At 37.7% G+C, this 72089-nt stretch overlaps 1 pseudogene across 1 annotated transcript; it reads left to right on the top strand.

The window, feature by feature from the left end:
- Nucleotides 1-40227: 40227 nt before the first annotated feature.
- LOC308527737 (large ribosomal subunit protein uL6-like) lies at nt 40228-40775 on the top strand (annotated as a pseudogene). Its single transcript has one exon. The product of its transcript is annotated as a large ribosomal subunit protein uL6-like (transcript).
- Nucleotides 40776-72089: the final 31314 nt, after the last annotated feature.

Genomic DNA, 72089 nt, shown 5'->3' with positions numbered 1-72089 from the left:
CTGCATATAGAATCATGACTTCGTTCTCTAGCAGAGTATCAGCCTACTTTTGAAGATATTGTTGAGTGATTTAGAGTCTGCTGAAATTTAAAGCTTGGCAGAATTTTCTCAATCTAATCCTTGAGAGATAGTTATCTAAATAAGTACATTGAATCATCTAATTTAAAAATATGCAAATTACCTTTCAATTTTAAAGATGTGTTTCTATAACTAAGTCTCAAAAGATCATTTAATGAACAGCCTTCCTCAAACAATTCACTCATATTCTACAACCCTATTACAATTAAAACTGTGTATCTTAAAAAGGTGTGAATTATTTTATGCAAATACTACTTTTATGTAATGTACTGTGTTCCACAGAAGATTTAATTAAAGGAAATCTTACAGAAGTATAAATTAATAGTAAATTGAAGCACAGAAAAATCCAGATTTGCTAATAAATTTAAGAACAATTTTATGTTTCATTTTATCTGCTAAGATTGAGTAACAGTCTTTCGCTTTCAAACTTATTTGAACATATGCTAAAAACTTAATTTAATAGCTCCAAGGATCTATTTCAGATGCTACTTTTTAAATGCTATAAAATATGGGAAGCAAGCATTTGATGTTAAGACTTCTTTTTTTTAAAAAATATATTTTATTGATTTTTTACAGAGAGGAAGGGAGAGAGATAGAGAGTTAGAAACATCGATGGGAGAGAAACATCGATCAGCCGCCTCCTGCACATCTCCCACTGGGGATGTGCCCGCAACCCAGGTACATGCCCTTGACCAGAATTGAACCTGGGACCCCTCAGTCCGCAGGCCGACGCTCCATCCACTGAGCCAAACCGGCTTCGGCAGATGTTAAGACTTCTTAAGTAAATGCTGAGATTGGTGAGAAACTGGGCTTTCATTAACCATGATTTTCCTTTTACCCTACCACTCTGAAATAGTTTCTGCTTTCAAGCCTACCCTTCACTTCTTAAGTTTTCAATTCTCTTTCTGATCTTGTTTGTTTGATTGATTTAGAATTTATCCTTTCCAGATAACTTTATCTTATTCCATTTTTTTTGTACTATTAACTTTCTTTTGAACTACAAACATGCCCAGGTGTACATTATACAAAAATCTCTATCAAATTTCTTATTCTCTCTCCCACATCTCCAATTAAACAGCTTGAAAGTATAGTTTATATGAGGAGTCGTTAATATTTCTATCTCCAATTTAGTAATTAATTTCATTGCCTCAACTATCACAATTTTTAAAAAATCCAACTTCGTATGTAATCATCTAATTGAAAAATCCAAAGACTTCTTCATTTTATATTATATCTAATCATTTCTAAGTCATCTAAAGTCTTTAATAATACCTTCTTGAAAACATACACTTTTGGCTTCAACTTCCCCAGTCTATTTTCTTTTCTAAAATATTTTCTACTTCATTGGTTCTTCTTCATTTTTCATCCTAAAACTGGAGATAATAAAAGAAGGGTCATCAGCCCTATTGTTTCTCTATCCATTTTTGCATTCTATGGGTCTTCTGTTGCATTGCTGTGACCTAAACACATTCTTCATAGAATTGATGTAAACAAACTAGATGATAATATAGTGATATTAGATGATATTAAATAATATACGTATATATAATTGATATGTCTATATCTATGTCTATATCTATATCTATGTCTATATCTATATCTATATCTATATCTATATCTATCTATATCTATACACATACATTTGTGTATAACCTACTAGAGAGAATGACATAGTATATTTATCATACTTATAAGTATGTATCCTTAATTATATATATACTGCCAGTACACAGCTCCTTTCTGATGGTCAGACCTGTATTTCAAACTGCCTATTTGATATGTTCCATGTGTCTGCCCCTTAAACATAATTTTAAGTCCAAAATTTATCTATTTATTACAAGCCCTCCCCATTTGCATCATCCAACTGTTACCCTTTTGATATCTGCTAATTATACTAATGGAGTCATTGGCCAAGTTAAGACATTTTGTGTAGAGGTCAGAAACCTGAAAGTCAATATAGGGCTTCCTTACCCCAGCCCCACAGTCAGTGAATCATCAAATAATGTGAAACAAATTTTTGAAAAACTCAAATCTATTCTCCTTGCTCTCTATTTCTGCTCTGTTCTTGCATTTCAGTCATGTAATCCCTCCTATGGGCTTTTCTAAATATCTATCCTTTGGCTCCCTGCCTTCAGCTCTTTCAACTCATTCATCCTCTGCCACCACATGCACACAAAGCCTATGACCACTTGCTGAAATTCTGTAGTAGCTCCGCATGGTGTTCCATGTCAGAAAGGCTTTTAGTGATTTGGCTCCAAATGACTTTTCATGTCTCTCACCTGCCATTCCTACACTGATGCCCCTTATGCTCTAGTCATAACATATTCTTATTGACACAACCTCAGAGATTTATTTTGTGATTTACATATTGCTATACTGTAACTCATTTGCTAAGAATGCTTTTCCCCTAAAGTTTCTTTATTCTTTCTGAAGTTTTCCTTGCCCAAATCACTGCCTAAGAATCTTCAGTGTGAGATAAGCAATGTGGAAGCACAAACACACATGTACACACACATGTTGATAGTCTATACTATCAATGTTATTTATATTTCTTATTGGGTAGATATAATTTTTAAATTAAATATGATTTATCATTTTGTTTCATTATAGCTTTTTCTTTTTCTTATTCAAGAAAGGCTTCCTAATCCCAGTTATCAACATACCTACATATAATTTTTACTAATAATTTTATAGACTAAAAAGAGGCCTTAAATCTACATATTTTTCTTTTAATGGTGTTAATAGATGGATTAATTAGGTCCCTCCAATAATAACAACAAAAGTTGCCCTATCCCAATTTATTAAATAACTCTAGTAATTTGATTTGAAATACAATATTGTATCACATGTAAATCAGTATTTTCCTAGATATTTAATTCTGGTGCATTGATTTTACTCTTTATACCAACACCATATTTACTTAAATATTATAGTTTTATATAGTTATATTCTAAAGAAATTTTATCATTTCCATGCTGCTGTATTTTCTTGAGTATCATTATATATTTTAATTTCATAAAGATCTTTAGAATTAGCTGAACAACTTCCAAAGAATCAATGTGCATATTTTTCTTTGGAATATAATAAATTTATAGATCAATTTAATCATTTTATACACATACATAGACTTGAATACTCATGCGCACATACATATATACATTTACATGTTTGGCTTTGCATTTTTAATATAGTCAACATTTAATTAATAATAAACTTTAAAAATTGTTATGTGGATGTCTGCTGTTAATTAATATGAACCTACCTTTGTATATAATCTACTAGAGATGACATAGTATATTTAACATACTTATAATTACATATACAATCTGATTTTTTCAAGTATTAAAAGCTGCTTTATAACATTAAGTTGAATTCATAAAATATATAGCATTTCTGAATTTATTGTTTAAATATTCAAAATACTGAATATTAAAATAAATAATATATAATTCTATCAACTATACTATATTCCAAAATTATACTTTATTTTATTTTGTCTTTACTATGACTTTTCAAACATTATACAATTTGTAATTATAATTCAAATTGCAAACCTTTATCCAATTATATACATTATGACTCTCTATATTGCAAGTAACAGAATATGTAGCCCTATCATAAACAATACAGGAAATTTAATGAGTCGTGTTACTTCTGGATCTACAATTATGCTTGATTTTATATAAAACCAGATCCAGTGTTCAATAAAGATACTATGGGTCAGATTTCATCCCTCCCTCCATTATGTTGCTCCTTCTTCTCTTCCCTTCTTTCTTCTTTCCTGTTCTATTTTTTTACTCACTTTTTAATTGATATTTAAGTTATTTGTGGTGAAGTACACAAATCATAAGTACATAATGACTAATTTTTACATCTGTGTGCAGCATATAACAATCTAAATCAAGATACGGAACATTTCCAGCATCCTCAGATGTTTTCCTTACATTAACTCCCAGTTAGCATTTCCCTCAAGAATAACACTGTAATCATTACCATAATAAATTGGTTTTCCATATCCTTGAACTTCACATAAATGAAATCATATAGTATGCATTCTTTGGTATCAGGTTTTGTTGATTTACTGCCTTCTAGGAAGTCACCTTCAAAATGATCTCTTAATTTTACAAATAAATGACATAATTCTAATCCTCATTTTCTTGGATCTTTATAAAATGCGTTATTATTAATCATACTTCCTTCATTTCCTCATGCCATCAACCTTATGCTCTTTCTACCAGTATAGTACACTGTTTCTTCTCTCTCAGTTGCCTTGCTCTCCTTCTATCCTAGAATAAAAATACTTTGAAAGCATAATCTCACCCCATTCTATCTAAGATTAAATCTAATTTATCTCAAAATCTTCAAATGTAGATCTTTCCAAGGAGTTCTATTCTCCTCCTGCATTCCAGGTGACACTCACAATAGCATCACTAAATCAATAAAAATCAACCTAAATCTTCTATATGTCTAGATTTGATTCCTCACTCATGGCTGCAAATCCAATTTCCTAAGTGCCTGCTGTGCATTATCACTATTATATCCTGATCATTTCTCAAAAGATAAACATTAAAATATTACCTTCTCTTTCAAATCATCAAACCACCCTATATTGCCTTCCTTTTGCATTTGCAGATAATGACATGAGCCTTTTCCATTATATAAGGATTAGATCCTCAAAACTTTACCCTGTTTCCTACACTCACATATTTAAACAGTTGCTAAAACCTGATTCTTCATTTTATTTTTTATTTTATTTATTTATTTTTTAAATATATTTTATTGATTTTTTACAGAGAGGAAGGGAGAGAGAGAGAGAGAGTTAGAAACATCGATGGGAGAGAAACATCGATCAGCCTCCTCCTGCACATCTCCTACTGGGGATGTGCCCGCAACCGAGGTACATGCCCTTGACCGGAACCAAACCTGGGACCTTTCAGTCCGCAGGCCGACGCTCTATCCACTGAGCCAAACCGGTTTCGGCTGATTCTTCATTTTAATGTATTTTATACATTTTCTCTCTTTTTATTCCTAAGCTGTCACCCTAATATGTACTCCGTTGTGACATTATACTTGAACTACTTACAATAGCCTTCTGATTTCATTTGTTAATTTAATTCTAATGCATCACATACAGCACATACTGTTATATGTCAGAGTACCTCTTCTATCACTCACAAGTTCTCAAGTATTAAATAAAAAGCAATTAAGATAAAACCTAATTTGCATTCAAGATTCCTTATTACTGAGTTCATCTATAGACACTGCAACCCTACTTTGTATCACTCATTCAGTTACTTGTTTTTTTATAGTTCTATTAGAAGCCCGGTGCATGAAATTCATGCACAGAGGGGAGGATCCCCTCTGCCCAGCCTGCACCCTTTCCAACTGGGGACCCCTTGGGGGATGTCCGACTGCCGGTTTTGGCCTGATCCCTGTAAACTGGCAGTCGGACATTCCTCTCGCAATCTGGGACCGCTGGCTCCTAACTGCTCACCTGCCTGCCTTCCTGATCGCCCCTAACTGCCTCTGCCTGCCAGCCTGATAACCCCTAACTGCCCTCCCCTGCCAGCCTGGTTGCCCCCAACTGCACTTCCCTGCTGGCCTGGTTGCCCCCAACTGTCCACCCCTGCTGGCCTGATCTCTCCCACAACTGCCCTCCCCTCCCGGCCTGGTTGTCCCCAACTGCTCTCCCCTGCTGGCCTGATCTCGCCCCCAGCTACCCTCCCCTGCAGGCCTGAACTTGCCCCCAATTGCCCTCCTCTGCTCGCCAATTTGGTTCTAATTGGTCGGTTTCTATGCCAGTCAGCGTCAAAAGCTCCACCTCCTAGGCAGCCATTGATTCCCCACAGCACCTACATTTGATTCTGATTGGTCAGTGTCTATGCAAGTCAGCGTCAGAAACTCTGCCTCCTAGGCAGCCATTGGTTCTTCATCGCACCCACATTTGGTTCTGAGTGGTCGGTTCCTATGCCAGTCAGCGTCTCTGAGCCTATCAACAGGGGCCTGATCAGAAAGCCAGGGCTGATCAGCAGCCCTGGTGGAGGCCTGGAGAGAAATGGAGGTGCGGCTGCTGGCCAGACTGGCAGAGAAAGAAAGAGGCCAGTGCTGACCAAAAGCTGCCACAGAGGCAATGGATTTGTCCCTGCTTCTCTCTTCAGGCCTCTCTCTGGCTCTGATTCACAGCCCCCTCAGCAGTTAGTGCTCGGGCACCATGTCTGCAGTGGTAGCAGTAAGCCCTAACCCAGTGCTGACTGCCGGACTGCCTTCCGGTTGGTGGAGCCTCTGTCCTTACTGGTCATTACAACCCAAAGTCTTTATATATTAGGATTCCCTGAACAGACCGTCCAACCTCAGAGAGAAGGCAGATGTGTGTGTGTGTGTGTGTGTGGGATTATAGAGATCAACCAAAGGACTGTATGCATTCATATTAGCATAACCAATGGACACAGACACTGGGGTGGTGGGGGCTTGCCCTCAGGGGTGGGAGTGGCTGGGGGGAGTCAATCAGGGAAAAAGAAAACATGTATAATACTTTAACAATAAAAAAATGAAGTTAACACCAGGGGTGAGATTTCTATTTTATTTTTAGAGTTCTTAGTCTCTAAAAGAGTGTTTAACACATGGTGAATATTTATTTAAAACCAATGAAAGAATGAGAGGCTTCTTCTGTAGTCAAATTGGACTACTTATATCCCCAAACATAATGAACGCTTTTCATTTTCATACTAGAGGCCCGGTGCACGAATTTGTGCATGAGTGGAATCCCTCAGCCTGGCCTGTGGGATCAGGCCGAAACCGGCTCTCCAATATGCCCTGAGGGCTCCCGAATTGTGAGAGGGTGCAGGCTAGGCTGAGGGACCCCACCAGTGCACTATTGAGGCCGGGGAGGGACATGGAAGGTTGGCCAACCAGGGAGGGACCATGGGAGGGCTCCAGGGTGTGTCTGGCCTATCTCACTTAGTCCTGATCTGCCCAGACCCCAGCAGCAAGCTAATCTACCAGTGGTCAGTGCACATCATAGTGAGCAGTTGATCGGCCTTAGCATATCATTAGCATATTATGCTTTGATTGGTTGAACAGCTGCCTGGACAACTAGACACTTAACATATTAGGCTTTTATTATATAGGATCCTTACTTAAGCTATGTACCTTTAGTGTAATGACCTTTCTTTCTATCTTCACATCATAAATGCACATAATTAAAGATAGATTTCAACTGTAGTAATTCTTTAAGGCTCTTCTTAATCTCCCTAATTCAATGTTAGTTCTTTCTCCTTTAAATTCTCGTAACACATTACATCATGTTTATAGGACCTATAATACTAGGCCCTTAAGATTCACTTAAAAAATTACTTGTCTTATTCTCCCTAAAAGACCCTATATTCTTTGAGGCCAGAAATTGTGTTTTAGATATCTTTGGAACTTTCATATTTATTAGAATAACATGTTAAAGACAAATATTCAATGAATATTTATTGACTGGTATTTATTGGACTGGGTATTGTTTTCTGTTCAACATAAATTTGGCAGAATAAACCAGTATTTATCAGGCATGAAAATGTCAAAGGATATTGTGCTTATTTTTCTTCCAACAGATTAATTTGCTTGTGTCTGCCAATAAACAATTTAGTTACTATCCCTGGGAACTAAGGACATTCTAAATTTATTAACAGCTACCAGTGTAAACAACCTCTGTGACTTCATGTTTTACATTGTAGTCATTATTTTTAGATAGAACTCATTAAGGAAGGATTGTCCTATTTCAGGGGAAAAAAATGTAATTCATGCTCTGGAAATATAAATGAAGTAGGGTTCAGACTGCTAGCTAGTCTGAATTTCAGTTTGGATACTTAGCATGTTAATTTATACAAATGTATTCCAAATTAATGTGTCACAGATCCAGCAGGTTTTAAGAATGTTATGAGAATGTGTTATTTGCAAGATTAATAGGGTGAATATATAAATGCACAAGTATACAACCACAGAGAAAAAGATAAGTTGTGGCATGATGAGACCCTCATAAAATGGGGCCAGCACTCGTTGGTTCTGGAAAACTACTGAAAACCTACAATCTCTCCAGGGTACATGCAGATTAGACAAATGTTAAATGTGCAGAAACTACTATGCAGGTCAGTATGAGAAGTAAAGGCTTTGGATTAATATAGAATTGCATTCATATCCATGACCTGTGGATAAATAGTGCCTCCCTCCCAGGATGATTCAAGAGTTTAGCAGTAAAGTGGTGACTAAAATTAAGCACATAATTAACGTTAATGTCTTATGTTTGAAGTACAAACAGGGCTCCTTTGAGGAATAAATGAGATAATGCTTTTCAACATTTTAAAGTATAGGGGTTTCATACCAAAAGCAGTAGTGGATCTGCAATCCTTATATTACCATTTTTGTATTTGATTTAAAAAGTTAAAAAAATTAATAAAAAGGTATTATGGTTTTTAAAAACTCTTAAAAAGAATGTTCTTTTATTTAATCATTACAGCACTTACATGACTTTGAAAAAGCAATAATACACATGTATTTCTAATGAGGTGTTATGTTTCCTGCCAGTGGGTTTTCCCCTAATACTAGAATCATCCTAACATAAAAAGCAATTCAATAATGCTAAAATGTTACTTGAGAAGAAGCTACAACATTAATTAAGGTTGTTTCAAGGAGCCCTACTCATAGGTTATAACCTTCTCTTTTCAGAGAGATTGAGTAGCCGATAACAAGTGAATGAACATTGCTGTTGTTGGCAATGTTGGTAATGGGAATGCCTTCAGTGAACCCTCCCAAAATTTACTTCACATACACACAATTAAAACAACAATGTGATTTCTCATTAAACAGAAACATTTACATTTTACAAGCAATGGGCTTCCAGAGTGGCATCCCTAAATGCCACTGACAATTTAGGGGTTTGGTTTTTAATTTCCACATGTAGTTTTTTAAGCCAGCTGCAGAAGAATTTGGCTGGGTGCCCATAAAGTGAGAGGGGGGAAAAAAGAAAATCACAGTTTAAAATATTTCCTTTATAATGACATTTTGTCAGCTGATTAATCGTTTCTGTTACACAGCTAAATAACACCATATGTTAGCTGTGAGTTTATTGCTATGAGATACAAGAGAGATCTACCTCATGATAAATGATTTGGATATTTTCTAGCTAAAAGTAAAAGAGGGGGAAAATGCTGTCTGAATATTTTTTCAAAATCATTTAGGTAGTTTGATTATTTCACATATATCATAGAAATGAGTGTGTCTTCAGATATCAGAGCAACACTTTATAAGTTAGCTCTTTGAGGTAAGCCCAAATGGGAAAACACAACTTTCCTTTAAATCTATGTGGATTATATTTTGGCAGAATTAGACATTCTTTCCAACACTAGTGACTTGAAATTTAATTAAATGCTTATGATGTTTAAACAACAAAATAATTAAGGATACATTTTTGTTTGCACATGAAAATCAAATGAAGCTTGATAATTAATTCTCCTATTTTATTATCCAGTTATGTTGTATTTAATATACAAACAAAATTTAAGAACAATGAAAATGATAGTAGATTGGAAATTATTTTCTTCGTATATTATTTATTTGATTCAGTAAAGTAATTCAAAGTTATTCAAAGTGCTTACTGTATCACCTATGACTTATATGCTTTCAGGATATGACAGGGATTAAAACACATAAGACCCTGTTCTCAGAGAAGTTATATTCTTGTTAGGGAAGACATACTATGAATGAGTGAATGAACAAACCATTCTATCTACCTAATATAACATGATGCAATATTACCCAACAATTGCTAATGACTTCACAATAGATTAGTACCATAAGGAATTTTAAATAATGGAATTTATATAACATCTACAACAATTCAAAATTAAGAGGGGAAAAATGAAATAAAAGTTAAATAGCCCAGGAAATTCCTTCTTCCATTCCACCAAATAGATAAATGAGACATAAGAACTTATCTTTTCTCAGATTCTACTTTAAGTAACATGCTATGGTGAATGTATTTCTATTATGCACATAGATACATTTCATATCATCTGTAAAGGGGAAAGCTATATCAACATTAATTTATTCATTTGTTCATTCACTAGTTCATTTTTAAATTCATTGGACATGTGTTTAGCAGGGCCAATATAATGCAACATAAAAAGTTAGGACTCTTCAGTAGCACTGTCTGGCTGGAAACTTGGCTTGATATTTTATTAGCTGGCACCCGTGGCTTTTAAACTTCAGAATAATAGCACATACCTTAGAGAATTGTGAGGATTAAATGAGACAATACATGGTATTATAAAGCATCCCCCAGTGAATCAAGCCTTTATGAAATTGTGAGGATGGGTGGAATCCTAAAAGGCTTCTAAGCAGGAGATTATGGCAAAGATGATGGAATATCACTCCCTTGATTACAGTTCCTTAATAAAGACTGTCCTGTTAGACTGTAGTGTCACTTGGTGGCCTTCAAGGAGCAAACTGCAATATTGTGAACTGTATATGGAATCATATGGCAGGGACCTGTGGACACCCTCTAGGAAATGAGAGCAGCTCCCAGCCAACAGCCATTAAGAGGCACGGTCCAGAGTCACACAGCTACAGAAAATACTGCCAACAAAGTAAGTGAGCTCAGAAGCAAGTTCTTCCCCAGTCAAGTCTCCAGATAAAAATACAACCTCGTTAACAGCTTCATACCAGCCTTTTGAGATCTTCAACAGAGGCTCCCAGTTAAGCTGTACCCTGACCTCTGATATACAGAAACTGAAATAATAAATGTATGCATATAAGCTGTTAAGTTTATGGTAATTTGTTACAGAACAAAAGAAAATGAATTTTATATGGAAGGTCTTAAAATAATATTCCAAATGAATAAAGGACTCAATAAATTAAAGCTGTTTGTATCATATATACCAGGACACTAGTCACTTAAAAAGAAAAGACGGACAAAGTATGGTACTTACCTTCTTGGAGTCTACTGTCAGAAACCAGCTTAAAGAGATGATAATAATATGGAGCTGCTGTTTTAATGGAAGGAATCATGGGATCCTCTGGGAGTATCTAGAAATGAAAGAGACACAGGCTGGGGTGATCAAGGAAGGTTTGCTAGAGAAGTTGATGCTTGAACTAAATCTTACATGATGATCCTCTCTCTTTCTATCACACAATTAATAATTTTTTTTAAATCCTCACCTGAGGATATTTTCCCATTGATCTTATAGAGAGAGTGGAAGAGAAAGGGAAAGACAGAGAGAAACATTGGTGTGAGAGAAACACATTGATTGGTTGCCTCCTACAGGCACCCTGACCAGGGTCTGGGCCAGGGAAGAGCCTGGAACCAAGGTATGTGCCCTTGACTGGAATCGAACCTGGGACCCTTTCATCTGCAGGCTGACACTCTATCCACTGAGCAAACTGGCTAGGGCAGTGGTCAGCAAACTGTGGCTCGCAAGCCACATGCTGCTCTTTGGCCCCTTGCGTGTGGCTCTTCCACAAAATACCACGTGCAGGTGCGCATGTACAGTGCGATTGAAACTTCGTGGCCCATGCGCAGAAGTCGGTATTTTGTGGAAGAGCCACACTCAAGGGGCCAAAGAGCTACATGTGGCTCGCGAACTGCAGTTTGCCGACCATTGGCTAGGGCCTTAATTACTTTTAATGTATTTCCTCCACTAGAATGTAAGCTCCTTGAAGGCAGGACTTTTTATCTGAATTCCTAGTGCTAGGTGAATGCTTAGTACATAGTAAGTGCTTAATACATATTTGGTGAATGAATGTATTCCAAGTCAATCAAATGGGTAAATTTGGGGAAGGTCACAAGAATGTTGGGCAAGCAGATATATTAGGAAAAGGTAGTGCATCTGCAAAGGCTTGGTAGTCAAAGAGCCACTGTGTCATGATAGCCAGTAAGTCCTTTTTTCTCAAAAAGTTTCCCTGGCAGGACAATGTACTACACTGTAGTTTACACTTGGGTGTCCAATCACATCTGCAGAAAAATATACCGCAAAATTTCTATGTATTTCTACCCTCACTCATGACATGTTAGACATTGCCAAATGATAGGAATTGCCAGAGATGCTATAATCTTTGAGAGAGCAATAGAAACTGTATTTATATTCTCTGGAAAGATTAAAAATCCCTGCAATGTGAAGGTCCTCATGGACTTTAGGGCAGTTATAGAACTTCTCAAGGATAAGTTCTTGACATTTTATGATCTTCAGCACAGAAAAAAAAAATTGAACAATCTGGATATATTTTTCTTAGTTATCTCTTCCTTTCTCCCTTCTATCTATCATGCATTATTAAGTTAATGGGGCAATACAAGTATTGCATATAACCTATATTGTCAATAGGGGCAAAAGTTAAAAGCTCAGATGCAATTTCCTGGATCTTTTTACCAGATAAAGAAATAATTAGGTATAATATTACTGCATTAAATATAGCACGAGGTTAAAGCATGCAGCATTTTAGCCCGGAGCATTCTCCAAATCAATTAAGCAATCAATATGTGTTACTTTAAATTTTATCTGGCTCTGACATTTAGGATGTGTTTATTTTAGATTGAACCCTATACTAGAATACTGAAATTCTTCTATGTTAGAGATATGCTGTGTTTCATAAACATTTCTTTTGTCTATAATTTACCAGGCTAAAGTTATCCTGAATCTCTTACTTCAAACCTATCCACCTAACAGGAGGATTGAAAAATAATTGCAGGCTCACTACCTTACTAAAAAATTCACAAATATAAAACTGCTCAGTGAGATCAGTAAATACTCATCATATAAGTATGTTTTTATGGAAATTATGTGTGTTTTTTTGTAATAGGGATCTGGAATTCTATAAAATCCAATGAATATGTCTTTATTTCTAAAGACTGAAAGAATTACCAGTCATGATTTAATCTTACTCACTACAGGTAGATCAACAACACATGAAGTATGATTATCATTTTGAATATTATATTGTGTACATACTATAGAATGAGGTACAAATAAAAAAGCACTTAAATTATTCAAAAATATTCAATAAGGGCTATATTGCAGTTACATTTAATTAAATTTTGACACAACCGCAAAATAATTTACATTAAAATATATATCTCCCAATGCAAAGGGTTTTTATTATTGTCATTATTGTTATAGTTGTCATTTTTATCTAATGCATGAAGTTTTAACTTTTGCCATCTCAGGATGAAAAACTTGACTAGGCATTTTCATATACACTAAGAACAATTAGCCTTGCAGCCCTGTCTCTGTTATCCATTTCTACTTCCACTCCAAGTGAAGGGCAAGGAAATCCAAAAGAATCTTAGGATATTAACATCTGAAGCACATGACTGCTTTCCGTGCTGGCCATCTGCCTATCTGAGGGGGAAGAAGCCCTGATTTATTATTACTGCTGGTTTCCACAATGTATATTCCTACCGTGACTAATTTCAAGCTACCAAATTATTTAATAATTAATGGCAACATTTCTGAATATTTGATGGTCAGCTTTTGTGTGCCAGTAGGAACCTCTAAGAGCTGGATGAAGCACACACAGGATGTATTCAAATGCTATGTGGAGAGAGTTTAGAATATTTAAATAGTAAAGTATGGGAAGACTTAATAGGTCATGAGGTTTGGGCAAGCTCATTGAGGAGGCTCTTTGTCATATCAACACACTAGCATTTGTTTGTAAAAATAAGAGCCATCAAAGGTTATAAAAAATATGATACGGTCAGATTTGCTAATTTAAAAGATCATTTTGACAGTTATGTGGAATTCAGATTAGAAAAGATAAGTCTAGAGGCAGAAAGTCAACTTAAGTGCCTTCAAGCTTGATGCAAAAAATACTAATTTAAAAATCTTTTTAGTGAAGTGCAATGGAGAAATTGACCAGAATTACTGTTCAACATTCAAGGCCTCATAAATTCATTGTGTCTTGGCACTTTGCTATTTCCTTTTTCCCTTCACCCTCTTTGTTAGCTATCTACTATTTCTGCTTCTAAAACATTTTGATAACAGGAAACAAATCAACATAAATAGATTGATTCTGACTCAGTGATAAGGACTTGCAATCTGAAAAGGCCTCACAGTGAAGGTCTAGGAAAAGGTATCAGAGAAGTCTAAAGAACATCTAGTCTACAGACACTGAAATTTTTTTTTTATATTTTATTGATTTTTTACAGAGAGGAAGAGAGAGGAAGAGTTAGAAACATCAATGTGAGAGAAACATCGATCAGCTGCCTCCTGCACACTCCCTACTGGGGAAGTGCCCACAACCAAGGTACATGCCCTTGACCGGAATCGAACCTGGGACCCTTCAGTCCACAGGCCGATGCTCTATCCACTGAGCAAAACCGGCTAGGGCCAGACACTGAAATTTTCAGCGTTAATCACAGGGAGACTTGACAATCTAGGCCTTGGACTAGATCTGAGGCTGAATTACAGGTCCCAGAACATCAGCCTGTTCCGAAGGGAATGGATTCAGTATTCTAATTAGAGGGATTAGTTTCTAGAGGAGCCATTCAGTGGCAGAAGTGGTCAAGAGAAACAAAGCTTAGGAAAACCAGACTAGATGACAGCAGGACCAGAAACACAACTGACTTGATGCATGTATGCTCAGTACTTGAACTCAAGGTTAAGTAAAGTCCTGCTGACAAAGTCGGTTCTCAATGTCCACATTGGGTATGATGCTGTATCTTGCAAGAGTGCCCAAGTGATACCAGATTTGGAAATGTTTGAACACAAGGACAGAGGGCTAGGCCAATTAGCACAACACCATTTTTGACAAGAGGAAGATTGTAATTTAACAGAATACACATTCCTTACTCTATGATATAATCAAATTACTTGCATAGCTGTCAGAGAAACAGATCTGTAGAATTGTGCTAAAAGAGAATATTTTGGTGATTACTTGTGTTTGGAAAAGAATTAAGTACTAGAAATTATTCTACATAAGTAGAGAAGTGTAACTTATTAGAAATTGTATGAATATCTTTTTTATACTTCCAAAGAGAATTTCTAAAAGAAATATACTTTACCATGAAGTACAGAGTTTTTCATTATTAGGAAAAGCTTATATTCATGAGCACCATTACCTATGACAATACTATATAGTGTATATTAGACAGGAAAGTTTCAAATGATTTCAAATCTCTGTTGCATAGTAAAAGTGTCAGTTGATAGTTCTAATGATTTAAAAATGAATAAACTCTACATTAGTTTCATGAAAGTACTAAAATTAAAAACTACCAATCACATATGATATTTTCCAATTAATATCTACACTAATAAAAGAGAAAAATGGTAATTGGCGTACGACGCTACCCTTTTCATTGGCTAATCAGGGCTATATGCAAATTAACTGCCAACTAAGATTGGCAGTTAACTGCCAACAAGATGGCGGTTAATTTGCATATGTAGGCACAATGCAGGGAGGCGAAAAGGAAAGCAGGAAGAAGCCCCCTGCCACTGACAGTGATCGGAAACCCAGGGGGGAGCTAAGAGCTGGGGGGCAGGACAAAGGCGGCCCTGGGGCTGCCTTTGCCCGGCCCCCCAGCTATGATCAGAGAATCAGGTGCCTTTGCCGCCCTGGCCAGTGATAGCAGGAAGTAGGGGTGGAGCCAGCGATGGGAGCTGGGCATGGTCGAAGCTGGCAGTCCCAGGAGCTAGGGGTCCCTTGCCTGGGCCTAAAGCGAAGCCCACAATCGCAGGGCCGCTGCAGCTGCGGGTCCCCGCTGCCTGGGCCGGACGCCTCAGCCAGAGGTGTTAGGCCTGGGCAGGGGTGGAGCCTGCAACCGCGGGGAGCTGGGGGTCCCCTGCCCAGGCCTAACACCTCGGCCAGAGGCGTTAGGCCTGGGCAGGTGCGGAGCCTGCAACCAGGGGGAGCTGGGGGTCCCCTGCCCAGGCCTGACACTTCTGCCGGAGGCCTCAGGCCTGGTCAAGGGGCCGATCCGGTGATTGGTGATCGGAGGGTGATGAGGGTCAACTCCTCTGGCCGAGGCATCAGGCCTGGGTGGGGGGCGGAGCCGGGGATTGGGGGGATATGATGTTCCCCTTGCCCAGGCCTGAAGCCTGGGTCAGAGGCGTCAGGCTTGGGCGGGGGGTGGAGCAAGTGATCAGAGGGAGATGGGGTCCCCTGCCCAGGCATGATTACTGGGCCAGAGGCCTCAGGCCTGGGCGGGGGTCAGAGCCAGTGATCGGGGGGTGATGGGGGTCCCCTGTCCAAGCCTGACACCTCAGGCGGAGGCGTCAGGCCTGGGCAAGGGGCCGATCAGGTGGTCGGAGGGTGATGGGGGTCTACGCCTGAGGGCTCCCAGTATGTGAGAGGGGGCAGGCTGGGCTGAGGGACACTCCCCCCCCCCAGTGCACGAATTTCGTGCACCGGGCCCCTAGTAAATAATAAATTTAAAAACGGAATTCTTATATATTCTAAAAACAATAAAACCTTGAAGTTTTAATGCTACTTCCTGCATGTACCTCCTCACACTCAGATCAAGTTGGGGAGGAAGGAATGTGCTTAGAGAAGAGAAAGGGCTACTCATACTCCTTACCACTCTAGAACCTGTATGTGGCTGATGGTAGAGAGAGGAGCAGATGTCCTCTAACGGGCCAGAGCCCAGAGGAGTATCAGGCTTCCTCATCTGTTCAAGGCAGATTCCAGCTAATATGAAAATAAAAGGACATTTGGTAGTGTGTATAATTTCAGTGTCCCAGAGAAGGACAAGAGGGCTCTTTATTTTATGCCTCTTATCTGAACCTTTATGTGATAGTAATTCTATGTAATAGCAATTCTTTAAAATTATATGACTTAAAAGCAAATACATTCCCTTAACTCAAACACTTATTTTAAAAAGTCAAGTCAAAACATTAAAATAATAGCACAAAATTACTCCTGATTTAAGGTCTATAGCCTTCAGCTAATTATAGAAACAACCGTGTGTCCATAGTCAGAAAATATATTGCAAGATAGCATTTGTGTAGAGGGCCCAAGGCCCCCAAACATGGAATATTTCCCAGGATTCCCTAACAATACACACATATTTTCTCTCTTTGTATATACTCTTTAATTCCAATACTTTGTTCATCTTGGATTTCCCCTCCTCTATTTAAGCAGACTGTGGCTTTGTCTTCAATTCCTTTGGAAACAGGGTAATTGTGAGTAGCTAGCAATTTCTTAATTCCTCAACATTATTAATTTCTAGAACTGCAAACTAAAGAAAACTTTAAAAATCAAACAACAACAACAAATGAAACACAGGAGGTTAAAGGGTAAAGGGAAAAGAAAAGAACATAAAAATAACTGGTAAAAACATGAGAAGATTTTTTTCTAGGCTATCTATATATATAAAAGCCTAAGTGACCATTCAACTATTCGACCTGTTGACTGGTAGCTATGACGTGCACTGACCACCAGGGGACAGACACTCAATGCACAGGCATGGAACAGACTGATGAATCTCAGAGGGAAGGGGGGAAGGGAGAGGGTGGGAAGAGATTAACCAAAGATCTTATATGCATACTAGAGGCCCGGTGTACAAATCCGTGCACCTCTAAATCTGGGCCTCTAGTAAAGAAATACACATATATTGTTTTGCTCATCCTAGAATAGAGACTGATTTATTACTCACAGTACGATTTGGTCCACAGATCCATACATGCTACATAATATGCAATTCGTTTTATTTACTATCTTAACTGCAATGTGCAATTTAAAATATAGATGGCATGGTCCATAAAAATACATTCTTATATACCTGCAGTGTCTATCATATTGTTTGGCCCACAATATGTGTTCAACAGTGTCAGCTGAATGAATAAGTTAACACCTTGGAGAAGGGGCCATCTTGAGACAGGCTAATAAGCCAAGACAAGTGGAATAGGGAAAATGGGACAAAAAGCTGAACAATCTGGCTGAGTCATTTACAGCCAGATACAGAAGGTCATCAGGGCAAAAAGCAAAACTGGCAGTAGACCTCACCCCTAGAGTGGCTGTTCCTCCCCCGGCATATCCCTGGTCATTCGTTTTACACCCCCTAAGCCTTTCCTCCTTAGAGATCACATCAAGGCCTCAGTTGCATTTCAGCTCCAGAAAAGCAGCAAAACCAGGTGGGTGATGCCAGGACCAGCTGCAATGACTAATGGTCCACTGTCCTGGTACTGATCAATCAGTAGAGACCATGACACTGAAAGACACACCTGGAAAAGCTGATGAATATTCTATTGAGACCCTCCTCTCAGACCTCCACTAAACTACCTGTCTTTAAAACGAAAGAACCCAGCATGGGCTTTCCTTCCAGGAAGCATGTCCATGCCTTTCCCTTCCCCCTATTCTTCCACCACACGCATCCATTTCCTAAATTCTAAAGGACTCCAGGAGATTTGCAACCAGGGGAGAAATGGGCATTAGCATTTTCTTCTAGGCTAATCCCCTGACCTGTCCACCAGGTCCCCTTTTCTCTGACTCTCCTGTGAGCTGACAGCAGCCCCACCTTGACTCACTTCTTTCCCATAATGTTTCTAGAAAGTCGAAGTCCCGTTTAGTTTCTCTCCTGTTGCTTCTTCAATCCTAAGCCCTTCCTTGTTTCACTGTTCCCAGGTTCATTAAAGGTACTCTCAAAATCATATGGACTCGTGTTCTGCTGAAGTCAAGAACCCACACATTGTAGGCTACCTGAGGCAGACCCAGCCTGAGGCAGCCTTGCTCCTGGCTTGGTCCTCTTTCCAGTAATAATCTGTTACAAATTATAGTTAATTGGCAGATATATGACATGAAGGAGCAAACCAGAAGCTTCTCTTCTCTCTCTCCTCTCACTTAATAATCTACTAGTGGCCCAGTGCACGGATTCATGCACATTGAAAGGAAATTAATTAGAAGGTGGCCGATGGGACAGGACTGGCGAGATGGGCTGGACATGCCCTGGAGCCAACCTCCCACAGTCCCTCCCTGGCCGGCTGCACCTGGGGTGGCACGACGGCTCCAAGGGCATCTGGGGAGTGAGGTCCCTCTGGCAGGTGGGGTCCCTTGGCCTGACCTGTGGGGATTGGGCTGAGACCAGCTCTCCGACATCCCCGAGGGGTCCCAGAGGCAAGAGTTGCTATTGCTGGGCATCTCCTGCATTGAGTGTCTGCCCCCTGGTGGTCATTGCGCTTCATACTTACTGGCCAAGTTGGTCGGTCGTTTATACACACACACACACACACACACACACACACACACACACACACACACATATATATAGACTAGAGGCCCGGTGCATGAAATTCATGCACAGGGGCTGGGTGTCCTTCAGCCCGTCCTGCGCCCTCTTGCAGTCCAGGACCCCTCGCTCCTTACTGCCTGCCTGCTCGCTGCTCCTTACTGCTCGGCTTGCTGCTCCTTAGTGCTGCCTCTGCCACAGAGACAGGAGAGGCTCCTGCCACCACCGCTGCACTTGCCGGCCATGAGCCTGGCTTCTGGCTGAGTGGTGCTCCCCCTGTGGGAGCGCACTGACCACCAGGGAGCAGCTCCTGCATTGAGCGTCTGCCCCCTGCTGGTCAGTGTGTGTCATAGTGACCGGTCATTCTGCCGTTCAGTTGATTTGCATATTAGGCATTTATTATATAGGATTGCTACTGTCTCCCATTGGCTGAAACAAGAGGACCCAACTGATGAAGTCATTCTTCCAAAGCACAGAGCAAGGCAGGAAAACTGGACATGAATCAGAGTGGTGGAACAGGAAAAAATTACCATCATAGCAACATGATGAAAATTTCTGACACTGTTATTCTGAAACTTTTATTATTCTCCAACATTCCTCTGAGTTTTTAATATTATATAACTCTTAAAACCTCCCATTGACTATGAAGTTGTTAATATTTAATCTTTAGGTGAGAAAATTGAGAGTTAGAGAGATTAATAAATGTGTCCAAATTTATACAGCCATTCTCAGCTAGTGTGTTCCTGCAAATGTCCCTCTCCAAGGACAAATTTTATTTGATTAATCTAAGGGAAATTTGTAGAAAATAGAATACTGAGGATAAGAATGACTTAGAATCTCAATGCATTCTCCTCATTTTACAGATGTGACAACTAAACCTCAACTATAGACCGTTCCTTTCTAATGTCATTTTGCAAAAGACAAATCCAGGGCCAGATTACAATGTTTTTTTTTACTTCCAAATAGATTATAATTTGTAAATTAAGAAGCTATAGGGATACTTATATCTTGACTACAGGGATATCTGATTAAGCATTATACAGAATAGCGAGGTTAATTTTTTTCAAAATTGCTTTTGATTTCTATTGCAGAAAATGGGTATTTTCTCACCTCAATTAATACCTTCAAAACTGTGCTAAACATAAGTATAGCACAAACATATTTGAAGTGCATGATGGTATTTAGCTGGGATCCATTTATTTAGTATGACAGCAGATGGTGGTGAATTTTAGCTATTGAAGTATACTATTACTGCAAGGGGAATATATGGTTTATTAATAAAATGACAGACCTTCCCACTCAATTCTTTCCTTTATTTTCCCATGTTTTATTTTTTAAATTTTTAATTCTTGGTGTCTTCAAGCTACTTAAAAACTTTATATTTTTACTTCTGATAAAAACCTGAATTACAATGAAATGCTTATGTGTTTATTCTTATTTTCAATATTTTATTCAATTCTGATATTCATTTCTGGATCTTAAAAGAGGTACAAGGTCACTGCATTAATTTATCAAATAGAGACAAAAGATAAAAACAATGTAAAAATGATGACCTTATAGAGACTATCTGTTTGGAGATGGTAACTTAATGGAGTAGATTGACTGCATTGATGGCTGTAATTGTTGGCCTTCCAGTTTAAGTGCCTTTTGTCAGTAACATTTTGGGCCTTTTTGTTAGTCAGGATAGATAGCTGCTGGGCAGGAGGAGGTGGTAAGAGGGTGGAGTTTATCTCACCCACTAAAAAAAGAAGCCAGCAATCTTAGGATCTGCCAAGATAACATCACCAGATATTCTCATACATTCTGGCAAAATCCACAAGAATGCAATCTAGTCTGTTTCCCAAGTTATCTGGCAAGTGGACCTTGAAATCTATAGAGGGGAGGGGAGAGAATATAAAACCCTTGAATCCCCACCAAGTGGAGTGATCAGACTAGCTGAGTTGCCTGCTTGTGCTTTATGCAAGTGTATTCTTAATAAGTTTGCTAGCTTTGCTTCAGTACTGCTTTCTGTCATTCATCTGAACTCTTTCTCATTGATGTGATAAGAGTTGAGGATGGGAGAGCCACCTCTGACTCAGGTTGCTCTCTGGTTAACACTTTCATTCTTTATTCACTCTTTCTTTGAGATGGTTTTGTGAGTTGCTTTGGCCAACAGGATACACTGGAAGTGAATAGTGTGCAAATTTTGAGTCTCCACCTCAAAAGGTCCTGTGGATTTCTTTCCTCGTTTCTATAATAAGCCTCTGCCATAACAGGCATAGGCTTGTCTCCTGGATGATGAGACTGCATGTAAATCAGAGCTGTCTCAGTCCAGTTATCCCAGCCCAAGCCCCAGATATGTGAGAGAGCTCAATTAAGGCAAACACAGATGACTTATTGTTATAGGGGGAGTTGGGGTATCCCTTTACCCACTGAGTGCTGGCGGTGGAATCCTTATAATATCTCAAGATAAAGAATCTTATGAGACACATGGGAGGAGGAGTGATTTTTATTTGCATGGGGAATTTCATCCATGGGTTTCCAAAGTCCTGTTTCTTTTAATCCAGTCCTGGAAGAACTGTAATTGGGGTTAATCAAGATTTACAAAATTAAAATAAATAAAACAAATATAGTCTAACATAAGAATATTTTGAAATGTATAATTACACAAAATAACACCTTCTCTCTAAGACCTTTTAGAGCCAGATAAAGCACAATGCCCCTCTAGTCATGCTCTATGATATTACACCATTTACTTCTCCATAGAACATTTCAGCATTTGATATCACATTTGCTAATCTGTTAACAAGTCATAATAATAGCTTTATAGTATCTAAAATGCTGCCCAATAATTATGGTATCTTTCTCTAGTCCTTTCCTAGTCTTCCTCACTCTTTCTCAATAAGTTCACATCTTTGCCTTCCCTTTTATTACTGTGAATACACTTTGCTTTATGGCCAGGTCAATCCTTCAACCCATACAGGGGATCCTATCTCCTGTCATCTGAAAACCATCACTCTCTTTTTAATTTATGACTTTTTTTCTTTATTTTTTTTCATCACCTTGAGGATCCAAAAACTACATTTTTGTAGTATACAAGTGAGAAGACTTCTCTGCTTTCAATGCCCCAGTGTATCTTGTCTGTCATTCTTCTAGAAGGATAGCCTCAATGTGAGCATTTTCAATATTATTTAAAATGTCCAAAACCATGGCTGGTAAAAGCTGCCTATTTCACAAGCTATGTGTAATGTAAAACATCTTATCCATTCAATTGTTAAATGTTTAGATTATTTTATAGTTTTTCACTTTCCATACAAAGAATCATTATATCCAAATTCGTATAGATACATAAATATTCCATATTTCTTAGTGGAGAAATACCTGAATCAATGGTTATCACATTTTTATGGCTTTGATATATTTCCTCAAATCAACTTACAGAAAAGTTGCATTAATCTAAATGTCACTAACAGTGTACAATTATGCCTGATTCCTACTTTTGAGAATAAGCTTTCATATATTTGCTAATGACAAGTATAACATTTGATTGCTAGAGCAATTTTTGTTTTAATTTCATTTTCAAGACTGTCTTCATCCACATAAAAATGGTATTTTCAGTTTTTTCTTATCCAGTATAAGTGGAATATATATATATATACGCACATACACATACACACACAGACACACACATTAGAGGCCTGGTGCACTAATTCGTGCATGGGTGGTGTTCCTCTGGGTGGCCTGCAGGGATCGCGCCAAAACCCGCAGTCCAATGCTGCCTGCAGCTCCTACCTGCCGCTCCCACTCATCTCGGTCCCACTGTGCCTGCAGTGGGCTTGCGCCCAATCAGTCCCGATCAGGAGAGGTTTGTGCTGCCACGGCAGCCATGAGCCCTGAGTCTGGTGCCCTCCCAAGGGGAGTGGTCTGTGGGATCAGGCTGAAACCAGCTCTCCGACATCCCGCGAGGGGGCCGGGATTGGGAGAGGGCACAGGCCAGGTTGAGGGAACCCACTGGTGCACGATCGGGCCAGGGAGGGACCGCGGGAGGGCTCCAGGATGTGTCTGGCCCATCACGCTCAGTCCTGATTGGCCGAACCCCAGCAGCAAGCTAACCTACTGGTTGGAGCATCTGCCTCCTGGGGTTCAGTGCACATCATAGTGAGCAGTTGAGCAGCCTTAGCATATCATTAGAGTATTATGCTTTGACTGGTGGTTTGGTTGTTCTGCTGTTTGGTCTATTTGCATATTACCCTTTTATTATATAGGATGTGTTTATATATGTATATATATAAATGATGTTGACTCTAATTTATATATATGCATGTATAATATACTAGAGGCCTGACGCATGAATATTCGTGCAGGAGTAGGCCTTCCTTCCCCTGGCTGCTGGCACCGGCTTCCTCTGGCACCCAGGACCCAGGCTTCCCTCTGGTCTTCGGCAGGCACCCGGGACCCAGGCTTCCCTCCAGCCACCAGCAGGCACTTGGGGCCTAGGCTTCCCTCGCAGCCCTGGCTTCACCCAGAAGGTCGTCCGGTCTAATTAGCATACTATGCTTTTATTATTATAGAAATGTATATGTACATATGTATACACATATTGCTTTCTTGATTATTACTTAATTTACCTTTTATTTATGTGGTGTTTAAAAATATGGACATTTATTGTAAAATCTAACATATTTTTCATATTCAGGCAATGTGGGCTCTCTAATCATATAGACCTGAGTTTGAATTCTTGTTGTGCCAATTACATGGGAAATTAAACATAGTTTGTCTCACAAGGTTGTTGTGAGAATTAAATATAATTCATTTTGAGCACTTAAGCAAATAGGAATAAGAAGAGCTAAGAATGAACTGGCACTTAAAACATGCAGGCACTTTGTTAAGTGCATTATAAGATTATCTCATTTAATTCTTAAAACTCTAGGAGCTAGGTAAGGTAGTCATAGTTTACAAACATTTAGTAACTCGCCCAACATGACAATGTAAAGAGCCTGCCCTTTTTTATTTTTAGGGAGAATGAAAGAGAGAGGGAAAGACAAAAAACTATTATTCAGAGAGAAACATATCAATTGGTTGCCTCCTGTATGCACCCCTACCAGGGCCCATGCAGGGAGGAGCCTGCAACCAAGGTACATGCCCTTCACCAGAATCAAATCCAGGACCCTTTGGTCCATAGGCTGGTGCTCTATCCACTGAGCCAAATAACTAGATTTAACTGTCTCACTTGCACAATGAGTGATTTTTTAGTCAAAAAACCACACAGAGACAGTGGTTTCTGAGGCAAAGGTTTCCATTAAGACACCTTATGATAAGCCCCTTGGAGGGCTTGTTACAAATACATATTCTTGGGCTCTACCCATATTTTCAGGGTAAGTTTAATAAATAGCAAGATACTTCTTCTAAATAGGTAACTTTGGGAAACATTTTATTAGGTCAAATATTTGTCATTACTCTTCACAGTGTCATTTGTTGTTCTATTATTGTCTAGACATCCAGGGGGATTCTACTACACACATAATCACTCATATCCCAGAACAAGTTTTCTCCTCTATTCCATTTATCATAAACTGGTGGGCGCTTCAGTCAGTCTGGTTCTATATCTATTATATTGTATAATCATTATTAAATTTTTTAAGCATAAATTACACTTGAATGTTTTATTTTAAAAATGAGACTTTAATCATTTTTATTTCATTGATAAAATTGCAATGGAGAATTTAAGAGATATCAAAAAAGATCAAAATTCTGGAGGAAGAATTCCTTTATCTTCATTAGTTCTTTTCTGTAGATTTCCATGAGCTTTCTTGTTTTTATACTCTTTAAGTTATTTCATTTTTTGCTTCTCTATGTCAAAGTTCAAAGCATTTTTGATGTGATATTTTCTAATATTTCAGCTTTTGATATATTCTTTTTCTATTTATATAATCAGAACTTGTTCTCAGTTTGCTGTTTATTTGAAGAATTACCTTGAACTGTCATTTAGAATGTTTTCCTTGTGCCTGTTTGCTATAGTTTTTAAAAATATTTTTTCAGTTTTTTGAGGGGAGACTAAGAGTTATGGTCTACATAATTTCTGTTTCATGGAATTTATGGGACCATTATGTTTATAATATTTTAATTATTTTAGTGGTGGTGATAAAATGTATATAAATAATAGCATATATTTCAACATGTTTGCTAATCATAACATTTGAGTACTCTCTATATGAATTTATGTTTGTAGTCATGTGAGCTATTAAGAACTGAGGGGTATATTATTATCTTCCATCTTTATTCTGCTTCTATCAACTTCTTAATGAATTAGTAAGAGTTTTCCTTTATATATTCAAGTGCTATATTACTCAGCACATGCATTTTTATACTCTTATCTTTTTATAATGAATTATAAACTTCATGAATATAAGATAGTTTTCTTCCAACTTCATGCTTTTTACTTCAATTTCTACATTGTCAAACTCTAATAATGTGAAGTGTGCTTTTTTTATTTGTATATTATTTATGTGATTTTCTGAGGTTTTAGTTCATGTTGTTTTTAATGTGATTTTTTATAATGTGTTTTTAAATATTTTTTATAAGCATATATTCCCAAAATTGAATATATATCACTATGGCTTCACACCAAGATCCAAAATGTAGTCAGATGGCTAAATGTATCTGCAAGAGAGGCTATGTAATGTCTCTTAACTAGGAGTTCATATGCCCAAGATCAATGAAAGAACTTATCTATATACATAAAGGCTAATATGCTAAGTGTCCAACTGTCCGACTGTTCGCTATGACACACACTGACCACCAGGGGGCAGGTGCTCAACACAGGAGCTGCCATGACATGCACTGGCCATTTACAGAGAAACGTCACCATGGACCTGGCGCCCACAAAGCAACACTCAGTTTCCCCCAACTGGGACAGAGGCCCTGCCACCACCCCAGAGTGACACCCCACCAAATCACAGCCAACACTGCTGAGACCCTGTGGCGTAAAATGCAGCCCTCAGCCCAGCCCAGAAACAGTCGCTGAGGGCACCGGGTAATGACATCAAGTAGCAACGCCCCGCTTCCTCTCCCTAACGACTATCCTCTTTGGAGTTTCTTTAGCCCAGGAACACGACTTGCTTTATAGCCAGGTGGAAACATTTTATACTTTAACCAAATGTCTGTGAAGCATTTTCCCATGCCTCATCTCATTTGATCCTCACAGATGTCCTGGAGTAGGTAGAATCCTATTTTCTTTTCATTAGCGGGGAAACAGAGATTTAGAAAGCGTAGAAACTTGACCTGACTGAAAATAAGTAAGAAATGGTGGAACTTGAAAATGACTTCAGGTTTTCTCACTGCACAGAATATAGTCAAACACTGCTGCAGTTAAATATTTTACCCTTTGTTCGCCCTGCGTGATCTACAACAATAATCTGCTTTGAGTTGATATTTACTGCTGTATTGCTGATAATTACCTGAAAAAGAAGTTGGGGTGCTTCACTGGGCTGGATAAAGTTTAGCCACATTAGGAATCAGGTCTAATTAAGCGAGTTTATAAAAGGCTAAGTTGACTCGTGCATGCGTGATACATATAAAGCTCTCGCTGGCGCCAATCGCACACGTGTGTTTCGATCTGTCATTGTCGATCGTGAATTTGGTTGACACTTCTATTATAGAGAAAGGGAAAATAGCAATATTAAAATATTTCTTCTAATTAATATCCTTTCAATGTGCACGAATTCATGCACCAGGCCACTAGTCTCTATATATAAAAAACTAAGTGACCATCCAACCGTCTGACCAGTAGCTATGACACGCAATGACTATCAGGGGGAAGATGCTCAATGCAGGAGCTGCCGAGCTGCAGTGACTTGGCAGAGGCAGTTTTCTGGTGATGCACCCCAGAACCAGAGAGGAGGGAGCCCAATTCCGAGGTGTGTCACCTGAGAACCACTTTCTCTCAAATGGGACCCTTCAGGGAATGTCGGAGAGCTGGTTTTGACCTGATCCCTGCAGGCCAGACCGAGACGCCCCACCTGCCGGAGGGACCCCACTCACTCTGCAGATGCCCTTTGAGCCATGACGCTGCCCCAGGTGCAGCTGGCTGGCCGGGGAGGGAATGCAGGAGGTTGGCATCAGGGTGTGTCCACCTGTCTCACCCAGTCCCGCCCCACTGGCCACCGTCTAATTAGTTTCCTTTCAATGTGCACAAATCTGTGCACTGGGGCACTAGTATGTATATAAGCATAACCAATGGACACAGACAATAGGTGGGGTGTGAAGGCCAGGGCTGGGGGTTGAGGTCAGGCTGAGAGACGACAATGGGGGTAAGGGGGATATATGTAATACTTTCAACAATAAAGAATTAGAAAAAATGAAGAGGCAAAATAAATAAATAAAAGTATTGGCAGGGGAGGAGACACGTGAGAATAGATATTAGGGCACAATTAATGCAAATGACAATTGTGTTAATTACATAATAATAGATAAATACTGTGTCACAAATAAATACTCTATGTTTCTAGATGATCTTGCCTTTCTCCCCCGCCCCCTTTAAAATTTCCCATTATTATTTAAAACTTATTCTTACTCTTGGACACATTTGAAATACATTCAACTATGATTTTTTCCTACAGAAATGGATAACTTGTTCTTGGCCTAGAAATAAGTTCTAAGTCCCTAAAATCCGGAATTCATATATATAGTAATACTCCCAATTTAAATTCTAAGTTTTAACATATACCTGATCTTCTTTCCTCTTCTAACGTAGTTTATTTATTTATTTATTTATTTTGGCTCCTAAGAATAACTTTTCTGACTTCAACTCAATTGAGTCCATGAAAAAACTTAGAGGATCTACTGTTAAACAATTCTGCTAGTAACTGCTACCTATAAAACCACTACCATCTAGGAGGCTATATTCCTTAACGATTTGGAGAAATGGTGGTAAGAAAAATTGTTTTCTTGTTGTCTTTCAATCTTTCAGTTTTCTGTCTCATTCTCTGAGACAGGAGTCATACAGTGAAGGAAGGATGAAACAAAAACATGCCATATATAGGCAATTTTCACCTCTAATTGATACTTTTAGACAAGTTATTTCATCTCTTTCAGTTTGAAGTTCTTTATGTGGATGGTATAAGCTGTCACTCAAGTAAAAACTCAAGTGTTATAATTTGTGTTATTTGATGAATCAGAAACACTAAAATAATTGTGTCACAAAGGACAGTTTCAAGTTAATTGGCAGGGAGGCTAATGAAGGGCACAAGTTATCATTAATAAGTAGAAGTAATTTATATAATTAAAACCATAGAAAGATTTCATGAGAACCTACTCTGTCAGGTGTTGTGTTGGTTCTTTGCAATATATAGGGTGTCCCCAAAAATGTATATACACACTTTGAATAATTATAAAGGCAGTGTTTATTAAAATACATTTAATTTTCAAAATTGAACTATCAGCTATTAAAGTATGTATACATTTTTGGGGGACACCTATATAAGAGTGAATAAAATGGAGTCTATGCTAAAGTGTGAATATTGGGAAAGGACATATACTAAATGAAAATAAAACTTAAGGGAGGGGTTCTTTAATGTCTTCTGAGACAGTTTGCTATATATTCCTGAATTACCTCTCCATTCTAAAATCTCACTTGTCAAATGTTATGTTCTACTAAATGAACAACTTGTAGTTCCTTAAACATCACATGCTCATTATGCAACAAAACTCTTCAATATCCCTTCCACTGCACCTTGTACCTCCCTCATAGATATTCTTAAAATAGTTATCATAATGTTTTGACACTGTTTACTTCTCTGGATTCCCCATGACATTGTGAGCTCTTGGAAAGCAGAACATGATAGTCACCATTATATTTCCAGTATCTACTTGGTACAAGGTCTGACACACAGCAGGTTCTCAATAAGCATTTATATTGACTCCATAACACAAATATTAACACAAGATATTCATCAACTCCCCCCTTTTCTTTTCTGCTAAGGGGAATATTGATTTTGTTAAAAAAAAATACAAAAACAAAACCCTCCAATTTCTACAGTAAAGAAAGGCCAAATCATCTGCATAATTAAAAGAGAAAAGATAAGAAGAAAATGAGAGAAACAAATATATGGTAGAAGATGGCAAAGAAAAGATGGGTGCTCAGTCAAAGTGGCTCAGTGGCTGAGCATCAACCCATGAACCAGGAGGTCACAGTTTGATTCCTGGGCAGGGCCTATCCCCAGGTTGTGAGCTTGGTCCCTGATTGTGCAGGAGGCAGCCTATCAATGATTCTCTCTCATCATTCATGTTTCTATCTCTTTCTCCCTCTCTCTTCTTCTCTGAAATCAATAAAAATATATTTTTTTAAAGGAAAGATGGGTAACAACATATTTCAGGGCTTAGAACGAGATGTAACAGAATAGTTTAAGAAGATATATAACTAGGAGATGAAAGAAAAATATATATGGACTAGTTTTTGTGAAGCATGTATTTATATTCCTTTCATATCCTTTGAGAAAAGACATAAAAAGGTGTTAATGCTGTGCAACCCACAGGTTGAGAACCTCTGCAGTAGAGAGGTGTTTTATGGTGGTGTCACTGAACAAAAACACTTGATAAAACAAGCATTTTATACAATTTTTATCCTTATCATAAACTTTAGAGTTGACAGTCTCATTCTTGGGAGATTAAATAAAGGATTGTAGAATTTATGACAAATATAAAGAGCACATGTGATTTTAAAATTTCAAAAGTACATTACCCTAACTCAGCGACCCCTTTGGGGGTCGAACGACCCTTTCACAGGGGTCGTCTAAGACCATCGGAAAACACATATATAATTACATGTTGTTTTTGTGATTAATCACTATGCTTTAATTATGTTCAATTTGTAACAATGAAAATACATCCTGCATATCAGATATTTACATTACGATTCATAACAGTAGCAAAATTACAGTTATGAAGTAGCAACGAAAATAATTTTATGGTTGGGGGTCACCACATGAGGAACTGTATTAAAGGGTCACGGCATTAGGAAGCTTGAGAACCACTGCCCTAACTGGATAGCCTCTGCAGTGATTTTGTCTTCTATTCCTATGATCAAAAAACTACAAGTGGTCTCCAAATTGTTCCTTTTTATCTGATTGAGACAGTTAATAAGCAACGGGGATTTGAAGTCACACAACAGATTTGTTTTTCAAGATTGCCAACTAAAATAATTGACTTACTAAATAATTAGGAAGATAGGAGGGAAGAAATAAGAGGAAGGGAGAAAGGGAATGAAGGAGAAAAAAAGAAAACTCCACTATTTGGTTCACCGTAATCCTCCATATAAAATATTTGTGCTGATATTTATTTTATTTTTAACTAAAACTAAATTTAAAAGTTTAGCCTTTAACTTTTGCTAGATGTGCCCTATGTTTTACACAATGTAAACAAAATTATATTATTTTGAATTTTTCAGAAAAAGTTCAGATATTATGAGGTCTTTATAATTCCATTACACTCTCTCACTATACCCTTTGTGGACCATCACAATTGAAAACCAATTATTTTTAGCAGGAGTCAAGCAGAACCTCTTGACTATTAAATGTTATTGGTCACTGAATTTACTGAGAACAAGGAAAGACATGGACGCTATGCTTCTTTTATGTGATGTACTCATTTATAATAAAGCTATAAGTTTTTCTCAATTCTGTTTTGTGTCAACCTATAACAAGTACTCTGGGCTCATAACAAGCAAACAGAAAATTGGCTGACAATATAGCACTGACCTTTGCTGAAGTAAGCAATGACAAGATCTGAAAAATGCTTTAGGGACACTAAAACGTGTGGTATTTTCCTTGTAAAATGTGCTCGTTATAGGTGTAAAATGGTTTTGCCTGTGTGTAGCGCGCCTGTATCTGTTAGTCAAATTTGTTTTTTCAGGTGAATTAAATAAACACACCAAAAACCTCATTCTAACAAATGGATGTATGAAAAAAATGATTGCATTGTTGTGAAATGGTTTCATAATGTCACCCTTTATGGTGCATTTATTTACATTGTGTAGAGCTGAGGAAGAAGTACAAACATTCTTTTGTGAAAAGTGATGGTAAGTTGTTTTGCCATATTTTCTGTGTTGAAGAATATTTGGAAAAACTGGAGTGGCATAATTTATTGGTACACAATAAGTGTTTTATTTAGTAAACCATCTGCAAAAAAATTCATCTGATTTTTTTTTAACTTTAAAGACATTTAAATCAGGAACACTACCTTAGTGACACCGGAACTCAAAGTCATTATTGCAGTATGTTTACTATTGCACAATTAGAAACTGATTGATGGTCATAGCATTTTTGGGTTTGGGTTTAGGAGGGCATATGCTTTGTCATTGCTCATTCCCATTCTATAGAAGACAATTAGTCATCTGGAAAAAACCACACCTTAGGGTAGGTGGCCGTCATGATAATGTGCCTCTTACATCTCTCACTGCAGAAAGCATAACTGACCCATGGCCCCTGCTGCTGTGCTTTGAAAATTACCTCCACATTGATGCCAAGGCTACGCTTTGTTTTTGCCTCTCACTGCCAATGGTTGAGAACAGCAGGGATACCACATGCAAGTCCATTTCTGGGAGACACAGAACTACTGTGATGAACAACTTGGACTCTAGAACTCCCTTGGACGCCTCGTTGAGCTTTCTTTACAACTGCACTGCAGTCTCAGGTGCTTCTACCCCACTTTCTGTTTTCCCTTTTCTCCTTTGCTCTGCTATACCTGCAGTATAGCACATTCTGATCGCTCTCTAAGCCTCTTAGGACATCTCCCTTTCTTCTCTAATAGCTATTTCCTATTAGATACTTTTTATCATGTTTAATCTTATCTTAGTGTCTGCTCCTAAAAAACCTAACTCAGGGAAACTATAATTTTTATATGTCCCAGAGGTTTCCCTAGGCCACACCAACTTGGACTCACTACAGCGAACAGAAACAAGCCAAGCTACTACTCTTGGAATAATTCTACCTATTCTTTCCTAATTGGTTCTGCTTTGGGTCAAGCACAGCCCAAGGCGCACTGTTTTTGCTCATAGACAGACATCCTTTTCTTATGTAATTCTCAATGATAGCCACGAGTAAGATTGGACACTGATGCCACTGCAGCCTGGAATGGACAAGATTCTTGCACTTCTGAATCTGAGCCCAGCAATACTAAGAAAAATCAGAGAGCAGTGATATCAGTTATTACACAAAAAGGGAAGGCTGAAAGAACAAAGGCACAAGATTTCACTACAGAGGTTCTGAAAACCTCATTCCAAATAACAAAATATTTAGGAATAAACTTAACGAAGGGGGTAAAAAATCTGTATATGAAAAACTATGTGACAATGATGTAATAAATTAAAGAAAACATAAATAAATAGAAAGACATCCCATGATCATGCATTAAAATTGTTAAAATGTCCATACTACCAAAAGTGATCAATCTTCAGATTCAATGCAGTCTTTTTAAAAAATATTCTTTTATTGATTTCAGAGAGGAAGGGAGAGAGAGAGAGATAGAAACATCAATGATGAGAGAGAATTAGCTGCCTTCTGCATACCCCACACTGGGGATGGAACACGCAACCCGGGCATGTGCCCTAAATGGGAATCTAACCTTGACCTCTTGGTTCATAGGTCAACGCTCAACCACTGACAACACTGACTGGGCAATGCAATCTTAATTAAAATCTCAACAGCATTTTTGGCAAAAACTGAAAAAACAACAACACCAAACACCTAAAATTCATGTAAAATCACAGAAGGGTCACATAGCCAAAGCAATTTCGAAAAAAAAAAGAACAACGCTCAAAGCATCACATTTCCTGACTTCAAAATACATTACAAAGCTACAATAATTAAAATAGTACTTTAGTGGCATAAAAACAGACATATCAATCAATGGGACAGAATAGAAACCCCAGAAATAAGCCCGGTACTCATATACAATCATCTGATCTTTAATGTGGGTGCCAAGAATAGACAATGGGAAACGTATTGTCTCCTCAACAATCTTGGCGTGGGGTGAGGGGGTTAGTTACCCACATGCAAAAGCATAAGATTGAATCCTTATCTTTCACCATACACAAAAATCAATTCCAAGTGGATTAAAGATATAAGAACTGAAACTATAAAATACCTAGACAAAAAAAAAAAGGGTGAAAACCATGACATTGGTCTCTAGGCAATGAATTCTTAGCTATGACACTAAAAGCACAAGTAGCGAAAACAAAAATGGATAAGTGGGACTACATCAACTAAAAAGTTTCTACACAACAAAGGAAAAAATCAACAGAGAAAATGTAACCTGTGGAGTTTTAGAATATATTTGAAAACTATACTCCTATGTCAACAGAAATAGTCTGAAAACTGTAGATACCTACTCCACAAATAGTAATTATTAGTATACTGAAATCAATGTAAGGGAAAAGAAAACTTTGGGGCAAAATTTAAATGTGGGATGGTATACTGATACTCAAAAGTTTAATTATATAATTACCTGGTATCTTATTTACAACCCCTGTTTAGAAGGCAAGGAAAGTTGGAGCATCTATGAATGGCCTGTTACATATTCTGTATGACCCATACTCTCCTCAATAACAATTTTGAGAATTCTGTTATTTGGGGGCATATTTTCAGTTGTGTATCTCCTTCCTTGAATTAATTCAGTCAATGGTTTTCTCAGAGCATCTCTCAAAGAGTGCCCATAATGATATCAAATTATTATGTTCCCTCTCTCCTTCCCCTACCATCCTTCTTACAGTCTCTATGTCAGATAATTCAGATACATATTTAGGCTTTCTCCTCCTCTAGGACAAAGGTCAGTAAATATTCTCAATTATCAATGGTTACATACCAGTAAGATTGCGTGAACGTGTTTATGTGACTAATTCCTATTCTTCCTTATATATTACTTTGTATAAATTTTAAGTAAATTCTCAGGACCAAATTATCCATACTATTAATATAAAGCAATTCTACCATCATGCTAAAATTAGTAGGGTTACATTATATATATTTCAACTTCAAAATTTTTCTTTTAGAAAGGTGTTGGGTGATCTGCTCATATAATTATTTTCACTGGAAAATAAATTGCTTTTTAAGTGTCATGAATAAAAGAAAATGTTCTTTGAGGAGTGTTTCACACTCTTAAAATTGTAGCTTAAAAAAGAAAAATCAAAGGTTATTGTCTGTAACTGACTTTAAATACATGAAATATTTTTGCTGGCAAATTTTCACAAGTTGAAGGTTATAATAGCTACAACAGCAAAACTGAGATCCCTAATGTACTTTCAAGATGTTCAGTACTTAATACCTGGAAAGTTCATATAAATTACAGCTTTTTAATTTGTTTGTGTTGAATGCACTTTCTCTGTAGTTGCATTAATTTAAATTATTTATATTGTTCTTCTTCTTGTGGAGGTTCAAGAATCATTTCATTTCCAAAATAAAAGCATACTTTGAAAACTTCATATGCAAAAAAGAGAAATGCCACTATTTAATCATATAACCATATTTTCATATTGTTACCCTCAAATCCAATAAAAATGTTCTGACTGTAGTCACTCTAAACTTCCTTATTTTCAAAGACATTTTACACTTTTGTTCCTTATTTTCTTTAACTTCTAAACAGTGTGTGTGTGTGTGTGTGTGTGTGTGTGTGTTTTAATCAAACTCTCTTCTCTCCTGGGTTTAATGATTCCACTCTCATTAAAGTTTATTGGTTAGTATGTCTGTGGGTGCCCATCTATCCTGCCCTGTGAAAGTTTATATTCCCCCAGGGATCTATACTTGACCCCTTTTATCCTTTCTACAGTCTCTGCCTTTGAAAAATTCCCCATTAGTATTGCGTGAGTACAATAATCTGCGGTCTTAATTCTTACTCTTAATTCTGTATTTCTAAAGTCTTAAAACTTGTTGCAAACTTATATCTAAAATCCAACTTGCTTAAAAGACAATTTATTACCAAATTTGTTCTTTCTTCTATGTTCTGTATGCAAAATAATGGTTATATTGACCACTCTGGTTCTGACAAATATTCACATCAATTCAAATATCATGTTGATACTATTTCTCAAAACTTGTCCAGATTATATTTTGTTACACTATCAAAACTAGTTAAGAAAGACTAGACTAAGTTACCTATAGTCTAGGCTGTTATCATTTCTTACTTGAATAGCCTTCTACCTTTTCCCTTTCTCATGCTTCCACTTACTTTCCAGACTTTCTCCTAAGTAATATTTCTAAAATATGGATCTGATACATTAATTTAAGGTCACCAATGCCTGGTACATACTAGTAGATCAACAAATATATGTTGAATTAATGCAAATCACTGCCTTCTATTCCAGAACTCTCTGACCTATGACATAGCACCTTGGATGGCACACATGATGATAATGATATTGATAATGTAACTGCTAGCTATATGTTACCAGAAGCTTTTGTACTTTAGAAATAATATAAATCACCTTGAAGTGGGACTCTGTGTTTTGCAAATATCCACTTGAATGATTCCCCTTTAATTATGTAAATGTTGGGAGAGTCAGCATCCATTGACCTATAAAGAATAATGTGGAAGAAACTTTGGTGACTTCATCAAGGACACTAATGAGATGCAAAAATATTCTCTGATATTCAAAGCTGGCTGTGGGGTCTGGGCTGAAGTGTAATACCTACAATATCTTTCACAGACACAGGCCATCTGAGAGGTAAGACACAAAAGCTCCAGAAGTCACCCTCTGAATTTGAAGATAGGGAGGCCTATCATAGTGCATAAAGTGTCCCCACAAAAGGAAAGAGGCAGAGGAGAGCTATAAGTTGCCTAAAAAACTGAGTCTGGTTCCCTGACTGAACATCAGCACTGATGTATTAAAATAGATAAGGCCATTTTGTTCTCTTTTTGTAAATCTTGCTCAAAATGTCTATTTGGGAACTACAATGCCTGTGCCTTAGCTCCAAAGATATCCAATTAAATGTCATATTAGCAATGAAATGTCCAAAATTTTCACATAGATTTTCATTCTTTAGTTTGTATATATGGAAAAGTATATAAATTTATTTTCAAACATTAAATTACTCTTGCATACCTGGCATAAACCACACCTTGACATGATTATTATTATTTCCATATTGCTGTATTACATTTTTTAAAAATTTATTAAGCATTCATTGTTTATGTTACTAAGGTTATTGGTTTCCTTCTGATTTCCTCCTTGGGTTTTGATACTAATGATGCATCAATTTTTTTTTTATAATTTATAAAATTATAAATTTTACATTATTTCCTCTTCTATTTACTAGACGAGGGTTTCTCAACCTCAACAGTATTTACAATTTGGGCCTAATAATTTGTTGTTGGGAATGGGGAATTTCACTTTCTTTTGACTTTTTATTTAACACTTGGGTTATTACAAATATGCAGTTTTATTTCAAAAGTAAGAATTTTCCAGATATTTTTTCATTATGGTTTCTGACTTAATTCTGATTTGGTCTGAAAATGTTCTTCATATGATTTAAATTCTCTCGCATTAATTTTTTAAAATATTCAATAATTGACATCAATAAATATTACTATGCACTTGAAAAGAATGCACATAGAATGTTCTATAAAGTTTTATTAGCTTAAGTATTTGACTGTACTGTTCAGGTTTACTATTTGTATGGATTTTCTGTCTACTTTGCTATAGAGAAGTGTTGAAATCTCCAAATAATCATGGAACTGCTATGTGTTGTTGTGTGTTTTTTTTTTCATTCCCATTGGTCTTGTTTTATGTATTTTGAAACTCTATTGTTACATATGTTTCCATTTATCTTTTTTATGTCTGGTATTAATATAGTTACTCCAGCATTCTTTTGAATAATGTGTATGTAATATATACAGTGGGGCCTTGACTTAGGAGTTTAATTCATTCTGTGACGGAGCTCATAACTCAAATTACTCGTATGTCAAATCAAAAAGTGAACGAGTGAGACACGTGATGCTGGGCTGATGTTGTGGCGTTCACTGTGACGTTTGCTGCGCCAACTAGCGGTGGGGTATCTGAAGCTGGCTTGTAACCCGAATTTTAGCTCACAACTCAAAGCAAATAGGCGAGAGACGGCTCATATCTCGAAAAACTTGTTAGTCGGGACACTTGTAAGGCAAGGCCCCACTGTATGTCTATTCTTTGACTTTTAACCTATGCATGTCTTTATATTAAAGTGGGTGACTTGTAGACAGCATATAGTTGGGCTGGCTTTTTTTAAAAAATCTTGTTACCGCTGTTTTTATTTTGTGCATTTCAACTATTGTCATATATTGATTGATATGGATAATGGATCCATATTAATATAGATGGATTAATATTTATGGTGTTGCTTGTTGTTTCTTATTTACTGTTTCTTCTTTTTGATTGCCCTTTGGTTATTCTGGGTTTTGTGATTCTATGTTACATGCACTACTGGTTTGTATGTGTTCCTATGTTTAAAAATAGTGTTTTCCAGGGTAAAAAAAAAATGCTTTAATGAATCAGTGTCTTCCTTGCATAATATATTGCTTTACATATAGTTAAAAAAACTTCTATTAGTATACTTTCAATTCTCTTATCCCATCTTCTGTGATAATAGTGTCATACATTGTTTTACATATGCTATAAATTCATGATATATTGAAACTGGTTTTATTTTAGATAAGAAGTTGGCAAACTATGGCTTGTAAGCTAAGTCTAGTCTCCCACCTGTTTTTTTATTATAAAAGAGACACATACATTTGTTTATCTATTGTCTACGACCGGTTTCACACTAGAATATTAGAACTGAGTAATTGAAACAAAAGCCAAATTGTCCACGAAGTCTAAAATAGTTACTTGTTCCCCCAAGAAAGAAAATATTTGCTTTTTGAGTGATTAAAAGTAATTGAATAATTTAAAGACTTTATTTCTTTGTGTAGATTCAAGTTTTACCTGAAATATTACTCCTTCTGCTTGAAATACTTAAAGAAATATTTCCTATAGTGTTGATCCACTATTAATACATTTTCTCAGTTGTTCCTACTCTATTTAAAATTCCTTTTTTTAACCTTCAAGTTTAAAAAAGTATTTTCATTGTTTACAGCATGCTGGGTTGACAGACTTTTTTTTCTTTTCTTGCAATACCCTATGGTCATCCCATTTGCACAGAGATTGACAATACAAAGGCATGTTTATTACCTTTCTTATTTCTATATACTGTCTTATTTTCTCTGGTTGACTTCAAGATTTTGTCCTTTGCTTTATTAGCATTTTTTACAATTTGTCTTGTGTTTGTTTTCAAGTGTTTATCCTCCTGGGTTCTCTAGGGTCATTAACTCTATAATTTACGATCTTTATCAATTTTGCAAATCATTTGCCATTACCTCTTTAAATATCTCTCTATCCCATTATCTCTCTCTTCTCTTCCTGAGTCTCCAGTGACACATATATTAAGTGGTCTGATATTTTCTCATAGCTCTTTGATGTTCTGTTCTGTTTTTCTCCCTACTCTCTTTCACTTTATTTCAGTATGGGTAATTGCTATTGACTTATGTTAAAGTCCATAATTCTGTATTTGACTATGTCAAGTCTACTAATGAGCCCATGAAATAAACACAGTCTTCATCTGTATTATCTTGTTCTTTACTTCTAGCATTTCTAATCAATTTTTCTCATAGTTCTATGCTGAGGTTCCTCATTTGTTAGTGCACACTGTCTTCCTATTTCTCTAGAGCTTCTAAAATATAATGATACTTAATATTCCCTGTCTGATAATAGTAACATATGGGTTATCCCTGAGTCTCATTCTGTCCATTACTTTGTCTATTAACAGTGGATTACTTTTTTCTTGCTCTGTTTAATCTATCTTTAATATTTTTTATTAGTGGGCAGACATCATTATCAACACCGTAAAAATGGTAAATAGTAATTATGTCTGAAAATGGCCATGTCTGTTTTTTTTATTAAGCCATTAGTTTGTGGGCTGAACCATATTAATCAGGAGCTGAGCTACATTTGGATTTTGTGGTTACCTTTATTGTACCAGTATCTTCAAATTTTTCTAGTGCTATCTTGTACTTAAGTCAAGGGCTGGGTTCCTAGAAGGTTTTCCTTATGTTTTTCTTCCACACTCAGCTTTCAGTTTGTCCTTTGTACATATGTCTCAAAAGAGATTTCTCTTCACATTATTTCCCCTCTATCTACGGTAGACTGCTATTGCTTGTTACTGAGGAGTTCGGCTTCTGGCAGGAAAAGCCTATCAGTGATTTTTCAGGTTCAACCACAGGCATTTTCAAAGGATTTACCTGGCCGGCCTTAAGAGGAAAGCTGCCCTCTCTGCAGGAAACTTGGTACACAGTCAATGCATCGCAGTTTTGGAAGGAAGTTACAATCAAGGACTCAGGCTCCCCTAGCCAGCTGGGTGTGCATACACAAATCTGCATTCCTAGCCCAAGGGCCGCCATTCAGAAGCCTCTTTATCTGGGCCACTTGGCAAAAGTCTTCCTCAGATGCCTTTGTGTAGACTTCTTTACTGGGGGGAGGAGGGGAACCTTAAAGACGCTTTTCTCTATTTAGACTAAGTACTCGTACTTTTCCACTCTTAGCCCTTCTCCCTTGTCCTCTTCCAGCCTCCAGGTCCACACGACTGCACTGTTTGTTCAGGGCCCCATCCACAGAGAGATGACATCCATATATGTGCTGATTCACCTTCTCAGCAGGTGAACCATTCCAGGTACAAATGGAAGAGGGAGGAGTTGGTGCTCTCTCAAGTTCAGCTAGTTCAGCTTCTTGCCTATGATATTACAGTGAGTGCTTAAAGGCTTGACTGTTACTTCCATTCTGACTTGTCATCTCAGTTGCCTGCAATAACTCCTGGCAGCTCAGTGCCATCAGGGTCAACTGAGCTTTTCATAGTTGCTTCATATTTGTGAAGCTGGTGGTGGAAAACAGGGTTTAAAAACATCTTCTCTTTGCAACCTCTTCTGTGAGGATGAAGACCATTCTCAGCAATTAGACTGTTGACATTCCAAAAAATGTGGACATCACTCTGAAGGGACACATAGTTACTGTGAAAGGCCCCGGAGGCACCCTGAGGACAGACTTCAATCACATCAATGTAGAACTCAGTCTCCTTGGAAAGAAAAAGAAGAGGCTCCAGGTTGACAAATGGTGGGGAAATAGAAAGGAACTGGCTACCATTCACACTATCTGCAGTCATGTAACGACCATGATTGAGGGTGTTACACTGGGTTTCCATTACAAGATGAGGTCTGTGAACGCTCACTTCCACATCGAGGTCATTACTCAGGAGAATGGTTCTCTTGTTGAAATCAGAAATTTCTTGGGTGAAAAATACATCCGCAGTGTTTGGATGAGATCAGGTGTGCTTTTTCAGTTATCTGGAGCCCGGAAAGATGAGTTAATTCTTGAAGGAGATGACATTAAACTTGTATTAATTTTAGCTGTTTGATTCAGCAAGCCACAACAGTTTTAAAAAAAAGATATCAGAAAATCTGGGAATGGTATCTAGTTTTCTGAAAAAGAAACAGGACAGCAGGCTGATAAATAAGATCTAAATTGCCCAGGTACAGAAACAGTAAGATGCAGGGTGATTCCTCAGGCTTATTTGTGACATTTTAAAGTGCAGCTAAATGAAACAAAACAAAACAAAGCATTATCTCCCTGGGTCTCCAGTTGGGTGTTTTCAAGATCCTACATTTCTCCAGTGGTAGGAGTTGCCTAAAGATAGGAACACAGGATGGTTTCTTCCTGTCTCTTTATGCAACATGTGCTGCAGTTTACAGGACTCATTGTCCTTTCCCAGTAGTTTTAAGGCTTTTGCAGCACAGAAGCATCTGAGTGGTGCTTTGTATCTTTCTTTTGAACAGCAGTTCTTCCCCTCTTCCATGACTATTGATCGATGATTCACTCACTCCACCTTGCCCCCAATCTTTCTCTTGCATGCCTTGCTGAGGTCCGTGGAGAAGAGCCTGCCTATGGGCCCAAATGACTGGCTTACCTCATTTTACTGCACTTCACAGCTGGTGCATTTTAAAAAAACTGAAGTCAGGACCTTTCACCAGCAAAAATATGATGACATGCTTTCTTGCAATACTTGCTTTATTATGGATGTCCTGCAATATTTCTGAGGTATGCCAGTGTTCACTTTATTGCAGTGGTTTGGAACTGAACCCACATTATCTCCAAAGTATGCTTGCCTGTATATATTTCTTCAATGGTCATGAGTTCTATATCTGTACTCTAGGCTAGCTCAGCTTTTAGTAATTCACTAATATTTTTTTCCTATTTTTCTTTCTCAATTGTGTAGGGTCCAGCCTACCATCCTCCTATATTCTGCAAGTGTTCCCCTCTTGTTTCCCCCTGGATTTAAACTATTTTCCCTATTACTTCCGCTGTCTCTTGGGTTCATGAAAGGTTGTAATTTTGTATTATCTAGCTTTTTCTATTGTTTGGAAGTGTTGCTCTTTCCAGGTTTCTACATTCCAGGCAGAAACAGAATCTCTTATATTTTGATGGACGCATTTACTTGTGTGTGCCCTTTCATTTCTAAGAGTATCACAGAACATATTTGGCTGCCTGGCCAGTTCTGACCAAGCCATAACATACATGACTTCTAGCAAATATTTATTGTTTTGTACAATTTCGGACACTAATGGACCCCAAAGCATTATGTGCCCTGTGAAACTACCACTTAGGTATTTTCAGTCCCCTACTATGCCCTTATCTGTGTGTGACATAAGGTATCACATAGATAGATGTCCCCTATATATCTCCAGCCGGTATTACTGATAATGTCATAATCACATCCAAACTGACCTCCCTTGAGGCTCGTCACGTTCCATTTGCACTTTCTTTAAATGCATATGATTAACATTCACATTCCATATACTCCAAGTAGCAAATAAACTTCTGACATGCTAGGAAGGCAGCTGCAATCAACTTTCAGTCACACCCAGGCAGCTATTTTAGTAATGCATCATCGTGATTAATAGCCGCCCACAGTGACTGAAGCTCTGCCGGTCAGTGTTCTCCACCCTCTATGATTCATTGATAGTATTTTTCTCAGGTCATCAGAGAAATAACTGAGATGGTAAATACAGACTATAAACAGTGAATCAAATTATACAAGGTGGCTACTGATAAGATGAGTCATCAGGGGCATTATGCCACACTTAAAAAAAAAATCTAGATGGAGATTTTGGGCAGAGTGCATAAATCAACAAGAATCCAATTCCTCTTTTCTGGTGAAAACAGATCCAGAAAATTTCTCCATCATCTACCACAACTGAATGCTGGATTTGACAGAGATAGCTAACAGTATTGTTCTCTTGCTCTGAGACGCTCTGTGGTAATAATTTGATTGCATTCTTACCTGAGATCATCATTCAGTTATGAACATATTTTGTCTGCCACACTGTCCCCTATTTCAATTTTCTGCTTATTTTGATCAAAATGTTTTTCACCACTGTGCAATTTTTCTAGCTCGGATATACAGTGAGTACGTGGGTTGAGCAGTAACAGCATGAATAGTAATGCTTTTCTTTTCCCTAGTCCAGAAGGATGTCAAAGTTTTGATAGGTAACAAAAATGGAGATAGGTGCATAACAAGAGCATTTCATAGAAAAGGTTGTTCCTTCTCGTAAGCCCTATTAGTATGTTTTCCAGAATTTCTATTTAAGTATGCTTAAGGTAGATTTTATAGCTCACCTTTCTCTCTTTCCTGGGTGTCCCAAATAGAAAAGAAATAGGTTGCAGGCCTAATTCTTTTTGCTTTTCAGTAATAAATGTTCACAAGCACAGACAAAGAATATATGCTGAATAAAGAATTATTGTAATGAATTTGTGCTATTCATGTGATTGGATTTATATCTACTGTGTACATGTTATCCTATCTAATAGACGAACATGGTAACTGACCGTACCTTCGCTACGCCTCCCATTGGCTAACCAGTGAGATATGCAAATTAACCGTCAACAAAGATGGCTGTTAATTTGCATACGTAGGCACGAAGCGGCAGAGCAAAGACTAAAGGCAGCTCCAGCCAGAGCAGCGAAGGCTTGAAGGTGGCTCCAGGTGGAGCAGCAAAGACTGAAGGTGGCTCTGGCCAGAGTGAAGGCCTGGGTCCCAGGTGCCAGAGGAAAGCCGGTGCCGGCAGCCAGAGGAAGGGAAGGCCTATTGCATGAATCTTTTCGTGCAACAGGCCTCTAGTTAATGAATAAAGATAAATCTGGGCCATATGCATGAAATACACGCCTTTCTACAGACCAATATAATGTTCTAACAATCAACATGAAGAAACAGCTATAACTGGTTTTGAATGCAGCTAAGTGTTACTGCTTAATCAAGATTTATAGCCGAAACCGGTTTGGCTCAGTGGATAGAGTGTCGGCCTGCGGACTGAGAGGTCCCAGGTTCGATTCCAGTCAAGAGCATGTACCTGGGTTGCAGGCACATCCCCAGTAGGAGATGTTCAGGAGGCAGCTGATCGATGTTTCTCTCTCATCAATGTTTCTGACTATCTATCTCTCTCCCTTCCTCTCTGTAAAAAATCAATAAAATATATTTTAAAAAAAAGATTTATAAAGAAAATACCTATGCAGTAAATAATGCTATTTACTCTGTTAAGTTATGTATAAAATACATATTGTGTGCATTATACATAAATAATATAAACATGATTCTATGTGTGTGCACCAATTGCTATAAATGCTTTGTGCATTTTCTATGGCTGATATTGGCTGAGAAATAGATGCAATATGTATTGATAGCTCTAAAAATCCTCTTGTTTGGATAGGTGGCAAACTTCTTAAATAAGTAATATGCTGACTGAGTGGAAAGATATGGAAAATAGGAATTAAAAACAGTAGATAGATGCCGGGAGTCAGTCCATCCTTGCTGTTTCAAGGGACCTGGCATATATGGCATACTGTTCTTAATATGTTTGCTCACCTTCTTGGCACTATGTGTTTTAACCAAGGTCACCTCTCTGAGAAAGGTTGTTTCCCCAGGTAGGGATTTTCCCCTGAAGTTAGGGAGGGAATAAAACCCCTTAACTAAGTGCCAGGCGGGTAATTAATCACTTTAACTACGAACAATCATGCTTAAGCTACATAATCTTTACTCCCTGGAATGGAGATAAGAAACGCCCTAACCTTTGGAATAGAGATTGATAGGATTGAATCAACTGGTATAAATACAGATGTAACAAGACAACAGGACACAGAACCTAGACAAAGAACCTAGACACAGAATCTAGACACAGGAACTTACACAGAACCTAGACACAGAACCTACACAGAACCTAGAGACAGAGAACTTTGCTGGAGAGAATATGGCAAAAGATCCTGGACAGAAACTGGCCACAGAACCTAGAGACAGAACCTAGCGAGAGAACCTGGCTGAAGAACCTAGAGACTGAACCTGACTACAGAAATTGGCAAGAGAACCTGACTAGAACCTGGTGACTGAACCTGGCTGTAGAACCTAGCAAGAGAACATGGACACAGAACCTGGCTGGAGATCCTAACCAGAACTTCGCTGGAGATCCTGAACAGAACTTGGCTAGAGATCCTGGCTAGGCTGCCGATCAACTGAACACTGTCTCCGTGTCATTCCTTCTTCACCGACTCTGTCCACGCCTTTGGGGACCCCTGGACCTGCTGGGGCTGGACCCCAGCAGATAGAGGTATTGCAAGAAAGTATTCAATCTCACATTGCTAAAGGAAACATAAATTACCAAAACATTTGTAAAGTCATCATAGATGGAAAATAAGAACCCCCCCAAAAAGGTTTTTTTTACCTGTGATTATATAACCAAATAAATGATGTGTAATAGATGTAAATGCTTTTGAAAAAATATTACCTTCTTGAATTTAAATTATTGTACTTTCCTAAACTATCTTAAATCCTCATTCTTTAAATATATATTTTTCAGGCCATACTTACCATAGCTGGAAAATTCCATTCAGCCACGAGTTAAAGAAATAACTTTTTCTTCTTGTTCATTTCAACCAACATATGTTTTTGATCTCTCTGAAAGTTTTCCTAAAGATTTACAGTGCTCTGGCTACAAGGCCAATGTCAGAGTTCAGATTATGGCAAAGCAGGCATATTTCTCTATAATAGAAACTATCAAACATTGGAAGAGAAAGATTAAGCACTGTAAATAAACTTAGACAATCTGGTCACCCCAGATAATATTGGAATTATGTTCTCTGCCCTACTCCAGTCTTTTATTCATAAGGGGAACATGAAAGACACAAAGTTTTGTATGTCATTATTAAAAAAAATTATCAAAACCCTGGATAATATCACTAAAACAGTTGATCTGTTCACTAGAGAAGTAATCCAAATTGGAAAGACCATGAATCTAAAGTTAGGAACACCAGATATTTTTTCTTTTATCTTCACCCAAGGATATACTTATTGATGAGACAGAGAGAGAGGGAGGGAAGGAGGGAGGGAGGGAGGGAGGGAGGGAGGGAGGGAGGGAGGGAGAGAGGGAGGAAGGAAGGGTGAAAGGGAGGGAGGGAGGGAGAGAGAGAGAGAGATATCCAATGGCTGCCTCCTGCCCTGACTGGGGATCAACCAACAGGTATGTGCCCCAATTGGGAATCTAACCTGTAACCTTTGGGTGTATAGGACAATGTTCCAATGAACTGAGCCACTTGGAACATTGGCACAAGATATTTTCTTGAACTCATCTCTCAGAGAAAATAATTTTCCTTATATCCCTAGAGATCTCTCTGGACTATTTAGGAAAAAAATTGAAAAATAAATTAACTGTTAACAACCACCAATATTTAGAACCAATATTTTTTTGGGGAAAGTCAGGGTTAAGAACTCTACTTAGTTTGTTTTTAAGATCCCCTACTGAGTTTTGCCCAACTTTATAATAAATTTGTTTATTATAACTCTTCTTCATTGGGTTCTTCTGTTCTGCTCCTTAGGTTGGAAAATTTCCCTTGAACAGTTGCAGACTGTGGCACTAAGGTCCTTTCCCCAAAACTACTGATGTTGCAAAAGTTTATTCCTAATCTAAATATTGCCACAGAATGTAATGTCCTGGGAATTGGTTTTCGATACAATGCAGGAAGATAAACTTTCAAGGATATTTTGCAGCTACTACTGAAAAGAGAGAACCGCAACTCTTATTGTGGCTGTGTTCTAACTGTGAGCAATGCCGTCTATAGTCCCCGTATTCCTTTTCAGGCTCAACTAACTGTGCTGATTTTTGAACTATGTTATAGGCTTAGGAACAACTTTTATCAATTGCTGTTTCTCTAAATACATCATAATTAGGATGAGGACCAGTGTTTGGGTACCTATGACCATTTCTGTCATAATATTTGCTTGTCTTTGGGTGCAATTTGGAGACAACAAATATTAAAGAAACACAGGAAAATCTTCAATATTTGCTGCACACTGGTGCTTGCATAAATTATTTTATATCAATACTAGGGGCCCAATGCATGAATTCGTGCACCTTGAAAGGAACTGTGGGCTGCAAGGCTGCAGTGGGCACAGGGGCGGGTCTTGGCCCATCCTCCTCGACCCTGTCTGGCCCCTCCCGCCGCAGCCCCAGGTCCCCTGCCAGCAGCCCCACTCCCACCACCACTGCCGGCCGTGCTAACACCCGCTGACTGCGTGGAGTGATTGGGGCCAGCACCAGCAGCAGCTCCAGCGCTGTTAGCGGGTGTGAGCAGAGCTGGTGCTGGCAGCAGCAGGCGCAAGTGCCAGGCGGGACTGCGGCATGCGGGAGCAAAGAATTTTCAGTAACCACCAGAGGCTCGCCCGGATGACAGCAACCAGCGGCCGCCTTGGTCTGGTGCCCCTGCTCACCTGCTCTGCCAATCTGCCACGGCTAATGCCCACCATGTTCTGTGGTCTGCTGCCTGCTGCTGGTACCCGCCATGGTCTTCATGCGCCCCCTGGTGGTCAGTGCACGTTATAGCGACCGGTTATTCGGTTGTTCGGTCTATTTGCATATTAGGAATATCTATATCTATATCTATATCTATATAGATATATATATTCTAAATCTGCACTTTATTCCATTTATTCCATTATTCAGACAACAGTAAGATGTAATTTGTTTCATAATTTTGATTTATTGACAAAGTTGAGGCCTAGATTTTACCCTTAATTATATATATTATTTCTTTTTTTATTGGAACCAACTTTGTTTACTTCCTACATGACTTCATCATTTATCCTTTCTCTTAAAAGACCGTAAACATAGTGTCAACACTTGGTCTTTATTCATGTATTTACACTATGCTTTACAAAAAAAAAGAGTAATGATGATGATGATGATGATGATATTAATAATAGCTAACATTTATATAGCCAGGACCTGTGCTTAGTATTTTATACTTATTGATTCATATGTCCTACATAACAACTGTCTAAAGTTGGTAAAACTATCACTTACACTTTATGACTGGGGAAACTGAGACATGGAGCTATTAAGTAACATGTTTAAGGTCACATAGCTAGTAAGTGGAAATTTTTAAAAAGGTGAACGTTTTTATAAATAATTTCATAATTTACAAGCGACCATTTGATATCATTCCAAGTGATTCGCAGAACATGTATGCCGGAAGCCGGTCCATCCTTGCTGCTTGACACGGTTGCTGCAGGAAAGAAACATCTGCACAGCATATGTCTCGGGGGACCTGGCGTATATGGCATACTGTTCTTGATGTGTTTGCTCCCCTTCTTGGCGCTATGTGTTTTAACGAAGGTCACCTCTCCGAGAAAGGTTGTTTCCCCAGGTAGGGATTTTCCCCTGAAGTTAGGGAGGGAATAAAATCCCTTAACTAAGTGCCAGGCGGGTAACTAATCACTTTAACTACGAACAATCACGCTTAAGCTACATAATCTTTACTCCCTGGAATGGAGATAAGAAACGCCCTAACCTTTGGAATAGAAATTAACAGGATTAAAATCAACTGGTATAAATACAGATGTAACAAGACAATAAAACACAGAACCTGGCGACGGAACCTGGCTTGAGAACCTAGCGAGAGAAAATGGCAACAGAACCTGGACAGAACCTAGCTAGAGAACCTAGCTGGAGAACCTAGACAGAACCTGCCTGGAGAACCTGGCTGGAGAACCTAGCGAGAGAACATGGCTACAGAACCTGGCTGGAGATCCTAGACAGAACTTGGCTGGAGATCCGGGCTAGAGAACCTGGATAGAATCTGGCTAGAGAACCTGGCTATGATGATCGACTGAACGCCGCCTCCGTGTCATTCCTTCTTCGCTGACTCCGTCCACACCTTGGGGAACCCCTGGACCTGCTGAGGCCGGACCCCAGCACATGTACAAATTCAAACCACAGATTTATTGCTTGAGCACAGTGCCGAGAAATTTGTCTTCTAAAATAAAAGATACTCTTATTAACAGACTAAAGTATGTTCTATTTGGAAAAGCATATATATCACTTGATGTCATAAGACATATTTTATTTGTAGACCACCTACATTAGATCTATGCTAGTGGGATACTACCTACAATGTATTTTGCTAATAATAAAAATATAAAAAATATTACTGGCCTACCTGGCTCATAGGGTTCCTATGAGTATGAAGGAGAAAACAGATTTTTTAAAATACTATAATTTTTAAACTTCTATATAACAGTTTTATGAATAAAATAGGTCAAATGGCAAAAAAATAATAAAGCAGTAATTAAACCTTCAACTTTGGAAATAACATTGAATCTCTTTCAGAATTGATAGTTCCTGGCACATAGTCAGTATCACCTTTCTATTCTGAAGTAATATTGAGAATGAAACTGTTTCAACTAAATACCCACTTATGAAAATATGAAGATAAAATATTAACTGAGTTTATAGGGGACCAATGAGCCAAGCAAATTACTAGCCAAAATTGTTGAGTTCTATTTCATGATAATAGTTTACTATTAGTTAACTTATTGCCTTTCAATTAATCACTGAAATTCTTTGAGAGTAAAACAAAAAGTTTTATAATCATAATATTAGTTTTTAAAAATCTAAAACTACTGCTCACTGCTTACCCAAATCTGGTATGTTTTTCAAATAATTATAGAACCAGCTTTGCAAAAATGCAAATCACTTTCGATAAACAGTGATGACACACTTAACTGTAGGAGGAAAAATCAGGTAAAAAACCATGAAGAAAATATAGTAACACTTTCTTTCCATTTATCCCCATTCACCACTGCCTTTTTCCTAAGTTAGATGCTCTAGCCTTCTACCAAACATGGGACTGAGCAGCATTTTTTCTTTTTATGTCTAATATAATGGAAATCATTTTTCTCGCCCTGGCTGGTGTTTCTCAATGGTTAGAATATTGGACTGCCTGCCAAAGAGTTGTGGATTCAATTCCTGATCAAAAGCATGTACAGGGTTGCAGGCTGAATCCCAAGTAGGGGGCATGCAGGAGGCAGCTGATTGATGTTTTTTCTTTCTTATTGATGTTTCTATCCCTCTATCCCTCTCCCTTCCTATCCCTTTAAAAAAATCAATAAAGGAAATTTTACAAAAAGAATTCACACCAAGCAATTTGACATCTATTAAAAAAACCCAGAAAACTTCATGGTTGCTTTTTTTTGTTCTCTGTAACTTCAAGCCACAAATATTGGGTAATTTATATAATAGCAGTCCTGCTTACCACACATATGTCACAATATAATTCCCAACAAGACAAATATCTATGATAACATTGACTAAGTAACACTGAAGAGCTCCAAATCCCTGACTTTGAAAACTGTAACCTCTTAAGTAAAATTAGTTTGGCTTTCCATTTAGTTTCTATTTCCTTTCATTTAGAGAACTAGCTTTCAATGCTTCAGAGTAAAAGAAAATGGAATGTTTCCTTATTCAAGTTCAGAGAGAGGAGGGATCAGGGAAGCTTCATTTGCTGAGCAAAATAATTGATATCTGATGTTTTGGTCTGAAATTAGGAACATTAATATATAAAAGGATCAAAGACAAATGATGAATTTAAAAGTATCAATTACATCAAAGAACATGAAATCATAGTTTACTTATTCATCCTATCTAGTTTTTGAAAATATGGTTTTCACATACATATAAATATAAGGATATAAAGTAGTAGGTAGTTGAAATATGGTAATATAATAATAAAATAATTTACTGAGTACTTTCTAGACACATTACCATACATTCTGTATGCATCATTTATTTTAATCCTCCCAAATCTCCTCTGGTACATATTGCTAACCCTCTTTTACCACACAGGGAATTTAGGCCTGGGGAATGTAAGTAACTGCTACTAAACGGTGGAGTTGAATTGGAGCAGGCTATGTGATTTAAAATCCACTGTGAGTGAAGACTAGCAGGTGAAGCCAAGAGTGAAGCTTCACGCAGAAGCCATAACAAAATACCCTGTATATTTGCCAGAAATGAGTGACAGATTTGGCCCAGATTTTCCAGGAAGGAAGTGTGGGAGGTTTGATTTACAGGTTTTTCTTTTGTTGACAGAGTCCCTCTTAAACAAATACAAATTAATTGATGCTCAACATCTGCTTTTAAAATGTTACACGAGGGAACAAATAATTGGTAGGTAATTACAAAAACCTTCTGTTTTTAACATCTAAAAGGATTTGCATTTTTCTCAGTGGATGTGGCCTTGCTCTAAAATTGAAGCATTAGTAATGCTAATGCAGTCTCCTATGTACTTTATTTTTAATGTTTTGAATCAACACAACAGCATATTTGTGAAGGGGTACTTCACAAATAAGAAAGCTGAAGGTCACAGAAGTAAAATATGAATGTGAATCCAGGTTTGCCTGACTCCTAACACATCCTCTTACTCCAATAGAAATCTAGCCAAATTACTGAAGCAGAAATATATATCATTTTTGATAGGTTGTTTTATATTGAATTATAGTTAGCATACACATTTTATCTTACCTCTTTGGCTTAATTTATGAGTGATAAAAACATATCTAGGTTTATATATGTTATGTACTTTAATGTGATTTCTAACATAATATTAATAATAAATGATTCAATAAATGAAAAAAAATGTATAAATAAAATACATATCAATCAAACATTTCAAGTTATCACTACCAATGATACTTCTGCATAAAAATGGGCAATAGTGTTTTGTAAAAAATCTGGGGTTGGGTGACTAAATTGGGGAATCTTAAAAAATCCTCCTCCTTTTCCTTCTCTCTCCTCTCATTATATCAGTATTGATATTCAAAGAAAAAAAATTTAAAATGCATTCCTTCCCTATAGCGTTAATTACATTTTTATTTCCATTAAAAATTAAAATGGCACATCCTTTTTCTTAGTTCTCTACCAAAAATATAATCTCTTAAAGAACTCAATCAGCTTCATTAATTGAGCCATACAAATAAAATTTAATTATTTCTGATAGGTAAATGGATTTTTAAAAGATTTATCATGAAGAATTTTTTGCTTTGAGAATATTAAAATTGAAATATTGAAGAAATGCAAATTTCTCTTTTCAAGTAAATGATAATCTTCTGCAATTCCATAATTCCTTACCAGCACCTCAGCTGGTAAAGAATTATCAGCACCTCAGTTAATATACTATTTAATATACTATTAAACATAATAGTATATTATATTTACTCTCTCATCACCTGTTCCTCTTCCACCTGTGAGGTCACTGAAGATTTAGCTAATATATTTCAAAACCACATCCTTGGTGTTTTCAAAAATATTTCTAGGTTTTCAATTATTTAAAAATTAGATGGTGCATGTGGATTAATTAATTAAGCACAATGCTCTACAGATATTTAAAATGATTGGTATAATTCCTGATTATTCAAGACTTCTATCTGGGAAAGAACATAGGGAATTCATGTACTAAATGCAAACAGTTTAATTTCAGATAGAGGTTTGTTTTACTTAATTTAATCAATATCTGATATGTACCTCTATCAATGTGTAGAAACTGGTAAAATCCTCAAGGACATATTGTGAGACTGGCCTGGCTGGGCTTGGCAGACAAAATTTCCATTTCAAATATCAAGAGAATTGAATAAAGATGTACATATATTAAGGAAAACAGAGATATAAGTTTTTCTACATATCAAGAAATTATTTTTTGTGAACTTTTTGTTTAGAGGGACCGTTTTATGGCAGAACTTGCAAAGTGAAAGAAAAAAATGTGTCCACTTGTATTTGGGTATCAACTAAAATTTGTTCTAAAATTTATAAATCCGTAATAAAAGTAGTAAAATCTTAAGGGTAGAGAGGCAAATGCAAGCAAACAAGTAAAAAACAAGACAAAAACCCCAAGTAGCCAACAATAACATTATAGCAATAAGTCACATTGTAAAATAGAACAGCAAGAAAACTCACTTCAGACATTGCCTCTGCAACATTAGGTTCAACACTAAATTAAAAAATGCAATGAATTGTTAATAAGTTTTGATATGAAAATATTATGAACCAATAACTTAAATCTAGTTTTTTTCCTACATGAAGAACATAAAAATATTTCTCAAATATGCAAAGGATTAGAAATAAGGCCACCTGCTCATTGCATATGAAAACATTATAATTGAAATACTGTAGTTATCTGACAAAATATGGAGAATTAAAGCATGGTGCAGACCAATACACTTTAACATCCTGATCAAGAACCATCTAGTTTAACACTACAATTGAATTATAAGGGAGTGAAAGAATACAAAGATCAGAAGCTCTCAATATAAATCCTGGATAACTGTGACCTGAGACAAATCAATATCTCTTAGACTGCATAAATACACACATATACATATATACAACATAAAAATAATTATCATCATTCCTCACTGATGAATTTCAAAATTATCTAGAAACAGTAAGAGAAGTCTGTGCTTCTCCTTCCAGCAGGATTTTTATTAAAATACTAGAGGCCCAGTGCATGAAATTCATGCACTTGGGGGGGGGGGTTCAGGGGAGGAGTCCCTCAGCCTGGCCTGTGCCCTCTCACAGTGAGGAAGCCCCATGATCGATCACCCCAAAGAGGTAGGCCCCGCCCACTCATCTGGGGCTCCTGGATGGGTTGCCCCAAAGGGTAGGCCGGAGCCAGGGGTACCACCCACCCGTGTGCGTCCTTTGTGTATGCAGTCTTTTGGTGAGTGTTCTTTGAGGTGTGAGGGCGTTACAGTGTGAGGGCGTGATGACCACATAGGCCAGTGGTTCTCAACCTTCCTAATGCTGCGACCCTTTAATACAGTTCCTCATGTTGTGGTGACCCCCAATTTCATTGTTACAAATTGAACATAAAGCGTAGTGATTAATCACAAAAACAATATGTAATTATATATGTGTTTTCCGATGGTCTTAGGCGACCCCTGTAAAGGGTCGTTCGACCCCCAAAGGGATCGCGACCCACAGGTAGAGAACCGCTGAATAGGCTTTTATTAATAGTATTATTAATAGGATAGGTAAGCTTCTTTATACATGAAATAATCATTTGTATTCGGTATAGCATATTCCATTAACTGGAAAATTCTTCATTCTTTATGACAAAATAATTGTTTATGACAAAAACTAATCCTAAAATCCAGAAAATAACACAATTTGTCTTTGTTAAGGGAAATAAGTCTCTTATTTGAATCCAATGCCCAGAACCTGGCCTTTCATTCTATTCAAGCTCTTTTTCTCTATCTCCCATCCTGAAACAGGTAGGCTGGCCCCCTTAGCCTATCATCCTTCTCTCCTTGGGCTAACTCTTCAGAAATATTAAGCTTTGTCTTATGTTTTCCCTTGTCATGTTCCTTGCTCTGAATATACATCTTTGTCCTCCACTAATTTCATTCTGCCTATGCTGTACAATACTGCTGGTGACTTTAGTCATTATTGGTGTTCCATAGCTCACCATGCAGCTTATTCTATGAATGGTAAATCATATTTTATTATATTCATGTTTCTAAATTTACTTATCTTATGTGTTAATAATATAAAATTTTAGGTTATACATCTTTTAATATATTTTTGAAATGAATTTCAATGCCATTGAATTAAAGAGCAAGGAATGGGATGATGAATTTAAAAATCAAATATGATCTCAACTAGTTAGACATAGTCAATACTATAAATGTTTGGAAGTTCAGGCTTGCTGTTCAATGCCCAGATGTAATCTGCCCTTAAGTACCTAATCTGACAAACATAAGCTCAGGTAATTGATGGATACAATACCAGAGTATACGATAGTAACACAATTTATTAATTTACATTAAGCTATTGAACTATCACAAAACATAGAAATATTTAAGAGTGCTGCAATTAGTATTGAAAGAGATAATGCATGTGAAGCCTGAAACATATTGAGCACTTGATATATATCACTCATCATTATCTTTGCCTTATTTCTTTTTGTTCAGTTACATAACAATTCAAATGAAAACAATGTATAGTTTCTGGACGTTTCTGATAGTAAAATGACCATATTTAATATGCAATTTCAATGTAAGTGAAAATATTTATTTTTAATATTTATTGGAATATTTCAATATTTATCAAATAGGCTTCTTTTCCTTTGGGCTATTTTATCTCCTCTCAATGTCTTTAATTTTCCCTCTTTCAGTATTAACATCATTCTCTGTCACATAGTTTTCCCTTTTGTCTTGTTACTACTACCGACTAACTTGGCCTTAAGCGATATTTTGAGAATTTGATTATGAGAAATCCATAAGCTTTCCCTATAACTTATTACAAAAGTTCATTATTTTAGAATTTACCCACTTCCCCTGTTAAATGTATATTCCCAATTTTAACTGTCAGAGGTCAGTAAATCTTATTTCCCTCATTTTCAACTTTTATAAAGTTGCCTCACTGTATCACCAAAGAATTGAAAAAAAAAGTGTAAAAGTGTACAGAATATCAAATGTTCCATAAACATACTGGGATCTAAACCAGGATATTTTAATGATAACTATGCATTTTTTTCTCATGACATGCCCATGGCAGTAATTTAGCAAATTTATTTGGTTCATCTATTCATCTTTGATTGATTCATTTCAAATATTAGGACAGATATGTGCTTTAATTGGTATTATTCAATCACCATGGAAACTTACACCCAGGTTGCACTTTTCCCTCACAAACAAGTTTAAGGTGTCTACTTTATATTAAATTAGCAAGCTTATGGCATTTCAATAGAAAAATAGCAGTGTAATATTACATATAAGATTTAAAAGTCCTATTGAATTCTTATGAAAGCAATTTTTAAAAATATATTTTTAATTGATTTCAGAGAGAGGAAGGGTTAGGGAGAAAGAGATAGAAACATCAATGATGAAAGAGAATCACCGTTAGGCTGCTTCCTGCATACCCACTACTACAGATCAAGCCTGCAACCCAGGCATGTACCCTGACCAGAAATCGAAACGTGACCTCCTGGTTCATGGGTCGACGCTCAACCTTGAGCCACACTGGCTGGGAATGAAAGCAATTTTGTGTTTCTGTTGATAATTCTACAGTAGATATAAATTAATCCAGGCCATAATACAGAATATTACAGCCATGCAAGATATTTGCAGAGCTTAGTGAAATTTGAAAATTATGTAGTGTAATAATAACATTAATTTCAAAAACTTAATTAGTTGTTACCTTATTAATTGTATGTATTAGAAATAAAATACGAGACAAAGGACATGACTGATTTGAAGCCTTGCTATTTACTGAGAATTTACATATGTTCACGTTACAACCCTTTCATGGAGCTCAGTTTGAACAGGAAGTAATGTTGGGGCTAAAAACCTATAAAGGAATGCTGTGATATACAATTCAGAACTCCTTTCCCACATATGTATAATATTATGTAAATTATAAGATCATATGGGCAAATATATCTTAGTATTGCCTGAAATTGAGGATATACATCATCCACTGGGGATGAGGAGAGGCAGGCCAGACCCAGCTATGCTGCAGTGCTGGCTCCTCATTCTCCTGCCTCCCTGCACAAAGTTATGAAATAATAAATTACAAAAAAAATGAAGAAAAGGACTATCATTTGTAACAGAGTCAAATAGCAAATAGCTCCTTCTGGACACAACCTTCCTGTATATAACAACTATAAACTCCAGACAACCTACAAAAATAAAGCAATGACTACTAGGCAATGAATAGTGATTAAATGCAACTACATTCTTGAGCTGAGTTGATATTTGTTAAAAAAAAAGAATGTCCAACCAACACCACCACCACCGCCCCCGCCCCCTCCCCCTCCACACACACACACACACACACACACACACACACTCCCACGACTTTTAGTTTTCAGTTAGGCCAGCATTTTCAATGTGTGAAATGACTATAACTTATAGAAAACATGCAGATTTCCTAACCTGAAAAAACCAGAAGACATATTTCAAGGCAACTGTACCTTCTACAAACTGAAGGAAGATTCCTAGAAAGGAGAGATCCACAGAGGAACCCCCGATTCTGATATAAACCTTATCCAAAATCCCTGGTGAGTTCCTGAACTATATATGCCTGGCAGAGACTCAAAGTAGTTCTCCATGAATGCTAGAATAACTAAATTGAGATTTGAGATGTAATAAAATATTTAAAGATGACCAAATTAATTGCCCATTTAAACAAAACAAAAACCATTCTTAAGAAGAATTTAACTAAAGCCAAATTAACTATACAATGTGATACTCACAGTAACTGGGACATAATATAAATTAATCAAGGATGAGGAACGAGAAAAAAAATGTTACTAATTCTTTTTTTTAAAATATATTTTATTGATTTTTCCACAGAGAGGAAGGGAGATAGATAGAGAGTTAGAAACATCGATCAGCTGCCTCCTGCACATCCCCCACTGGGGAAGTGCCCGCAACCCAAGCACATGCCCTTGACCAGAATCGAACCCGGGACCCCTCAGTCCGAAGGCCGACGCTCCATCCACCGAGCCAAACCGGCTTCGGCATTACTAATTCTTAAAGGAAAAATTATCAACAGATTTTAACCTTGAGATTATCCAGATGTTGGATTCACCATACAAGGACTTTAAAGCAGCTAGCATCTATCTATGTATTCAATGTGAGGAAGGAGAAACACTCATAACACATAAATGTCAGGAAATCTCAGCACAAAAAAGTAAAAGGATAAAACAAAAATGATAAAAATTTTCAGAAAAATACAATAGGTAAATAAAACATTTTTTGGATAACAAGAGTAACGATAATGGAGGGAAAAAATCAGTAATCTTTAAGATAGAGCAATACAAATAATACAGTCTGAAGAAGAGCAAGAAAAATGTTTGGGGGAAAACACTGACAGAGTGGTAGGAACCCGTGGGACATATCGAAAGTATAAATTACATGTTATTTGAACCCAAGAAGGATTGGCAATAGAGAACAAGACAGATAAGTTTTTTAAAGAAATAATGGTCAAAAACTCCCCAAATGTGTGTAAGACATTTTACACAAACAAGAGGCTCAGTAAAAGCCAAGTTGGAATAACATAAATAAAATTAAATCCCAGCACAGAAAGTCAACATATAATAATCACAAATGTGTATGACCTTATAACCAAGCTTTGAAACTCATAATGCAAAAACTATCGCACTAAAGAAAAAACTGCATAATTCCCTAATCATAGTAAGAGATTTTAACAGTCCCCTTGACCAACTTACTGATTGAGCCTCTCTAGACAGAAAAACGAAGAGATAACCTTTGCAGTGGTTCTCAACCTTCCTAATGCCGTGACCCTTTAATACAGTTCCTCATGTTGTGGTGACCCCCAATCATAAAATTATTTTCGTTGCTACTTCATAACTGTAATTTTGCTACTGTTATGAATCCTAATGTAAATATCTGCTATGCAGGATGTATTTTCATTATTTGCGACCCACAGGTTGAGAACCGCTGGATAATTATACATTGCACATGATAATGTCAGAATAGACACTCTTTTTGAATGCTCATATTATATTCACCGAGATGGACCATAAACCGGACCATAAAAAGACTGAATCAACAGAATTGAAATTATATGGAAAAAAATTCTCTGATCGCAATGTAATTAGATATCAATAACCACAACATATGAAGGAAAACTGCAAATACTTTCAATTAACATACTCTGAAATAAACCGTTAAAAAAATCAAAGGAGAAATTATAGAATAGTTTTTTTGCACGGAATGATCTTACAAAACACAGCATCTAAAAAAAAAATGGCGAATGGAACTAAAACAATTATTACAGGGACATTTTTACCTTCAAGTACTCAGATTTAAAAAAAAAAATTAAGGTCTAAAATGAATGATTCAAGGTTCTGCATTAAAACAGATTTTAAAAATAACGGAGCAAAGTAAACTAAAGGTATGTGGACATTAGAAAAATTAAAGATAAAAGTAGAGAGCAACAAAATAAAAGCCAGGCCAATTGTAGGAAACTAGCAAAGCAGAAAGCTGTATTTTTGACTCAGAAAATCTGAGACATAGAGTCAGGGCTGCAAAGGCCTCTGCCCTCCCTGCCCTCCCTCCCCGGGGGGGCGGGTTACTGGGTTCACCTGAGCACCCGGGAGCGGCCTCCTTCTGCTGCCGACCAGCGAGGGGTGGGCTCCGCGGAACCCCTGCCTGGGGACCCGGCCGCCAAGATGCTGAGCTTCTGGGAGTCGCTCCCCTCGGTGGGGCCGCAGCGAAGGCCTGGAGGCTGCTGGCCTCGGAGGCACAGTCCGCACCACCGGCAGCTGCAGCGCCTGGACAGGTGAGCGGCGGGAAGCACCGCCATGGCTGCTCCGCCGGGCGGCCTCGCTCAGGACGGTCAGGCCCCGAGGGCTCCCCGGGCCGAGGAGGGCGCCCTGGGGACGGGAAGGGGTGAGTCTCCCCGGGGCCTGGGCACCCCTGTGCCGGTCACTGGGTGAGCAGGTGGCAGGGCCGGCGGGCTGCCCTGGGCCTGGCAGGTCAGGAAGCCGCAGGCAGGGCGGGAGCGCGTCCACTCCCGGCCTCGTGATGGGGCTGGGCAGGGAGCGAGGCCCCGGGCGGGATGGCGCCCCTCAGTGCCCGGCTGGGCGGACGGCCGGGCTGTTGCGGGGCTGGGCCGAGTCCCGCTGGAGCCCAGGCGCCTGAGGCGCCTCCGAGGCTCCGGGAGGGTCTGTCCGAGGGTCTGGCCGCAGGACCGGAAGTGGCTCCTGGCTGTTTGCTCAGCGGCTGCACCTGAGCCTCAGCCCCAGCGCCGCCTCCTGCGCTCCCGTGGCCGGGTCTGCGGGGAGGCCTCCTGGGCTGGTTGGTTCCGAGGCCCTGGTGAAACCACTGGGGACTGGTTTCCAGGACGATGGGCTCGGGAATGTTCCAGAAGCCGTTATCCTCATCCCAGCAGGATGGGAGCTTCATGTCCAGGTTTCTGCAGTGGCTGCATCTGCTGCAGGAGCTGCTGGAAGAGCATGGAGCCTCCTTCTTGCCGGTAGGTGGTGGCCAAGTTACCTATGTTCTCCAGCGCGCGCTCTGGCTGCAGATCTCGGATCTCTCTCTCTCTTCTGTCTCTCTCTCTGTGTGTATGCAGACATACACACACACATATATATATATATATATACATGCATACATACGGGGGTTCTCTTGTACACAACAAGTTGTCTCTTTTTTAAGATTCTACCTTTAAATGTAACCTTTGACAATTTAATTAAATTGTCTCTTAGTGTCTTAGTGTCGTTCTCTTTGGCTTCTTCTTGTTTGAAACACTGTGGACTTCCTGGAGCTGGATGTCGGTTTCCCTCTCCAGTTTGGAGACATTTTCAGTCATTATTTCTTCAAATACGCGTTCCACCTCTTTGTCTCTTTTCCTTCCGGAATTTCTATATGAAAATATCATACTGCTTGATATTGTCCATGAAGTCCCTTAAGCTGTCTTCACTTTTTAAAATTCCTCTTCCTTTTGCTGCTCTGTTTGGTTGAGTTCCACTGCCTTGACTTCCAGATCACTGATTCTTTTTTCCATGTCATCTAGCCTGTGATAAACCCCTCCAGTGTTTGTTCCTGTTCAGTTATTGTATTCATAGCTCTCTTTCATACTTAAAAAATGATCTCTGTTCAAATTCTCACTGTGTTTACCCATTCTTCTGAGCTGGATGAGCATTGTTATGACAGTTTCTTTTAATTGTTTATCAGATAATTATTTCTCACTCTTTCATTAAAGTTCTAATTCTTTTGTAGAAATGAATTGTTTGTTTCTTCATTTTGCTTGATTCTGTGTGTTTGTTTCTTGGTATTAGTCAAAACAGCTACCTCCCCCAATCTTGAAGTAGTGGCCTTCTGTAGGAAATGTATTTTATTGTTTAGCCTTGCTCTAGCTCTTGTTGTCTCTTGAAACTTTTTGATTGTCCAAGCAGCCTGATTTACTCTCGATAAGTCTGTTGTTGAGGGTGTGCCAAGAATTGTGAGTATTCCAGCGTGAGGGATCTCAGTCAGCACCTAGTTTCAGGATGATGTGAGGCTATACCCTTCAGCTACAGTTTTGAAGGTATGTAAGTACATAGAGTACTGTGGGACCACACCTATAAACCTTGCCAGCCTTCATAGTAGGCAATCTGGAGATATCCCCTTAGTGACAGTTGCAGAAATCCGGGCTCCAGAGAGTGTTTGAGATTATTTCTAGGAGGTACTGGTGATCAGTAGCAAGGCCAAGGGAGAGCATAAGGATGGCATCCCCAGTTTACGTTCCCTGACAGCACTTCCCTAGTCTCTAGATGTGTGGCAAACCTGAAGCCTGAGCTCACGCTGAAGGCCTGGAACAAGTAAAAGGCCTTTTCCACAGGAAGATGGGAGGTTTGTTTCAGGCTGCTGTCCGTGTGGTGCCCTGGAGGTGGTAGCCTTCCAATAACTCTCTCTCCAATAGCTTTAGACCCCAGCCACAAGAGCCAGGCAGCCAAGGGACATCCCCTGTGAGGATTCCATATGCCATATTCACCTGCCTGGCTTTGGAGGGGCAGGAGTGCTTGTCCAGCCAGCTTTTGGAAGAGGTTAGATATAGCATTTGCATTGGTTGCATTTCTCCTTCTGGGCTATATATTTCTTCCATTGTTGGCCTTTAATCTTGTCTTACTTACTCACTTGCCGTATCCTGACCTACTCCAAAATCACACAATTAAGTAAACACAGTATTTCCTGATCTAAGCAATTGTTTTGACACCTCCATAGTAAATTAACTTTCTTAATACTGCCATTGATTTTGAACTACCAATGATAATTAAACGAATATTTTTTTAAAAAAAAACCTGAGGCCACCAGTGAATGATGTCTATCGTCTTTACAGGTACTCGATAAAGGCACTCTTTACTAAAAAACAGAAAACGATTTGCCCAAAACAGGATTTGCTTCATTTGAAGCCCACTAATGAAAGTCAGTAACATATATTTTCCAAGCTTTTACTTTCAACTGATGTCTCATTAAAACCATCAGTCAAAAGAATGGCTTAATTGTGTGGTAGGGCCATACCCAAAATATCCAATTACATTTTTTCAATTTACTTTTACTAGCTGATGTTTATAAGTAATTTAGTGAAATTAGGTGAAGGTTAAATTACTGTAGCAATCAGGGGTGTGTTTAAGTAGTAAAATATAGAGAAGGAACCACTTGTTCTAATAGATATGCATATTTAACACCACTGCCCTTAGGATAGAATACCAAACCTCCCCAATTAATATTGATAATAAATCTTCATGTGCCAGTACTTCAGAATGCAAGACCGCAAGATGTATACTCAGCCATTTCAACAAATTAGCTTTCCATGTATAGATTTTAAACTACTCCCTTTAAAGCTGTACTCAGTTTATCTGCTGATAGTCTCAATCTGTGTTTCTAGCTCTAACAGTTCTTTTGAAATTTGCACTGAACTTTCCATCTTTCAACTAATTATTACTTCTTAAAGTATCCCTCAAAATTTTCTAAATTGAGCTCATCAGTTTCCAAGATAATTTTCTTTTCTCATGAATTTTTGGTTTACATGTAGAATGTTGCCTTTTAAAACCCAAATTTTACTCATCTCTGCGTTCCCACAATTTCCTCAGTTGGTCCCTAAAACCAGTTTTTTCCAACCACAAAATATTTGTTTCTCTATTCTAATTCTCCAAAGCATTAGAACCTATTTTAGGAATTAGCCAGTAATGCTCATTTGAGAAAATGTAAAAAATGCAAGTAAGTCCCAGCAAAATAAAATGGTCTCTAATTCCATAACTTGAATTACTTGCCTCAGTATGTTCATGTTTGAACTCTCATTTCTTACATGCAGTCATAAACGTATTTAATAATATATTCAATGTGCTATGTTTCTTCTAGTTTTAGGGTTTTTGTGTGAGTTATGTTCTTAGATAGTCCTTTTAATATATTTGCATTGTTATATTTAAAAAGGATTTTTTGTAAATATTATATAAGTGTGCCTGTTTTCTCCATTATGATGATCTCTGTCTTTTAATTAGTGTGTCCACAGTTACATTTAATATAATTGTTGATATGTGTGGATTTAGAGCTACCATATTTTGTTTTGTTTCATTTTCTCTTTGTCTTCTCTTTTTATTCCTAACATTTCCCCTTTTGGGGAGGAAAATGCTATTTGACCTTTTTTATTCTCTTTTTAACTTATCTTTTATGAATTTGAGTATATCTAGTTTTTTTTCTTCTTGTAATTGCACTAAGGATTGCAAAAGACATGCTTAACTTTTCAGTCTACTAAGCATCTGTATTTTACAACTTCAACTATAATGTTGAAAACTCATTTATACACATCGAAAACTCCAGCAGAAGTTATAATTTTTGTCAACCATCAGAAAATTTTAAAAAACTTAAAAGAGAAAAATAATATGTTTATATTTACCAGGATACTTACCATTTCTATTGCTCTTTCTTTTTTTTCTGGTGTTCTTGACCTTTGCTCTGAAGAACTTCCTTTAGAAAATATTTTTAGAGCAAATCTATTGGCTATGAATTGTCTTGGTTGCTCTTCATGAGACATTCATGAGAATGTCATTATTTCACTTTCATTCCTAAAGAATATATATTGGTAATAAATATAAAATTATGAGCTTATAGTTCTTTTCTTTCAATACTTTAAAATGTTGTGCCACATCATCTGGACTCTACAATTTCTGGTGATATATAGTCAATCATTTGAATCATAGTTCTATCAGATATGAATTGTGTTTTCCCCCTCTGGCTGCTTCTAAGATTTTATCTTTGTGTTTAGCATATTCAACTATGATTATAATTTACCTAGCCCTGAAAATTTTAAATTTATTCAGCTTGAGGCTCACTCAGGCTCTTGAATCTCAAAGTTTGTGTCTTCCAAACTTAGGAAGTTTGGGTCATTATTTCTTCATATAATTTTTCAGAACTGCACTCACTCTTTCTACTTTGCTTTTGAGATTCCAATTACAAGAATATCAGCCTTTTGTTATGGTCTGTCAAGTAAATGTGTTTTTTTCTTTTTCATTCCTGATTTTTTCCTCTCTATTGTTCAGATAGGATAATTTCTATTGATCTGTTTTTAAATTACCTAACTCTTTCTTGTCATGTTGATCTGCTATTACATAGTTTAGAGTAGGAGCTTTAACATTCTCTTCACATTTAATTGTTAAATTCTCACATGTGTCCTAGGGAAATATTTTTTCCTTAAGTACAGACAGATGAAAAAACAGAGGTTCAGGGCAATGAAATTATTTGTGTAACATAGGACAGCTGGTATGTAGTTTGGAAGAATTCTTGACTGAACTACTTGCAGACAGTGCAAATCAGCCTTTTAAATGTAATAGCTCACTAATTTGGAGTAAATTTTAAACAGGCCAGCTTTAACCACTGAAATGATACTTCTTTTTAGTATTTAAGTGTTCCATTTACTAAACCACTATTTTAAATAGTGTGACGTTCCATTACAAGTGATTATTCTTCTATTAGTTTGCTAAGAAAATCTCTTTAAAGATAAATACAAATGCAGTTGGTTTATTTTTTTAAGGTATCACACATCCCAAATTAGTGATTCTACATTTTAAAATTATCTGGTTTCTTTTTCAACATATGTATATAATTGTGAGAATAGATTTACTATGTGCTAACAAAAATAGCATATTTGGAAATGCTGCTTTATCTTCTCTTTTAGCTTACCTAATTCCTCCTTATTCACAGGCCTAAAGTTAGAGATAATTTCCTTAGGAAAGCCTTCCTTGGTACTGCTGTCCATATTAGAATAGATCCCTTATTACACAGAAAACTGTTTACTAAAAATATTTCTAATTAATGCTGAATGCCTTTCTTCTCCAGTGGTTGAAAGTTCTATGAGGGAAGAGACTATATCTGCTTTCTCTGGTTACTACCCTATTTCAAGTGGTTCATTCACTTCCTGGTTTTTCTATGTTTTATCACCATCAATTACTAGTAAAAAATTGAATGAATGCAAATTAACATTCACTTAATTTTATAAGCCATACTAGAGGCCCAGTGCACAAAATTCGTACATGGCTAGGTTCCCTAGTGGCTGTCGGCCACCGGCCAGTGTGTCTCCTTTCCCCAGGCCGCCTGCTGCTGCCGCTGCTGCCCCCTTGTCAAACTCCTGGTCAAGGGGACAATTTTCATATTAGGCTTTTATCATATAGGATAGCTTATATGTTTACTTACAAAAGCACTCTCCCCTCAAGCTTTTTCTTCCTCTTTGTATAGAACTGAAATCAATACGCATAATGATAAAATAGACATCATAAGCATGGTAAATTGACAAATGGCTTATGTACTATAGTACATGGAGTAGTTCATATCTTGGTTTATTAAATCACTACTCTCCATTTATAGATATAGATATGTATTACTTTCCTGAATGCATTTTTCTCCCAAAGTTTTGGCATGCTGCTGCTTAGTGTAATTTCAAAACCCGTTATTGATAAAAACAAATGGAAGTTGCTTATTTAATGACACTACAAAATCAAAGAGCAGACATTTATAGCTTTATTTTTTCTCCAAAATATGGCAGACCACAAAATTGTTTTGAAAAAAGATTTCAATCCTATACTTTGAGAAGAGGCAAAAAACGTGGAGTCAGTTTTATTAGTGTGTGGAAAATGTTATTTCTGTTTTTTACAGCTTTTATATGCTATTTATTAAGTGTTGTGATGAACAAGTCAAAAGTTTTCAACAAATACCTCTTCACAGACCTTATTATTCAACCACACCTTCATACAGAAGATGAAAGAAGCGTAATAACGTATATAAAACATTTTCATTTCTGGCAGTGTCTTTCTTGACCTGTATTTAAAAAATTTTCTATTTAATGTGCTCTTGTAAATAATTACACAGTGCTCTGTTTCCACTGGCTCACTGACCCAACCTCCAGTAGACAGCCCACACTCAGGAGGTGGCAGTCTCTAATCAGGCAGTGTTTGAGTCCTAAGTCTGGGGCAAGTCCTCAGAATGTGTGATGTACCAGCTCAGAGATGGAGGTGGCCAATGTGCTCCACACTAAATGCTCCAGATGCCCTGGAGCATATACCTGATCCTGACTTTCCTTATGCCGGCACCCAAACCTGCCTGGAATGCAGGGTTGCAGTGGTCACTGGGAGGAAGAGGGGGAGATGGAGCAGAGCCCAGGGCACCAGGTAGCAGAGGAGTGGATAGCTGAGAACTCATTCATGAGAGGTGGGAGGCAATTGGAAGCCAGATATCTGTGAGCCAAGGTTCTAAGCCCCCTCCTTATCTCTCTATCTTTATGCCTCTATTATATACGCATACACATACATTCCCTCTCTCTCTCTCTCTCTCTCTCTCTCTCTCTCTCTCTCCATCGTCCTATCAGATTTCACTTACAAAACACAAACTCAAGAAACAATTTTTAAAAATTGCAAGACAATGACTGCAGATCATTGAAACTCAAGTGTGGAGCCCTGAGAGCTGAACACCATGCAAGTGTACTAATCATTTGCCTATGAAGGTGGCCCAGCAAGCAGGGGAGAGAATAAATAGATAATTTAAATGCATGTTGAAGGTACAGTGACACGAGTCCTATGGAGACCAAGAAGAGGAACATCTTTTTCAATAAGGATAAGCCTCTGTGTGTATCTATTCAAGTAGGCAACCTGGGAAAATTTCTTAAGAAGTATGACTTCTGAGCTGAATATTAAAAATGAATAGGATGGGCGCCATCTTGGGTGGCTGTTGCCGGCATCCAGAGATCAGCGACTAACCTGGAAACAAGGGATCTCAAGCAGCGTGACTGCATGAACTCAGACGAGCACTGCTTCTTCTCACGGAAAGCAGAGAGAGAACTACATAACCAAACACCTGGAGAAGAGAGATCATGGTGAAACAAAGAACCAACCCACATATGAAAGAAAAACAGGCATTATCAGAAAAGGAAGTAAACGAAATGGAGGCAATGGAGGCAAGCAACCTGTCAGAGAAAAAATTCAGAGAAATGGCCATAAGGTGGATGAAAAGAATGGAAGACAAATTCAACAATATATGTAGGAACCAAGAGAAAATGAAGAAGAACCAAGAGGAAATGAAGAGAAACCAAGAAGAAATGAAAAATGACATCACTAATATAAAGAACTCAATAGAAAGCATCAACAGTAGACTAGAAGAAGCAGAGGACTGCATCAGCGAGCTAGAAGACAAGATAGAAAAAAATACCCAAACAGAACAGCTTCTAGAAAAAAAAAATTAAAAAGCAGTAGAGCCTAAGAGAACTCTGGGACAATGCTAAATGAAACAACATCCGAATAATAGGGGTGCCAGAAGGAGAGGAAACTGAGCAAGGAATAGAAAACCTGTTTGAAAAAAATAGTAACAGAAAATTTCCCTGATATAGGGAAGAAAATACTCACACAAATCCAAGAAGCTCACAGAGCCCCAAACAAAATGAACCCGAAAAGACCGACGCCAAGGCACATAATAATTAAATTGGCAAACACCAACGACAAAGCAAGAATCTTAAAAGCAGCCAGAGAGAGACAGAAAGTTACCTACAAAAGATCCCCCATCAAACTAGCGACCAATTTCTCAACAGAAACATATCCGGCAAGAAGGGAATAGAATGAAATATACAAAGTCATGCAAAGGAAGGGTCTGAATCCAAGAATACTGTACCCAGTGAGGCTATCAATCAAAATTGAAGGTCAAATCAGGAGCTTCACAGACAAAAACGGTCTACGGGAGTTTATTACAACCAAGCCAGCAATGCAAGAAATGCTAAAGGGTCTGCTGTAAATAGAAAAAATAGGAAACAAAGAAGGATCACAGCAGTAAAGAACAAAAATGGCGACTAACAAGTTTCTATCAATAATAACTTTAAATGTAAATGGATTAAATTCCCCAGTCAAAAGGCATAGGGTAAATGAGTGGATAAGAAAACATGACCCATATATCTGCTGTCTACAGGAAACCCACCTCAGAAAAAAAGACGCACACAGACTGATGGTGAAGGGAAGGAAAAAGGTTCTTCAGGCCAATGGAAGTGAAAAAAAAGCCAGGGTAGCAATACTTATATCTGACAAATTAGATCTCAAAGTGAAGGACATAAAAAGAGATAAAGAAGGCCACTTCATAATACTAAAGGGAGCAGTCCAACAAGAAGAAATAACTCTGGTAAATATATATGCACTCAATATAGGAGCACCCAAATATGTAAGAAATCTTCTGGACGAGATCAAGGGAGAGATTGACAGCAATACAATCATAGTAGGGGAGCTTAACACCCCATTATCACCACTGGACAAATCCTCTAAACAGAAACTCAGCAAAGAAACATCAATCCTAAATGACTCACTAGATCAGATGGAATTAATTGACATCTTCAGAACATTTCACCCCAAAGCCACAGAATATACATTCTCCTCAAGTGCACATTTGTCATCTTCAAAGATAGACCATATATTGGGTCACAGACAAAGTCTCTTCAAATTCAAGAAAATTGAAATCATATCAAGCATCTTCTCAGACCACAAAGGCATAAAACTGGAAATCAACTACAACAAAAACAATCCAGAAAAATCAAACACATGGAGACTAAATAGCATTGCTATTAAACAACGACTGGGTTACCAGTGAGATCAAAGAAGAAATAAAAAAATATGGCAACAAACGACAATGAAAACACAACAATCCAAAACCTATGGGACACAGCAAAAGCAGTCTTGAGAGGGAAGTTCATAGCTCTACAAGCGTACTGCAAGAAACAAGAAACAATGAGAATAAATGACCTAACTCTACAACTCGAAGAGTTAGAAAGAGAGCAACAAAAAAAGCCCACTGTTAGCAGAAGGAAGGAAATAACAAAGATCAGAGCGGAGATAAACGACATAGAGACCAAAAAAACAATACAAAAGATCAACAAAACCAAGAGCTGGTTCTTTGAAAGGATAAACAAGATTGATACATGTCTAGCCAGGCTCACCAAGAAACAAAGAGAGAGGACCCAAATAAACAAAATCAGAAATGAAAGAGGAGAAATAACAACAGACCCCATAGAAATACAAAGGATTGTTAGAAAATACTATGAACAACTCTACTCCAACACACTAGACAACCTGGAGGAAATGGACATATTCCTAGAAAAATACAACCTTCCAAAACTTAACCAGGAAGAATCTAAAAATCTCAATAGGCCAATAACTATGGAGGAAATCGAAGCAGTAATCAAAAAGCTTCCAGCAAACAAAAGCCCGGGGCCAAATGGCTTCACAGGGGAGTTTTACCAAACATTCAAGGAAGACCTAAAACCTATCCTCCTCAGACTATGTCAAAAGATCCAAGAGGAAGGAACACTTCCCAGCTCATTCTATGAAGCCAACATCACCCTAATCCCAAAAACAGATAAAGACAGTACAATGAAAGAGAATTATAGGCCAATATCCCTCATGAACATAGATGCCAAAATCCTCAACAAAATCCTAGCAAATCGGATCCAGCAGTACATCAAAAAGATCATACACCATGACCAAGTAGGATTTATCCCAGGGATGGTACAATATCCGCAAATCAATAAATGTGATACATCACCTAAACAAATTGAGAGAAAAAAACCACATAGCCATATCAATTGATGCGGAAAAAGCATTTGACAAAATCCAGCACCCTTTCTTGATAAAAACTCTCAGCAAGATAGGAATTGAGGGATCATACCTCAGCATAATAAAAGCCATATATGACAAACCCACAGCCAACATCATACTCAATGGACAAAAACTAAAACCATTCCCCCTAAAAACAGGAACAAGACAGGGATGCGCCCTCTCACCACTCCTATTCAACATAGTACTGGAAGTACTAGCCGTTGCGATCAGACAAGAAGAAGAAATAAAAGGCATCCAGATTGGAAAAGAAGAAATGAAACTGTCCTTATTTGCAGATGACATGATACTGTACATACAGAACCCTAAAGACTCCAGCAAAAAATTATTAGACTTAATAAATGAATTTGGCAATGTAGCAGGATACAAAATTAATGCTAAGAAATCCATGGCATTTCTTTACACCAATAGTGAACTTACAGAAAGTGAAATTACAGAAGCAATCCCATTTACCATTGCACCAAAAAAAAAAATACCTAGGAATAAACTTAACTAAGGAGGTAAAAGACTTATATGCCAAAAACTACAGGACGCTGAAAAAAGAGATAGAGGAGGACATAAACAGATGGAAGAATATACCATGTTCATGGATTGGTAGAATCAACATCATCAAAATGTCCATACTACCCAAAGCAATTTATAGATTCAATGCAATCCCCATTAAATTACCAACGGCATATTTCACAAATCTAGAACGAACGTTCCAAAAATTCATCTGGAATAAAAAAAGACCCTGAATAGCTGCAGCAATCCTGAGAAAGAGCAAAGTAGGTGGGATCTCAATACCAGATATCAAACTGTATTACAAAGCCACTGTTCTTAAAACAGCTTGGTACTGGCACAAGAACAGACATATAGATCAATGGAATAGAATAGAGACCCCAGAAATCGACCCAAACCACTATGCCCAATTAATATTCGACAAAGGAGGCAAGAGCATACAATGGAGTCAAGACAGTCTCTTCAATAAATGGTGTTGGGAAAATCGGACAGATACATGCAAAAAGATGAAACTAGACCACCAACTCACACCATACAAAAAAATAAACTCAAAATGGATAAAAGACTTAAACGTAAGACGGGAAACCATAAAAATACTAGAGGAATCCACAGGCAGCAAAATCGCAAACATATGCCGAAGGAATTTCTTCTCTGATAATGCTCCTAGGGCAATGGAAACTACAGAGAAAATAAACAAATGGGACTACATCAAAATAAAAAGCTTTTGCACAGCAAAGGAAACCATCAACAAAACAACAAGAAGACCCACTACATGGGAGAACATATTTGCCAATGATACCACCGATAAGGGTTTAATTTCCAACATTTACAGGGATCTCATGAAACTTAACAAAAGGAAGATAAACAATCCAATAAAAAAATGGGCAACGGACCTAGATAGACACTTTTCGAAAGAGGACATACAGAAGGCCGAGAGACATATGAAAACATGCTCAAAGTCACTAATCATCCGAGAGATGCAAATCAAAATGACAATGCGTTATTATCTCATACCTGTCAGAATGGCTATCATCAACAAATCAACAAACAACAAGTGTTGGAGAGGATGTGGAGAAAAAGGAACCCTTCTGCACTGCTGGTGGGAATGCAGACTGGTGCAGCCACTGTGGAGAACAGTATGGAGCTACCTCAAAAAACTAAAAATGGAACTCCCATTTGACCCAGTGATCCCACTACTAGGAATATATCCCAAGAAACCAGAAACGCCAATCAGAAAGGATATATGCACCCCTATGTTCATAGCAGCACAATTCACCATAGCTAAGATTTGGAAACAGCCTAAGTGCCCATCAGCAGATGAATGGATTAGAAAACTGTGGTACATATACACAATGGAATACTATGCTGAGGTAAAAAAAAAGGAACTCTTGCCTTTTGCAACAGCATGGATGGAACCGGAGAGCATTATGCTAAGTGAAATAAGCCAGTCAGAGAAAGATAAATACCACATGATCTCACTCATTTGTGGATTATAGAGAACAACATAGACTGATGAAAAGGGACAGACCCAAAGACTGAGAAACAGCAATCAGGCTATCAATCCCCAGAAGGAAAGTAGGGGAGGGCCTGGGTAAGGGGAAGAGATCAACCGAAGGACTTGTATACATGTATATAAGCCAAACCAATGGACAACAGGGGGATGGGAGCATGAGTGTGCAGGGCGGGGGGTGGGGGGGGGAAGTTGGGGGCTAATGGGGGTATGAGGACACAGTTGTAATACCTTAACTAATAATAATAAAAAAAATGAATAGGATGGGCCAGCTAAAGAGGCAAGAAAAATATTCCACGGAGAAAGAGAGAAATCAACAAAGATACAAATTCAATAAAAGTAAGTGTTTTCAGCTTAGAAGATTTCAGTGTTTCTGGAGCCCAGAAATTGAAGCAGGGAGATATAGAAAATGAGGAGTTAGGAGAAAGCAGGTCAGTGCTGGGCCTTCCTAATGTGCTTAGATATATTTGTGTGGAAAATTGGGAGTCACTAAAGGTTGTTGAATATGTGAGTGTTATGGCCTAAACTGACGACATGCATTTCATCTGATGCAAGCCTGGTGGAAGAATACAGACTAGAACCAGACAGTCCTTTCCCCATGGCACTTTATTATTGGAATATGAAGTTAGCCTGAGCAGAAGTGAGGTGGGGAGGGGGAGTAATTTAGAGTCATACGGTAAATAAGTAAGACATCAATACTGTAACTGATGTGACTGAGATTAACCCTAATAAAAATGATTTAGTTTATTTGTGTATGAGAGAAAGTTTGTATT

The sequence above is a fragment of the Myotis nattereri genome (genome assembly GCF_964212035.1).
Source record: "Myotis nattereri genome assembly, chromosome: 12".
NCBI lineage: Eukaryota > Metazoa > Chordata > Mammalia > Chiroptera > Vespertilionidae > Myotis > Myotis nattereri.
Note: the sequence above shows the minus strand (reverse complement) of the source record. Positions and strands in the feature narration are given on the sequence as shown.